Raw genomic sequence first — 72,089 nt, 5'->3', positions numbered from 1 at the left:
CTAGGGTCTTAAATTTTACTCTTGCCTAATAGCTAAGGTCTTAGACTCGTACTCTGGCCTAATGGTTAAGGTCTTAACTCTTACTCTGGCCTAATAGCTAAGGTCTTAGACTCGTACTCTGGCCTGATAGCTAAGGTCTTAGACTCGTACTCTGGCTTACTGGTTAAGGTCTTAACTCTTACTCTGGACTAATAGCTAAGGTCTTAACTCTTACTCTGGCCTTATAGCTAAGGTCTTAGACTCGTACTATGGCCTAATGGTTAAGGTCTTAACTCTTAGTCTGGCCTAATGGTTAAGGTCTTAACTCTTACTCTGGCCTAATAGCTAAGGTCTTACATTCATACTCTGGCCTAATGGTCAAGGTCTTAACTCTTACTCTGGCCTAATAGCTAAGGTTTTTACTCTTACTCTGGCCTAATAGCTAAGGTCTTAGACTCGTACTCTGGCCTAATGGTTAAGGTCTTAACTGTTACTCTGTCCTAATAGTTAAGGTCTTAACTCTTACTCTGGCCTATTAGCTGAGGTATTAGACTCGTACTCTGGCCTAATGGTTAAGGTTTTAACTCTTACTCTGGCCTAATAGCTAAGGTCTTAGACTCGTACTCTGGCCTGATAGCTAAGGTCTTAGACTCGTACTCTGGCCTAATGGTTAAGGTCTTAACTCTTACTCTGGTCTAATAGCTAAGGTCTTAGACTCGTACTCTGGCCTAATGGTTAAGGTCTTAACTCTTACTCTGGCCTAATAGCTAAGGTCTTAGACTCATACTCTGGCCTAATTGTTAAGGTCTTAACTCTTACTCTGGCCTACTGGTTAAGGTTTTAACTCTTACTCTGGCCTAATAGCTAAGGTCTTAGACTCGTACTCTGGCCTAATGGTTAAGGTCTTAACTCTTACTCTGGCCTAATAGCTAAGGTCTTAACTCTTACTCTGGCCTAATGGTTAAGGTCTTAACTCTTACTCTGGCCTAATAGCTAAGGTCTTAACTCTTACTCTGGTCTAATGGTTAAGGTCTTAACTCTTACTCTGGCCTAATAGGTAAGGTCTTAAATCTTACTCTGGCCTAATGGTTAAGGTCTTAACTCTTACTCTGGCCTAATAGGTAAGGTCTTAACTCTCACTCTGGCCTAATAGCTAAGGTCTTAGACTCATACTCTGACCTACTGGTTAAGGTCTTAACTCTTTCTCTGGCCTAATGGTTAAGTTCTTAACTCTTACTCTGGCCTAATAGCTAAGGTCTTAGACTCGTACTATGGCCTAATAGCTAAGGTCTTAACTCTTACTCTGGCCTACTGGTTAAGGTCTTAACTCTTACTCTGGCCTACTGGTTAAGATCTTAACTCTTACTCTGGCCTAATAGCTAAGGTGTTAACTCTTACTCTGGCCTAATGGTTAAGGTCTTAACTCTTACTCTGGCCTAATAGCTAAGGTCTTAGAATCATACTCTGGCCTAATGGTTAAGGTCATACCTCTTACTATGGCCTAATAGCTAAGGTCTTAGACTCGTACTATGGCCTACAGGTTAAGGTCTTAACTCTTACTCTGGCCTACTGGTTAAGGTCCTAACTCTTACTCTGGCCTAATAGCTAAGGTCTTAGACTTGTACTATGGCCTACAGGTTAAGGTCTTAACTCTTACTCTGGCCTAATGGCTAAGGTCTTAGACTCGTACTCTGGCCTACAGGTAAAGGTCTTAACTCTTACTCTGGCCTAATAGCTAAGGTCTTAGACTCGTACTCTGGCCTAATGGTTAAGGTCTTAACTCTTACTCTGGCCTACTGGTTAAGGTCTGAACTCTTACTCTGGCCTAATAGCTAAGGTCTTAGACTCGTACTCTGGCCTAATGGTTAAGGTCTTAACTCTTACTCTGGCCTACTGGTTAAGGTCTTAACTCTTACTCTGGCCTACTAGTTATGGTCTTAACCCTTACTCTGGCCTAATAGCTAAGGTCTTAGACTCGTACCCTGGCCTAATTTTTAAGGTCTTAACTCTTACTCTGGCCTAATAGCTAAGGTCTTAACTCTTCCTCTGGCCTAATAGCTAAGGTCTTTGACTCGTACTCTGGCCTACTGGTTAAGGTCTTAACTCTTACTCTGGCCTAATAGCTAAGGTCTTAGACTCGTACTCCGGCCTACTGGTTAAGGTCTTAACTCTTGCTCTGGCCTACTGGTTAAGGTCTTAACTCTTAGTCTGGCCTAATAGCTAAGGTCTTAACTCTTATTCTGGCCTAATAGCTAAGGTCTTAGACTTGTACTATGGCCTAATGGTTAAGGTCTTAACTCTTACTCTGGCCTACTGGTTAAGGTCTTAACTCTTACTCTGGCCTAATAGCTAAGGTCTTGCACTCATACTCTGGCCTAATGGTTAAGGTCTTCACTCTTGCTCTGGCCTACTGGTTAAGGTCTTAACTCTTACTCTGGCCTACTGGTTAAGGTCTTAACTCTTACTCTGGCCTAATAGCTAAGGTCTTAGACTCGTACTCTGGCTTAATGGTTAAGGTCTTAACTCTTACTCTGGCCTACTGGTTAAGGTCTTAACTCTTACTCTGGCCTAATAGCTAAGGTCTTAGACTAGTACTATGGCCTACAGGTTAAGGTCTTAACTCTTACTCTGGACTACTGGTTAAAGTCTTAACTCTTACTCTGGCCTAATAGCTAAGGTCTTAGACTCGGACTATGGCCTAATGGTTAAGGTCTTAACTCTTACTCTGGCCTAAAAGCTGAGGTCTTAACTTTTACTCTGGCCTAATAGCTAAGGTCTTAGACTTGTACTCTGGCCTAATAGCTAAGGTCTTAGACTCGTACTATGGCCTACTGGTTAAGGTCTTCACTCTTAGTCTGGCCTAATGGTTAAGGTCTTAACTCTTACTCTGGGCTACTAGCTAAGGTCTTAGACTCTTACTCTGGCCTAATAGCTAAGGTCTTAACACTTACTCTGGCCTAATAGCTAAGGTCTTAGGCTCGTACTCTGGCCTAATGGTTAAGGTCTTAACTTTTACTCTGGCCTACTGGTTAAGGTCTTAACTCTTACCTTGGCCTACTGGTTAAGGTCTTAACTCTTACTCTGGCCTAATAGCTAAGGTCTTTGGCTCGTACTCTGGCCTAATGGTTAAGGTCTTTACTCTTACTCTGGCCTACTGGTTAAGGTCTTAACTCTTACTCTGGCCTGCTGGTTAAGGTCTTAACTCTTACTCTGGCCTAATATCTAATGTCTTAAACTAGTACTATGGCCTACAGGTTAAGGTCTTAACTCTTACTCTGGCTTACTGGTTTAAGTCTTAACTCTTACTCTGGCCTAATAGCTAAGGTCTTAGACTCGTACTATGGCCTAATGGTTACGGTCTTAACTCTTACTGTGGCCTATTAGCTAAGGTCTTAACTTTTAGTCTGCCTAATAGCTAAGGTCTTAGACTCGTTCTCTGGCCTAATGGTTAAGGTCTTAACTCTTACTCTGGCCTACTAGCTCAGGTCTTAGACTCGTACTATGGCCTACAGGTTAAGGTCTTAACTCTTAGACTGGCCTAATGGTTAAGGTCTTAACTCTTACTCTGGCCTAATAGCTAAGGTCTTAGACTCGTACTCTGGCCTAATAGCTAATGTCTTAACTCTTACTCTGACCTAATAGCTAAGGTCTTAGACTCCTACTCTGGCCTACTGGTTAAGGTCTTAACTCTTACTCTGGCCTACTGGTTAAGGTCTTAACTCTTACTCTGGCCTAATAGCTAAGGTCTTGGACTCGTACTCTGGCCTAATGGTTAAGGTCTTAACTCTTACTCTGGCCTAATAGCTAAGGTCTTAGACTCGTATTATGGCCTACTGGTTAAGGTCTTAACTCTTAGTCTGGCCTAATGGTTAAGGTCTTAACTCTTACTCTGGCCTAATAGCTAAGGTCTTAGACTCTTACTCTGGCCTAATAGCTAAGGTCTTAACTCTTACTCTGGCCTAATAGCTAAGGTCTTAGACTCGTACTCTGGCCTAATGGTTAAGGTCTTAACTTTTACTCTGGCCTACTGGTTAAGGTCTTAAAACTTACTCTGGCCTACTGGTTAAGGTCTTAACTCTTACTCTGGCCTAATAGCTAAGGTCTTATACTTGTACTATGGCCTACAGGTTAAGGTCTTAACTCTTACTCTGGCCTACTGGTTAAGGTCTTAACTTTTACTCTGACCTGCTGGTTAAGGTCTTGACTCTTACTCTGGCCTAATAGCTAAGGTCTTAGACTAGTACTATGGCCTACAGGTTCTGGCCTTCTGGTTTAAGTCTTAACTCTTACTCTGGCCTAATAGCTAAGGTCTTAGAATCGTACTATGGCCTAATGGTTAAGGTCTTAACTCTTACTCTGGCCTAATAGCTAAGGTCTTAACTCTTACTCTGGCCTAATGGTTAAGGTCTTAACTCTTACTCTGGCCTAATAGCTAAGGTCTTAACTCTTACTCTGGCCTAATGGTTAAGGTCTTAACTCTTACTCTGGCCTAATAGGTAAGGTCTTAACTCTTACTCTGGCCTAATGGTTAAGGTCTCAACTCTTACTCTGGCCTAATAGGTAAGGTCTTAACTCTTACTCTGGCCTAATAGCTAAGGTCTTAGACTCATACTCTGACCTACTGGTTAAGGTCTTAACTCTTTCTCTGGCCTAATGGTTAAGTTCTTAACTCTTACTCTGGCCTAATAGCTAAGGTCTTAGGTTCGTACTATGGCCTACAGGTTAAGGTCTTAACTCTTACTCTGGCCTACTGGTTAAGGTCTTAACTCTTACTCTGGCCTAATAGCTAAGGTCTTAGACTCGTACTATGGCCTACAGGTTAAGGTCTTAACTCTTACTCTGGCCTAATAGCTAAGGTCTTAGACTCGTACTCTGGCCTACAGGTTAAGGTCTTAACTCTTACTCTGGCCTACTGGTTAAGGTCTTAACTCTTACTCTGGCCTACTGGTTAAGGTCTTAACTCTTACTCTGGCCTACTGGTTAAGGTCCCAACTCTTACTCTGGCCTAATAGCTAAGGTCTTAGACTCGTACTCTGGCCTAATAGCTAAGGTCTTAGACTCATACTCTGACCTACTGGTTAAGGTCTTAACTCTTTCTCTGGCCTAATGGTTAAGTTCTTAACTCTTACTCTGGCCTAATAGCTAAGGTCTTAGGTTCGTACTATGGCCTACAGGTTAAGGTCTTAACTCTTACTCTGGCCTACTGGTTAAGGTCTTAACTCTTACTCTGGCCTAATAGCTAAGGTCTTAGACTCGTACTATGGCCTACAGGTTAAGGTCTTAACTCTTACTCTGGCCTAATAGCTAAGGTCTTAGACTCGTACTCTGGCCTACAGGTTAAGGTCTTAACTCTTACTCTGGCCTACTGGTTAAGGTCTTAACTCTTACTCTGGCCTACTGGTTAAGGTCTTAACTCTTACTCTGGCCTACTGGTTAAGATCTTAACTCTTACTCTGGCCTAATAGCTAAGGTCTTAGACTCGAACTCTGGCCTAATGGTTAAGGTCTTAACTCTTACTCTGGCCTAATAGCTAAGGTCTTACATTCATACGCTGGCCTAATGGTTAAGGTCTTAACTCTTACTCTGGCCTAATAGCTAAGGTCTTAGACTCATACTCTGGCCTAATAGCTAAGGTCTTAGACTCGTACTCTGGCCTAATGGTTAAGGTCTTAACTCTTACTCTGGCGTACTGGTTAAGGTCTTAACTCTTACTCTGTGCTAATAGCTAAGGTCTTAGACTCGTACTCCTGCCTACTGGTTATGGTCTTAACTCTTACTCTGGCCTAATAGCTAAGGTCTTAACTCTTACTCTGGCCTAATAGCTAAGGTCTTAGACTCGTACTATGGCCTTATGGTTAAGGTCTTAACTCTTACTCTGGCCTAATAGCTAAGGTCTTAACTTTTAGTCTGGCCTAATAGCTAAGGCCTTAGACTCATACTCTGGCCTAATGGTTAAGGTCTTAACTCTTACTCTGGCCTAATAGCTAAGGTCTTAGACTCGTACTCTGGCCTACTGGTTAAGGTCTTAACTCTTACTCTGGTCTAATAGCTAAGGTGTTAACTCTTAGTCTGGCCTAATAGCTAATGTCTTAGACTCGTACTCAGGCCTAATGGTTAAGGTCTTAACTCTGACTCTGGCCTAATAGCTAAGGTCTTAACTCTTACTCTGGCCTAATAGCTTAGGTCTTAGACTCGTACTCTGGCCTAATGGTTAAGGTCTTAACTCTTACTCTGGCCTAATAGCTAAGGTCTTAGACTCGTGCTCTGGCCTAATGATTAAGGTCTTAATTTTACTCTGCCCTACTGGTTAAGGTCTTGTCTCTAACTCTGGCCAAATAGCTAAGGTCTTAGACTCGTACTCTGGCCTAATGGTTAAGGTCTTAACTCTTACTCTGGCCTAATAGCTAAGGTCTTAGAATCGTACTCTGGCCTAAAGGTTAAGGTCTTAACTCTTACTCTGGCCTAATAGCTAAGGTCTTAACCCTTACTCTGGCCTAATATCTAAGGTCTTAGACTCGTACTCTGGCCTAATGGTTAAGGTCTTAACTCTTACTATGGCCTAATAGCTAAGGTCTTAACTCTTACTCTGGCCTAATAGCTAAGGTCTTTGACTCATACTCTTGCCTAATGGTTAAGGTCTTAACTCTTACTCTGGCCTAATAGCTAAGGTCTTAGACTCATACTCTGGCCAAATAGCTAAGGTCTTAGACTCGTACTCTGGCCTAATGGTTAAGGTCTTAACTCTTACTCTGGCCTACAGGTTAGGGTCTTAACTCTTACTCTGGCCTACTGGTTAAGGTCTTAACTCTTACTCTGGCCTAATAGCTAAGGTCTTAGACTCGTACTCTGGCCTACTGGTTAAGGTCTTAACTCTTACCATGGCCTACTGGTTAAGGTCTTAACTCTTACTCTGGCCTAATAGCTAAGGTCTTAACTCTTATTCTGGCCTAATAGCTAAGGTCTTAGACTTGTACTATGGACTAATGGTTAAGGTCTTAACTCTTACTCTGGCCTACTGGTTAAGGTCTTAACTCTTACTCTGGCCTAATAGCTAAGGTCTTGCACTCATACTCTGGCCTAATGGTTAAGGTCTTAACTCTTGCTCTGGCCTACTGGTTAAGGTCTTAACTCCTACTCTGGCAAACTGGTTAAGGTCTTAACTCTTACTCTGGCCTAATAGCTAAGGTCTTAGACTCGTACTCTGGCTTAATGGTTAAGGTCTTAACTCTTACTCTGGCCTACTGGTTAAGGTCTTAACTCTGACTCTGGCCTAATAGCTAAGGTCTTAACTCTTACTCTGGCCTAATAGCTTAGGTCTTAGACTCGTACTCTGGCCTAATGGTTAAGGTCTTAACTCTTACTCTGGCCTAATAGCTAAGGTCTTAGACTCGTGCTCTGGCCTAATGATTAAGGTCTTAATTTTACTCTGCCCTACTGGTTAAGGTCTTGTCTCTAACTCTGGCCAAATAGCTAAGGTCTTAGACTCGTACTCTGGCTTAATGGTTAAGGTCTTAACTCTTACTCTGGCCTACTGGTTAAGGTCTTAACTCTGACTCTGGCCTAATAGCTAAGGTCTTAACTCTTACTCTGGCCTAATAGCTTAGGTCTTAGACTCGTACTCTGGCCTAATGGTTAAGGTCTTAACTCTTACTCTGGCCTAATAGCTAAGGTCTTAGAATCGTACTCTGGCCTAAAGGTTAAGGTCTTAACTCTTACTCTGGCCTAATAGCTAAGGTCTTAACCCTTACTCTGGCCTAATATCTAAGGTCTTAGACTCGTACTCTGGCCTAATGGTTAAGGTCTTAACTCTTACTATGGCCTAATAGCTAAGGTCTTAACTCTTACTCTGGCCTAATAGCTAAGGTCTTTGACTCATACTCTTGCCTAATGGTTAAGGTCTTAACTCTTACTCTGGCCTAATAGCTAAGGTCTTAGACTCATACTCTGGCCAAATAGCTAAGGTCTTAGACTCGTACTCTGGCCTAATGGTTAAGGTCTTAACTCTTACTCTGGCCTACAGGTTAGGGTCTTAACTCTTACTCTGGCCTACTGGTTAAGGTCTTAACTCTTACTCTGGCCTAATAGCTAAGGTCTTAGACTCGTACTCTGGCCTACTGGTTAAGGTCTTAACTCTTACCATGGCCTACTGGTTAAGGTCTTAACTCTTACTCTGGCCTAATAGCTAAGGTCTTAACTCTTATTCTGGCCTAATAGCTAAGGTCTTAGACTTGTACTATGGACTAATGGTTAAGGTCTTAACTCTTACGCTGGCCTACTGGTTAAGGTCTTAACTCTTACTCTGGCCTAATAGCTAAGGTCTTGCACTCATACTCTGGCCTAATGGTTAAGGTCTTAACTCTTGCTCTGGCCTACTGGTTAAGGTCTTAACTCCTACTCTGGCCTACTGGTTAAGGTCTTAACTCTTACTCTTGCCTAATAGCTAAGGTCTTAGACTCGTACTCTGGCTTAATGGTTAAGGTCTTAACTCTTACTCTGGCCTACTGGTTAAGGTCTTAACTCTTACTCTGGCCTAATAGCTAAGGTCTTAGACTAGTACTATGGCCTACAGGTTAAGGTCTTAACTCTTACTCTGGACTACTGGTTAAAGTCTTAACTCTTACTCTGGCCTAATAGCTAAGGTCTTAGACTCGTACTATGGCCTAATGGTTAAGGTCTTAACTCTTACTCTGGCCTAATAGCTGAGGTCTTAACTTTTACTCTGGCCTAATAGCTAAGGTCTTAGACTCGTACTCTGGCCTAATGGTTAAGGTCTTAACTCTTACTCTGGCCTAATAGCTAAGGTCTTAGACTCGTACTATGGCCTACTGGTTAAGGTCTTAACTCTTAGTCTGGCCTAATGGTTAAGGTCTTAACTCTTACTCTGGGCTAATAGCTAAGGTCTTAGACTCTTACTCTGGCCTAATAGCTAAGGTCTTAACTCTTACTCTGGCCTAATAGCTAAGGTCTTAGACTCGTACTCTGGCCTAATGGTTAAGGTCTTAACTTTTACTCTGGCCTACTGGTTAAGGTCTTAACTCTTACCTTGGCCTACTGGTTAAGGTCTTAACTCTTAATCTGGCCTAATAGCTAAGGTCTTAGGCTCGTACTCTGGCCTAATGGTTAAGGTCTTTACTCTTACTCTGGCCTACTGGTTAAGGTCTTAACTCTTATTCTGGCCACTCTTACTCTGGCCTAATATCTAAGGTCTTAAACTAGTACTATGGCCTACAGGTTAAGGTCTTAACTCTTACTCTGGCTTACTGGTTTAAGTCTTAACTCTTACTCTGGCCTAATAGCTAAGGTCTTAGACTCGTACTATGGCCTAATGGTTACTGTCTTAACTCTTACTCTGGCCTATTAGCTAAGGTCTTAACTTTTAGTCTGCCTAGTAGCTAAGGTCTTAGACTCGTTCTCAGGCCTAATGGTTAAGGTCTTAACTCTTACTCTGGCCTACTAGCTCAGGTCTTAGACTCGTACTATGGCCTACAGGTTAAGGTCTTAACTCTTAGACTGGCCTAATGGTTAAGGTCTTAACTCTTACTCTGGCCTAATAGCGAAGGTCTTAGACTCGTACTCTGGCCTAATAGCTAAGGTCTTAACTCTTACTCTGACCTAATAGCTAAGGTCTTAGACTCCTACTCTGGCCTACTGGTTAAGGTCTTAACTCTTACTCTGGCCTACTGGTTAAGGTCTTAACTCTTACTCTGGCCTAATAGCTAAGGTCTTAGACTCGTACTCTGGCCTAATGGTTAAGGTCTTAACTCTTACTCTGGCCTAATAGCTAAGGTCTTAACTCTTACTCTGGCCTAATAGCTAAGGTCTTAGACTCGTACTCTGGCCTAATGGTTAAGGTCTTAACTCTTACTCTGGCCTAATAGCTAAGGTCTTAGACTCGTATTATAGCCTACTGGTTAAGGTCTTAACTCTTAGTCTGGCCTAATGGTTAAGGTCTTATCTCTTACTCTGGCCTAATAGCTAAGGTCTTAGACTCTTACTCTGGCCTAATAGCTAAGGTCTTAACTCTTACTCTGGCCTAATAGCTAAGGTCTTAAACTCGTACTCTGGCCTAATGGTTAAGGTCTTAACTTTTACTCTGGCCTACTGGTTAAGGTCTTAACACTTACTCTGGCCTACTGGTTAAGGTCTTAACTCTTACTCTGGCCTAATAGCTAAGGTCTTAGGCTCGTACTCTGGCCTAATGGTTAAGGTCTTAACTCTTACTCTGGCCTACTGGTTAAGGTCTTAACTTTTACTCTGGCCTGCTGGTTAAGGTCTTGACTCTTACTCTGGCCTAATAGCTAAGGTCTTAGACTCGTACTCTGGCCTAATGGTTAAGGTCTTAACTTTTACTCTGGCCTACTGGTTAAGGTCTTAACTCTTACTCTGGCCTAATAGCTAAGGTCTTAGACTCGTACTCTGGCCTAATGGTTAAGGTCTTAACTTTTACTCTGGCCTAATAGCTAAGGTCTTTGACTCGTACTCTGGCCTAATGGTTAAGGTCTTAACTCTTACTCTGGCCTAATAGCTAAGGTCTTAGACTCGTACTCTGGCCTACTGGTTAAGGTCTTAACTCTTACTCTGGTCTAATAGCTAAGGTCTTAACCCTTACTCTGGCCTAATAGCTAAGGTCTTAGACTCGTACTATGGCCTAATGGTTAAGGTCTTAACTCTTACTCTGGCCTAATAGCTAAGGTCTTAGACTCGTGCTCTGGCCTAATGATTAAGGTTTTAACTCTTACTCTGCCCTAATGGTTAAGGTCTTAACTCTTACTCTGGCCTAATAGCGAAGGTCTTAGACTCATACTCTGACCTAATGGTTAAGGTCTTAACTCTTACTCTGGCCTAATAGCTAAGGTCTTAGAATCGTACTCTGGCCTAAAGGTTAAGGTCTTAACTCTTACTCTGGCCTAATAGCTAAGGTCTTAATTCTTACTCTGGCCTAATAGCTAAGGTCTTAGATTCGTACTCTGGCCTAATGGTTAAGGTCTTAACTCTTACTCTGGCCTAATAGCTAAGGTCTTAACTCTTACTCTGGCCTAATAGCTAAGGTCTTTGACTCGTACTCTGGCCTAATGGTTAAGGTCTTAACTCTTACTTTGGCCTAATAGCTAAGGTCTTAGACTCATACTCTGGCCTAATAGCTAAGGTCTTAGGCTCGTACTCTGGCCTAATGGTTAAGGTCTTAACTCTTACTCTGGCCTACAGGTAAAGGTCTTAACTCTTACTCTGGCCTATTGGTTAAGGTCTTAACTCTTACTCTGGCCTAATAGCTAAGGTCTTAACTCTTACTCTGGCCTAATAGCTAAGGTCTTTGACTCGTACTCTGGCCTAATGGTTAAGGTCTTAACTCTTACTTTGGCCTAATAGCTAAGGTCTTAGACTCATACTCTGGCCTAATAGCTAAGGTCTTAGACTCGTACTCTGGCCTAATGGTTAAGGTCTTAACTCTTACTCTGGCCTACAGGTAAAGGTCTTAACTCTTACTCTGGCCTTCTGGTTAGGGTCTTAACTCTTACTCTGGCCTAATAGCTAAGGTCTTAGACTCGTACTCCAGCCTACTGGTTAAGGTCTTAACTCTTACTCTGGCCTAATAGCTAAGGTCTTAACTCTTACTCTGGCCTAATAGCTAAGGTCTTAGACTCGTACTATGGCCTAATGGTTAAGGTCTTAACTCTTACTCTGGCCTAATAGCTAAGGTCTTAACTTTTACTTTGGCCTAATAGATAAGGTCTTAGACTCGTACTCTGGCCTAATGTTTAAGATCTTAACTCTTACTCTGTCCTACTGGTTAAGGTCTTAACACTTACTCTGAACTAATAGCTAAGGTCTTAGACTCGTACTCTGGCTTAATGGTTAAGGTCTTAACTCTTACTCTGGCCTAATAGCTAAGGTCTTAACTTTTAGTCTGGCCTAATAGCTAAGGTCTTAGACTCGTACTCTGGCCTAATGGTTAAGGTCTTAACTCTTACTCTGGCCTAATAGCTAAGGTCTTAGACTCGTACTCTGGCCTACTGGTTAAGGTCTTAACTCTTACTCTGGTCTAATAGTTAAGGTCTTAACCCTTACTCTGGCCTAATAGCTAAGGTCTTAACTCTTAATCTGGCCTAATAGCTAAGGTCTTAGACTTGTACTCTGGCCTAATGGTTAAGGTCTAAACTCTTACTCTGGCCTAATAGCTAAGGTCTTAGACTCGTGCTCTGGCCTAATGATTAAGGTTTTAACTCTTACTCTGCCCTACTGGTTAAGGTCTTAACTCTTTCTTTGGCCTAATAGCTAAGGTCTTAGACTCGTACTCTGGCCTAATGGTTAAGGTCTTAACTCTTACTCTGGCCTAATAGCTAAGGTCTTAGAATCATACTCTGGCCTAAAGGTTAAGGTCTTAACTCTAACTCTGGCCTAATAGCTAAGGTCTTAATTCTTACTCTGGCCTAATAGCTAAGGTCTTAGACTCGTACTCTGGCCTAATGGTTAAGGTCTTAACTCTTACTCTGGCCTAATAGCTAAGGTCTTAACTCTTCCTCTGGCCTAATAGCTAAGGTCTTTGACTCGTACTCTGGCCTAATGGTTAAGGTCTTAACTCTTACTCTGGCCTAATAGCTAAGGTCTTAGACTCATACTCTGGCCTAATAGCTAAGGTCTTAGACTCGTACTCTGGCCTAATAGTTAAGGTCTTAACTCTTACTCTTGCCTACAGGTAAAGGTCTTAACTCTTACTCTGGCCTACTGGTTAAGGTCTTAACTCTTACTCTGGCCTAATAGCTAAGGTCTTAGACTCGTACTACGGCCTACTGGTTAAGGTCTTAACTCTAACTCTGGCCTAATAGCTAAGGTCTTAACTCTTAGTCTGGCCTAATAGCTAAGGTCTTAAACTCGTACTCTGGCCTAATGGTTAAGGTCTTAACTCTTACTCTGGCCTACTGGTTAAGGTCTTAACTCTTACTCTGGCCTACTGGTTAAGGTCTTAACACTTACTCTGAACTAATAGCTAAGGTCTTAGACTCGTACTCTGGCTTAATGGTTAAGGTCTTAACTCTTACTCTGGCCTAATAGCTAAGGTCTTAGACTCATACTCTGGCCTAATGGTTAAGGTCTTAACACTTACTGTGGCCTAATAGCTAAGGTCTTAACTCTTACTCTGGCCTACTGGTTAAGGTCTTAACTCTTACTCTGGCCTACTGGTTAAGGTTTTAACTCTTACTCTGGCCTACTGGTTAAGGTCTTAACTCTTACTCTGGCCTAATAGCTAAGGTCTTAAACTCGTACTCTGGCCTAATGCCTAATAGCTAAGGTCTTAGACTCGTACTCTGGCCTAATAGCTAAGGTCTTAGACTCGTACTCTGGCCTACTGGTTAAGGTCTTAACTCTTACTCTGGCCTAATAGCTAAGGTCTTAACTCTTACTCTGGCCTAATAGCTAAGGTCTTAGACTCGTACTATGGCCTAATGGTTAAGGTCTTAACTCTTACTCTGGCCTACTGGTTAAGGTCTGAACTCTTACTCTGGCCTAATAGCTAACGTCTTAGACTCGTACTCTGGCCTAATGGTTAAGGTCTTAACTCTTACTCTGGCCTACTGGTTAAGGTCTTAACTCTTACTCTGGCCTACTGGTTAAGGTCTTAACTCTTACTCTGGCCTAATAGCTAAGGTCTTAGACTCGTACTCTGGCCTAATTTTTAAGGTCTTAACTCTTACTCTGGCCTGCTGGTTAAGGTCTTAACTCTTACTCTGGCCTAATAGCTAAGGTCTTAGACTAGTACTATGGCCTACAGGTTAAGGTCTTAACTCTTACTCTGGCCTACTGGTTAAAGTCTTAACTCTTACTCTGGCCTAATAGCTAAGGTCTTAGACTCGTACTCTGGCCTAATGGTTAAGGTCTTAACTCTTACTTTGGCCTAATAGCTAAGGTCTTAGACTCATACTCTGGCCTAATAGCTAAGGTCTTAGACTCGTACTCTGGCCTAATGGTTAAGGTCTTAACTCTTACTCTGGCCTACAGGTAAAGGTCTTAACTCTTACTCTGGCCTTCTGGTTAGGGTCTTAACTCTTACTCTGGCCTAATAGCTAAGGTCTTAGACTCGTACTCCAGCCTACTGGTTAAGGTCTTAACTCTTACTCTGGCCTAATAGCTAAGGTCTTAACTCTTACTCTGGCCTAATAGCTAAGGTCTTAGACTCGTACTATGGCCTAATGGTTAAGGTCTTAACTCTTACTCTGGCCTAATAGCTAAGGTCTTAACTTTTACTTTGGCCTAATAGATAAGGTCTTAGACTCGTACTCTGGCCTAATGTTTAAGATCTTAACTCTTACTCTGTCCTACTGGTTAAGGTCTTAACACTTACTCTGAACTAATAGCTAAGGTCTTAGACTCGTACTCTGGCTTAATGGTTAAGGTCTTAACTCTTACTCTGGCCTAATAGCTAAGGTCTTAACTTTTAGTCTGGCCTAATAGCTAAGGTCTTAGACTCGTACTCTGGCCTAATGGTTAAGGTCTTAACTCTTACTCTGGCCTAATAGCTAAGGTCTTAGACTCGTACTCTGGCCTACTGGTTAAGGTCTTAACTCTTACTCTGGTCTAATAGTTAAGGTCTTAACCCTTACTCTGGCCTAATAGCTAAGGTCTTAACTCTTAATCTGGCCTAATAGCTAAGGTCTTAGACTTGTACTCTGGCCTAATGGTTAAGGTCTAAACTCTTACTCTGGCCTAATAGCTAAGGTCTTAGACTCGTGCTCTGGCCTAATGATTAAGGTTTTAACTCTTACTCTGCCCTACTGGTTAAGGTCTTAACTCTTTCTTTGGCCTAATAGCTAAGGTCTTAGACTCGTACTCTGGCCTAATGGTTAAGGTCTTAACTCTTACTCTGGCCTAATAGCTAAGGTCTTAGAATCATACTCTGGCCTAAAGGTTAAGGTCTTAACTCTAACTCTGGCCTAATAGCTAAGGTCTTAATTCTTACTCTGGCCTAATAGCTAAGGTCTTAGACTCGTACTCTGGCCTAATGGTTAAGGTCTTAACTCTTACTCTGGCCTAATAGCTAAGGTCTTAACTCTTCCTCTGGCCTAATAGCTAAGGTCTTTGACTCGTACTCTGGCCTAATGGTTAAGGTCTTAACTCTTACTCTGGCCTAATAGCTAAGGTCTTAGACTCATACTCTGGCCTAATAGCTAAGGTCTTAGACTCGTACTCTGGCCTAATAGTTAAGGTCTTAACTCTTACTCTTGCCTACAGGTAAAGGTCTTAACTCTTACTCTGGCCTACTGGTTAAGGTCTTAACTCTTACTCTGGCCTAATAGCTAAGGTCTTAGACTCGTACTACGGCCTACTGGTTAAGGTCTTAACTCTAACTCTGGCCTAATAGCTAAGGTCTTAACTCTTAGTCTGGCCTAATAGCTAAGGTCTTAAACTCGTACTCTGGCCTAATGGTTAAGGTCTTAACTCTTACTCTGGCCTACTGGTTAAGGTCTTAACTCTTACTCTGGCCTACTGGTTAAGGTCTTAACACTTACTCTGAACTAATAGCTAAGGTCTTAGACTCGTACTCTGGCTTAATGGTTAAGGTCTTAACTCTTACTCTGGCCTAATAGCTAAGGTCTTAGACTCATACTCTGGCCTAATGGTTAAGGTCTTAACACTTACTGTGGCCTAATAGCTAAGGTCTTAACTCTTACTCTGGCCTACTGGTTAAGGTCTTAACTCTTACTCTGGCCTACTGGTTAAGGTTTTAACTCTTACTCTGGCCTACTGGTTAAGGTCTTAACTCTTACTCTGGCCTAATAGCTAAGGTCTTAAACTCGTACTCTGGCCTAATGCCTAATAGCTAAGGTCTTAGACTCGTACTCTGGCCTAATAGCTAAGGTCTTAGACTCGTACTCTGGCCTACTGGTTAAGGTCTTAACTCTTACTCTGGCCTAATAGCTAAGGTCTTAACTCTTACTCTGGCCTAATAGCTAAGGTCTTAGACTCGTACTATGGCCTAATGGTTAAGGTCTTAACTCTTACTCTGGCCTACTGGTTAAGGTCTGAACTCTTACTCTGGCCTAATAGCTAACGTCTTAGACTCGTACTCTGGCCTAATGGTTAAGGTCTTAACTCTTACTCTGGCCTACTGGTTAAGGTCTTAACTCTTACTCTGGCCTACTGGTTAAGGTCTTAACTCTTACTCTGGCCTAATAGCTAAGGTCTTAGACTCGTACTCTGGCCTAATTTTTAAGGTCTTAACTCTTACTCTGGCCTGCTGGTTAAGGTCTTAACTCTTACTCTGGCCTAATAGCTAAGGTCTTAGACTAGTACTATGGCCTACAGGTTAAGGTCTTAACTCTTACTCTGGCCTACTGGTTAAAGTCTTAACTCTTACTCTGGCCTAATAGCTAAGGTCTTAGACTCGTACTCTGGCCTAATGGTTAAGGTCTTAACTCTTACTCTGGCCTGCTAGTTAAGGTCTTAACTGTTACTCTGGCCTAATAGCTAAGGTCTTAGACTAGTACTATGACCTACAGGTTAAGGTATTAACTCTTAGTCTGGCCTACTGGTTAAAGTCTTAACTCTTACTCTGGCCTAATAGCTAAGGTCTTAGACTCATACTCTGGCCTAATTGTTAAGGTCTTAACTCTTACTCTGGCCTAATAGCTAAGGTCTTACATTTTACTCTTGCCTAATAGCTAAGGTCTTAGACTCGTACTCTGGCCTAATGGTTAAGGTCTTAACTCTTACTCTGGCCTAATAGCTAAGGTCTTAGACTCGCACTCTGGCCTGATAGCTAAGGTCTTAGACTCGTACTCTGGCTTACTGGTTAAGGTCTTAACTCTTACTCTGGCCTAATAGCTAAGGTCTTAACTCTTACTGTGGCCTAATAGCTAAGGTCTTAGACTTGTACTATGGCCTAATGGTTAAGGTCTTAACTCTTAGTCTGGCCTAATGGTTAAGGTCTTAACTCTTACTCTGGCCTAATAGCTAAGGTCTTACATTCATACTCTGGCCTAATGGTTAAGGTCTTAACTCTTACTCTGGCCTAATAGCTAAGGTTTTTACTCTTACTCTGGCCTAATAGCTAAGGTCTTAGACTCGTACTCTGGCCTAATGGTTAAGGTCTTAACTGTTACTCTGTCCTAATAGTTAAGGTCTTAACTCTTACTCTGGCCTATTAGCTGAGGTCTTAGACTCGTACTCTGGCCTAATGGTTAAGGTTTTAACTCTTACTATGGCCTAATAGCTAAGGTCTTAGACTCGTACTCTGGCCTGATAGCTAAGGTCTTAGACTCGTACTCTGGCCTAATGGTTAAGGTCTTAACTCTTACTCTGTCCTACTGGTTAAGGTCTTAACACTTACTCTGAACTAATAGCTAAGGTCTTAGACTTGTACTCTGGCTTAATGGTTAAGGTCTTAACTCTTACTCTGGCCTAATAGCTAAGGTCTTAACTTTTAGTCTGGCCTAATAGCTAAGGTCTTAGAATCGTACTCTGGCCTAATGGTTAAGGTCTTAACTCTTACTCTGGCCTAATAGCTAAGGTCTTAGACTCATACTCTGGCCTACTGGTTAAGGTTTTAACTCTTACTCTGGTCTAATAGCTAAGGTCTTAACCCTTACTCTGGCCTAATAGCTAAGGTCTTAGACTCGTACTATGGCCTAATGGTTAAGGTCTTAACTCTTACTCTGGCCTAATAGCTAAGGTCTTAACTCTTAATCTGGCCTAATAGCTAAGGTCTTAGACTTGTACTCTGGCCTAATTGTTAAGGTCTTAACTCTTACTCTGGCCTAATAGCTAAGGTCTTAGACTCGTGCTCTGGCCTAATGATTAAGGTTTTAACTCTTACTCTGCCCTACTGGTTAAGGTCTTAACTCTTTCTTTGGCCTAATAGCTAAGGTCTTAGACTCGTACTCTGGCCTAATGGTTAAGGTCTTAACTCTTACACTGGCCTAATAGCTAAGGTCTTAGAATCATACTCTGGCCTAAAGGTTAAGGTCTTAACTCTTACTCTGGCCTAATAGCTAAGGTCTTAATTCTTACACTTGTCTAATAGCTAAGGTCTTAGACTCGTACTCTGGCCTAATGGTTAAGGTCTTAACTCTTACTCTGGCCTAATAGCTAAGGTCTTAACTCTTCCTCTGGCCTAATAGCTAAGGTCTTTGACTCGTACTCTGGCCTAATGGTTAAGGTCTTAACTCTTACTCTGGCCTAATAGCTAAGGTCTTAGACTCATACTCTGGCCTAATAGCTAAGGTCTTAGAATCGTACTCTGGCCTAATGGTTAAGGTCTTAACTCTTACTCTTGCCTACAGGTAAAGGTCTTAACTCTTACTCTGGCCTACTGGTTAAGGTCTTAACTCTTACTCTGGCCTAATAGCTAAGGTCTTAGACTCGTACTCCGGCCTACTGGTTAAGGTCTTAACTCTAACTCTGGCCTAATAGCTAAGGTCTTAACTCTTAGTCTGGCCTAATAGCTAAGGTCTTAAACTCGTACTCTGGCCTAATGGTTAAGGCCTTAACTCTTACTCTGGCCTAATAGCTAAGGTCTTAGACTCGTACTCTGGCCTAATAGCTAAGGTCTTAGACTCGTACTCTGGCCTACTGGTTAAGCTCTTAACTCTTACTCTGGCCTAATAGCTAAGGTCTTAACTCTTACTCTGGCCTAATAGCTAAGGTCTTAGACTCGTACTATGGCCTAATGGTTAAGGTCTTAACTCTTACTCTGGCCTACTGGTTAAGGTCTGAACTCTTACTCTGGCCTAATAGCTAACGTCTTAGACTCGTACTCTGGCCTAATGGTTAAGGTCTTAACTCTTACTCTGGCCTACTGGTTAAGGTCTTAACTCTTACTCTGGCCTACTGGTTAAGGTCTTAACTCTTACTCTGGCCTAATAGCTAAGGTCTTAGACTCGTACTCTGGCCTAATTTTTAAGGTCTTAACTCTTACTCTGGCCTGCTAGTTAAGGTCTTAACTCTTACTCTGGCCTAATAGCTAAGGTCTTAGACTAGTACTATGGCCTACAGGTTAAGGTCTTAACTCTTACTCTGGCCTACTGGTTAAGGTCTTAACTCTTACTCTGGCCTACTGGTTAAGGTCTTAACACTTACTCTGAACTAATAGCTAAGGTCTTAGACTCGTACTCTGGCTTAATGGTTAAGGTCTTAACTCTTACTCTGGCCTAATAGCTAAGGTCTTAGACTCATACTCTGTCCTAATGGTTAAGGTCTTAACACTTACTGTGGCCTAATAGCTAAGGTCTTAACTCTTACTCTCGCCTACTGGTTAAGGTCTTAAATCTTACTCCTTCCTAATAGCTAAGGTCTTAGACTCGTACTCTGGCCTAATGGTTAAGGTCTTAACTCTTACTCTGGCCTGCTAGTTAAGGTCTTAACTCTTACTCTGGCCTAATAGCTAAGGTCTTAGACTAGTACTATGACCTACAGGTTAAGGTCTTAACTCTTAGTCTGGCCTACTGGTTAAAGTCTTAACTCTTACTCTGGCCTAATAGCTAAGGTCTTAGACTCATACTCTGGCCTAATTGTTAAGGTCTTAACTCTTACTCTGGCCTAATAGCTAGGGTCTTAAATTTTACTCTTGCCTAATAGCTAAGGTCTTAGACTCGTACTCTGGCCTAATGGTTAAGGTCTTAACTCTTACTCTGGCCTAATAGCTAAGGTCTTAGACTCGTACTCTGGCCTGATAGCTAAGGTCTTAGACTCGTACTCTGGCTTACTGGTTAAGGTCTTAACTCTTACTCTGGACTAATAGCTAAGGTCTTAACTCTTACTCTGGCCTAATAGCTAAGGTCTTAGACTCGTACTATGGCCTAATGGTTAAGGTCTTAACTCTTAGTCTGGCCTAATGGTTAAGGTCTTAACTCTTACTCTGGCCTAATAGCTAAGGTCTTACATTCATACTCTGGCCTAATGGTCAAGGTCTTAACTCTTACTCTGGCCTAATAGCTAAGGTTTTTACTCTTACTCTGGCCTAATAGCTAAGGTCTTAGACTCGTACTCTGGCCTAATGGTTAAGGTCTTAACTGTTACTCTGTCATAATAGTTAAGGTCTTAACTCTTACTCTGGCCTATTAGCTGAGGTCTTAGACTCGTACTCTGGCCTAATGGTTAAGGTTTTAACTCTTACTCTGGCCTAATAGCTAAGGTCTTAGACTCGTACTCTGGCCTGATAGCTAAGGTCTTAGACTCGTACTCTGGCCTAATGGTTAAGGTCTTAACTCTTACTCTGGTCTAATAGCTAAGGTCTTAGACTCGTACTCTGGCCTAATGGTTAAGGTCTTAACTCTTACTCTGGCCTAATAGCTAAGGTCTTAGACTCATACTCTGGCCTAATTGTTAAGGTCTTAACTCTTACTCTGGCCTACTGGTTAAGGTCTTAACCCTTACTCTGGCATAATAGCTAAGGTCTTAACTCTTACTCTGGCATAATAGCTAAGGTCTTAGACTCGTACTATGGCCTACAGGTTAAGGTCTAAACTCTTACTCTGGCCTACTGGTTAAGGTTTTAACTCTTACTCTGGCCTAATAGCTAAGGTCTTAGACTCGTACTCTGGCCTAATGGTTAAGGTCTTAACTCTTACTCTGGCCTAATAGCTAAGGTCTTAACTCTTACTCTGGCCTAATGGTTAAGGTCTTAACTCTTACTCTGGCCTAATAGCTAAGGTCTTAACTCTTACTCTGGTCTAATGGTTAAGGTCTTAACTCTTACTCTGGCCTAATAGGTAAGGTCTTAAATCTTACTCTGGCCTAATGGTTAAGGTCTTAACTCTTACTCTGGCCTAATAGGTAAGGTCTTAACTCTCACTCTGGCCTAATGGTTAAGTTCTTAACTCTTACTCTGGCCTAATAGCTAAGGTCTTAGACTCGTACTATGGCCTAATAGCTAAGGTCTTAACTCTTACTCTGGCCTACTGGTTAAGGTCTTAACTCTTACTCTGGCCTACTGGTTAAGATCTTAACTCTTACTCTGGCCTAATAGCTAAGGTGTTAACTCTTACTCTGGCCTAATGGTTAAGGTCTTAACTCTTACTCTGGCCTAATAGCTAAGGTCTTAGAATCATACTCTGGCCTAATGGTTAAGGTCATACCTCTTACTATGGCCTAATAGCTAAGGTCTTAGACTCGTACTATGGCCTACAGGTTAAGGTCTTAACTCTTACTCTGGCCTACTGGTTAAGGTCCTAACTCTTACTCTGGCCTAATAGCTAAGGTCTTAGACTTGTACTATGGCCTACAGGTTAAGGTCTTAACTCTTACTCTGGCCTAATGGCTAAGGTCTTAGACTCGTACTCTGGCCTACAGGTAAAGGTCTTAACTCTTACTCTGGCCTAATAGCTAAGGTCTTAGACTCGTACTCTGGCCTAATGGTTAAGGTCTTAACTCTTACTCTGGCCTACTGGTTAAGGTCTGAACTCTTACTCTGGCCTAATAGCTAAGGTCTTAGACTCGTACTCTGGCCTAATGGTTAAGGTCTTAACTCTTACTCTGGCCTACTGGTTAAGGTCTTAACTCTTACTCTGGCCTACTAGTTATGGTCTTAACCCTTACTCTGGCCTAATAGCTAAGGTCTTAGACTCGTACCCTGGCCTAATTTTTAAGGTCTTAACTCTTACTCTGGCCTAATAGCTAAGGTCTTAACTCTTCCTCTGGCCTAATAGCTAAGGTCTTTGACTCGTACTCTGGCCTAATGGTTAAGGTCTTAACTCTTACTCTGGCCTAATAGCTAAGGTCTTAGACTCATACTCTGGCCTAATAGCTAAGGTCTTAGACTCGTACTCTGGCCTAATGGTTAAGGTCTTAACTCTTACTCTTGCCTACAGGTAAAGGTCTTAACTCTTACTCTGGCCTACTGGTTAAGTTCTTAACTCTTACTCTGGCCTAATAGCTAAGGTCTTAGACTCGTACTCCGGCCTACTGGTTAAGGTCTTAACTCTAACTCTGGCCTAATAGCTAAGGTCTTAACTCTTAGTCTGGCCTAATAGCTAAGGTCTTAACTCTTACCCTGGCCTACTGGTTAAGGTCTTAACTCTTACTCTGGCCTACTGGTTAAGGTCTTAACTCTTACTCTGGCCTACTGGTTAAGGTCTTAACTCTTACTCTGGCCTAATAGCTAAGGTCTTAAACTCGTACTCTGGCCTAATGGTTAAGGCCTTAACTCTTACTCTGGCCTAATAGCTAAGGTCTTAGACTCGTACTCTGGCCTAATAGCTAAGGTCTTAGACTCGTACTCTGGCCTACTGGTTAAGGTCTTAACTCTTACTCTGGCCTAATAGCTAAGGTCTTAACTCTTACTCTGGCCTAATAGCTAAGGTCTTAGACTCGTACTATGGCCTAATGGTTAAGGTCTTAACTCTTACTCTGGCCTACTGGTTAAGGTCTGAACTCTTACTCTGGCCTAATAGCTAACGTCTTAGACTCGTACTCTGGCCTAATGGTTAAGGTCTTAACTCTTACTCTGGCCTACTGGTTAAGGTCTTAACTCTTACTCTGGCCTACTGGTTAAGGTCTTAACTCTTACTCTGGCCTAATAGCTAAGGTCTTAGACTCGTACTCTGGCCTAATTTTTAAGGTCTTAACTCTTACTCTGGCCTGCTGGTTAAGGTCTTAACTCTTACTCTGGCCTAATAGCTAAGGTCTTAGACTAGTACTATGGCCTACAGGTTAAGGTCTTAACTCTTACTCTGGCCTACTGGTTAAAGTCTTAACTCTTACTCTGGCCTAATAGCTAAGGTCTTAGACTCGTACTCTGGCCTAATGGTTAAGGTCTTAACTCTTACTCTGGCCTGCTAGTTAAGGTCTTAACTCTTACTCTGGCCTAATAGCTAAGGTCTTAGACTAGTACTATGACCTACAGGTTAAGGTCTTAACTCTTAATCTGGCCTACTGGTTAAAGTCTTAACTCTTACTCTGGCCTAATAGCTAAGGTCTTAGACTCATACTCTGGCCTAATTGTTAAGGTCTTAACTCTTACTCTGGCCTAATAGCTAAGGTCTTAAATTTTACTCTTGCCTAATAGCTAAGGTCTTAGACTCGTACTCTGGCCTAATGGTTAAGGTCTTAACTCTTACTCTGGCCTAATAGCTAAGGTCTTAGACTCGTACTCTGGCCTGATAGCTAAGGTCTTAGACTCGTACTCTGGCTTACTGGTTAAGGTCTTAACTCTTACTCTGGCCTAATAGCTAAGGTCTTAACTCTTACTCTGGCCTAATAGCTAAGGTCTTAGACTCGTACTATGGCCTAATGGTTAAGGTCTTAACTCTTAGTCTGGCCTAATGGTTAAGGTCTTAACTCTTACTCTGGCCTAATAGCTAAGGTTTTTACTCTTACTCTGGCCTAATAGCTAAGGTCTTAGACTCGTACTCTGGCCTAATGGTTAAGGTCTTAACTGTTACTCTGTCCTAATAGTTAAGGTCTTAACTCTTACTCTGGCCTATTAGCTGAGGTCTTAGACTCGTACTCTGGCCTAACGGTTAAGGTTTTAACTCTTACTCTGGCCTAGTATCTAAGGTCTTAACTTTTAGTCTGGCCTAATAGCTAAGGTCTTAGACTCGTACTCTGGCCTAATGGTTAAGGTCTTAACTCTTACTCTGGCCTAATAGCTAAGGTCTTAGACTCGTACTCTGGCCTACTGGTTAAGGTCTTAACTCTTACTCTGGTCTAATAGCTAAGGTCTTAACCCTTACTCTGGCCTAATAGCTAAGGTCTTAGACTCGTACTATGGCCTAATGGTTAAGGTCTTAACTCTTACTCCGGCCTAATAGCTAAGGTCTTAACTCTTAATCTGGCCTAATAGCTAAGGTCTTAGACTTGTACTCTGGCCTAATGGTTAAGGTCTTAACTCTTACTCTGGCCTAATAGCTAAGGTCTTAGACTCGTGCTCTCGCCTAATGATTAAGGTTTTAACTCTTACTCTGCCCTACTGGTTAAGGTCTTAACTCTTTCTTTGGCCTAATAGCTAAGGTCTTAGACTCGTACTCTGGCCTAATGGTTAAGGTCTTAACTCTTACTCTGGCCTAATAGCTAAGGTCTTAGAATCATACACTGGCCTAAAGGTTAAGGTCTTAACTCTTACTCTGGCCTAATAGCTAAGGTCTTAATTCTTACTCTGGCCTAATAGCTAAGGTCTTAACCCTTACTCTGGCCTAATATCTAAGGTCTTAGACTCGTACTCTGGCCTAATGGTTAAGGTCTTAACTCTTACTATGGCCTAATAGCTAAGGTCTTAACTCTTACTCTGGCCTAATAGCTAAGGTCTTTGACTCATACTCTTGCCTAATGGTTAAGGTCTTAACTCTTACTCTGGCCTAATAGCTAAGGTCTTAGACTCATACTCTGGCCAAATAGCTAAGGTCTTAGACTCGTACTCTGGCCTAATGGTTAAGGTCTTAACTCTTACTCTGGCCTACAGGTTAGGGTCTTAACTCTTACTCTGGCCTACTGGTTAAGGTCTTAACTCTTACTCTGGCCTAATAGCTAAGGTCTTAGACTCGTACTCTGGCCTACTGGTTAAGGTCTTAACTCTTACCATGGCCTACTGGTTAAGGTCTTAACTCTTACTCTGGCCTAATAGCTAAGGTCTTAACTCTTATTCTGGCCTAATAGCTAAGGTCTTAGACTTGTACTATGGACTAATGGTTAAGGTCTTAACTCTTACTCTGGCCTACTGGTTAAGGTCTTAACTCTTACTCTGGCCTAATAGCTAAGGTCTTGCACTCATACTCTGGCCTAATGGTTAAGGTCTTAACTCTTGCTCTGGCCTACTGGTTAAGGTCTTAACTCCTACTCTGGCCTACTGGTTAAGGTCTTAACTCTTACTCTGGCCTAATAGCTAAGGTCTTAGACTCGTACTCTGGCTTAATGGTTAAGGTCTTAACTCTTACTCTGGCCTACTGGTTAAGGTCTTAACTCTTACTCTGGCCTAATAGCTAAGGTCTTAGACTAGTACTATGGCCTACAGGTTAAGGTCTTAACTCTTACTCTGGACTACTGGTTAAAGTCTTAACTCTTACTCTGGCCTAATAGCTAAGGTCTTAGACTCGTACTATGGCCTAATGGTTAAGGTCTTAACTCTTACTCTGGCCTAATAGCTGAGGTCTTAACTTTTACTCTGGCCTAATAGCTAAGGTCTTAGACTCGTACTCTGGCCTAATGGTTAAGGTCTTAACTCTTACTCTGGCCTAATAGCTAAGGTCTTAGACTCGTACTATGGCCTACTGGTTAAGGTCTTAACTCTTAGTCTGGCCTAATGGTTAAGGTCTTAACTCTTACTCTGGGCTAATAGCTAAGGTCTTAGACTCTTACTCTGGCCTAATAGCTAAGGTCTTAACTCTTACTCTGGCCTAATAGCTAAGGTCTTAGACTCGTACTCTGGCCTAATGGTTAAGGTCTTAACTTTTACTCTGGCCTACTGGTTAAGGTCTTAACTCTTACCTTGGCCTACTGGTTAAGGTCTTAACTCTTAATCTGGCCTAATAGCTAAGGTCTTAGGCTCGTACTCTGGCCTAATGGTTAAGGTCTTTACTCTTACTCTGGCCTACTGGTTAAGGTCTTAACTCTTACTCTGGCCTGCTGGTTAAGGTCTTAACTCTTACTCTGGCCTAATATCTAAGGTCTTAAACTAGTACTATGGCCTACAGGTTAAGGTCTTAACTCTTACTCTGGCTTACTGGTTTAAGTCTTAACTCTTACTCTGGCCTAATAGCTAAGGTCTTAGACTCGTACTATGGCCTAATGGTTACTGTCTTAACTCTTACTCTGGCCTATTAGCTAAGGTCTTAACTTTTAGTCTGCCTAGTAGCTAAGGTCTTAGACTCGTTCTCAGGCCTAATGGTTAAGGTCTTAACTCTTACTCTGGCCTACTAGCTCAGGTCTTAGACTCGTACTATGGCCTACAGGTTAAGGTCTTAACTCTTAGACTGGCCTAATGGTTAAGGTCTTAACTCTTACTCTGGCCTAATAGCTAAGGTCTTAGACTTGTACTCTGGCCTAATAGCTAAGGTCTTAACTCTTACTCTGACCTAATAGCTAAGGTCTTAGACTCCTACTCTGGCCTACTGGTTAAGGTCTTAACTCTTACTCTGGCCTACTGGTTAAGGTCTTAACTCTTACTCTGGCCTAATAGCTAAGGTCTTAGACTCGTACTCTGGCCTAATGGTTAAGGTCTTAACTCTTACTCTGGCCTAATAGCTAAGGTCTTAACTTTTACTCTGGCCTAATAGCTAAGGTCTTAGACTCGTACTCTGGCCTAATGGTTAAGGTCTTAACTCTTACTCTGGCCTAATAGCTAAGGTCTTAGACTCGTATTATGGCCTACTGGTTAAGGTCTTAACTCTTAGTCTGGCCTAATGGTTAAGGTCTTATCTCTTACTCTGGCCTAATAGCTAAGGTCTTAGACTCTTACTCTGGCCTAATAGCTAAGGTCTTAACTCTTACTCTGGCCTAATAGCTAAGGTCTTAGACTCGTACTCTGGCCTAATGGTTAAGGTCTTAACTTTTACTCTGGCCTACTGGTTAAGGTCTTAACACTTACTCTGGCCTACTGGTTAAGGTCTTAACTCTTACTCTGGCCTAATAGCTAAGGTCTTAGGCTCGTACTCTGGCCTAATGGTTAAGGTCTTAACTCTTACTCTGGCCTACTGGTTAAGGTCTTAACTTTTACTCTGGCCTGCTGGTTAAGGTCTTGACTCTTACTCTGGCCTAATAGCTAAGGTCTTAGACTCGTACTCTGGCCTAATGGTTAAGGTCTTAACTTTTACTCTGGCCTACTGGTTAAGGTCTTAACTCTTACTCTGGCCTAATAGCTAAGGTCTTAACTTTTAGTCTGGCCTAATGGCTAAGGTCTTAGACTCGTACTCTGGCCTAATGGTTAAGGTCTTAACTCTTACTCTGGCCTAATAGCTAAGGTCTTAGACTCGTACTCTGGCCTACTGGTTAAGGTCTTAACTCTTACTCTGGTCTAATAGCTAAGGTCTTAACCCTTACTCTGGCCTAATAGCTAAGGTCTTAGACTCGTACTATGGCCTAATGGTTAAGGTCTTAACTCTTACTCTGGCCTAATAGCTAAGGTCTTAGACTCGTGCTCTGGCCTAATGATTAAGGTTTTAACTCTTACTCTGCCCTAATGGTTAAGGTCTTAACTCTTACTCTGGCCTAATAGCGAAGGTCTTAGACTCATACTCTGACCTAATGGTTAAGGTCTTAACTCTTACTCTGGCCTAATAGCTAAGGTCTTAGAATCGTACTCTGGCCTAAAGGTTAAGGTCTTAACTCTTACTCTGGCCTAATAGCTAAGGTCTTAATTCTTACTCTGGCCTAATAGCTAAGGTCTTAGATTCGTACTCTGGCCTAATGGTTAAGGTCTTAACTCTTACTCTGGCCTAATAGCTAAGGTCTTAACTCTTACTCTGGCCTAATAGCTAATGTCTTTGACTCGTACTCTGGCCTAATGGTTAAGGTCTTAACTCTTACTTTGGCCTAATAGCTAAGGTCTTAGACTCATACTCTGGCCTAATAGCTAAGGTCTTAGACTCGTACTCTGGCCTAATGGTTAAGGTCTTAACTCTTACTCTGGCCTACAGGTAAAGGTCTTAACTCTTACTCTGGCCTATTGGTTAAGGTCTTAACTCTTACTCTGGCCTAATAGCTAAGGTCTTAACTCTTACTCTGGCCTAATAGCTAAGGTCTTTGACTCGTACTCTGGCCTAATGGTTAAGGTCTTAACTCTTACTCTGGCCTAATAGCTAAGGTCTTACATTCATACGCTGGCCTAATGGTTAAGGTCTTAACTCTTACTCTGGCCTAATAGCTAAGGTCTTAGACTCATACTCTGGCCTAATAGCTAAGGTCTTAGACTCGTACTCTGGCCTAATGGTTAAGGTCTTAACTCTTACTCTGGCGTACTGGTTAAGGTCTTAACTCTTACTCTGGGCTAATAGCTAAGGTCTTAGACTCGTACTCCGGCCTACTGGTTATGGTCTTAACTCTTACTCTGGCCTAATAGCTAAGGTCTTAACTCTTACTCTGGCCTAATAGCTAAGGTCTTAGACTCGTACTATGGCCTTATGGTTAAGGTCTTAACTCTTACTCTGGCCTAATAGCTAAGGTCTTAACTTTTAGTCTGGCCTAATAGCTAAGGCCTTAGACTCATACTCTGACCTAATGGTTAAGGTCTTAACTCTTACTCTGGCCTAATAGCTAAGGTCTTAGACTCGTACTCTGGCCTACTGGTTAAGGTCTTAACTCTTACTCTGGTCTAATAGCTAAGGTGTTAACTCTTAGTCTGGCCTAATAGCTAATGTCTTAGACTCGTACTCTGGCCTAATGGTTAAGATCTTAACTCTGACTCTGGCCTAATAGCTAAGGTCTTAACTCTTACTCTGGCCTAATAGCTTAGGTCTTAGACTCGTACTCTGGCCTAATGGTTAAGGTCTTAACTCTTACTCTGGCCTAATAGCTAAGGTCTTAGACTCGTGCTCTGGCCTAATGATTAAGGTCTTAATTTTACTCTGCCCTACTGGTTAAGGTCTTGTCTCTAACTCTGGCCAAATAGCTAAGGTCTTAGACTCGTACTCTGGCCTAATGGTTAAGGTCTTAACTCTTACTCTGGCCTAATAGCTAAGGTCTTAGAATCGTACTCTGGCCTAAAGGTTAAGGTCTTAACTCTTACTCTGGCCTAATAGCTAAGGTCTTAACCCTTACTCTGGCCTAATATCTAAGGTCTTAGACTCGTACTCTGGCCTAATGGTTAAGGTCTTAACTCTTACTATGGCCTAATAGCTAAGGTCTTAACTCTTACTCTGGCCTAATAGCTAAGGTCTTTGACTCATACTCTTGCCTAATGGTTAAGGTCTTAACTCTTACTCTGGCCTAATAGCTAAGGTCTTAGACTCATACTCTGGCCAAATAGCTAAGGTCTTAGACTCGTACTCTGGCCTAATGGTTAAGGTCTTAACTATTACTCTGGCCTACAGGTTAGGGTCTTAACTCTTACTCTGGCCTACTGGTTAAGGTCTTAACTCTTACTCTGGCCTAATAGCTAAGGTCTTAGACTCGTACTCTGGCCTACTGGTTAAGGTCTTAATTCTTACCATGGCCTACTGGTTAAGGTCTTAACTCTTACTCTGGCCTAATAGCTAAGGTCTTAACTCTTATTCTGGCCTAATAGCTAAGGTCTTAGACTTGTACTATGGACTAATGGTTAAGGTCTTAACTCTTACTCTGGCCTACTGGTTAAGGTCTTAACTCTTACTCTGGCCTAATAGCTAAGGTCTTGCACTCATACTCTGGCCTAATGGTTAAGGTCTTAACTCTTGCTCTGGCCTACTGGTTAAGGTCTTAACTCCTACTCTGGCCTACTGGTTAAGGTCTTAACTCTTACTCTGGCCTAATAGCTAAGGTCTTAGACTCGTACTCTGGCTTAATGGTTAAGGTCTTAACTCTTACTCTGGCCTACTGGTTAAGGTCTTAACTCTTACTCTGGCCTAATAGCTAAGGTCTTAGACTAGTACTATGGCCTACAGGTTAAGGTCTTAACTCTTACTCTGGACTACTGGTTAAAGTCTTAACTCTTACTCTGGCCTAATAGCTAAGGTCTTAGACTCGTACTATGGCCTAATGGTTAAGGTCTTAACTCTTACTCTGGCCTAATAGCTGAGGTCTTAACTTTTACTCTGGCCTAATAGCTAAGGTCTTAGACTCGTACTCTGGCCTAATGGTTAAGGTCTTAACTCTTACTCTGGCCTAATAGCTAAGGTCTTAGACTCGTACTATGGCCTACTGGTTAAGGTCTTAACTCTTAGTCTGGCCTAATGGTTAAGGTCTTAACTCTTACTCTGGGCTAATAGCTAAGGTCTTAGACTCTTACTCTGGCCTAATAGCTAAGGTCTTAACTCTTACTCTGGCCTAATAGCTAAGGTCTTAGACTCGTACTCTGGCCTAATGGTTAAGGTCTTAACTTTTACTCTGGCCTACTGGTTAAGGTCTTAACTCTTACCTTGGCCTACTGGTTAAGGTCTTAACTCTTAATCTGGCCTAATAGCTAAGGTCTTAGGCTCGTACTCTGGCCTAATGGTTAAGGTCTTTACTCTTACTCTGGCCTACTGGTTAAGGTCTTAACTCTTACTCTGGCCTGCTGGTTAAGGTCTTAACTCTTACTCTGGCCTAATATCTAAGGTCTTAAACTAGTACTATGGCCTACAGGTTAAGGTCTTAACTCTTACTCTGGCTTACTGGTTTAAGTCTTAACTCTTACTCTGGCCTAATAGCTAAGGTCTTAGACTCGTACTATGGCCTAATGGTTACTGTCTTAACTCTTACTCTGGCCTATTAGCTAAGGTCTTAACTTTTAGTCTGCCTAGTAGCTAAGGTCTTAGACTCGTTCTCAGGCCTAATGGTTAAGGTCTTAACTCTTACTCTGGCCTACTAGCTCAGGTCTTAGACTCGTACTATGGCCTACAGGTTAAGGTCTTAACTCTTAGACTGGCCTAATGGTTAAGGTCTTAACTCTTACTCTGGCCTAATAGCTAAGGTCTTAGACTCGTACTCTGGCCTAATAGCTAAGGTCTTAACTCTTACTCTGACCTAATAGCTAAGGTCTTAGACTCCTACTCTGGCCTACTGGTTAAGGTCTTAACTCTTACTCTGGCCTACTGGTTAAGGTCTTAACTCTTACTCTGGCCTAATAGCTAAGGTCTTAGACTCGTACTCTGGCCTAATGGTTAAGGTCTTAACTCTTACTCTGGCCTAATAGCTAAGGTCTTAACTCTTACTCTGGCCTAATAGCTAAGGTCTTAGACTCGTACTCTGGCCTAATGGTTAAGGTCTTAACTCTTACTCTGGCCTAATAGCTAAGGTCTTAGACTCGTATTATGGCCTACTGGTTAAGGTCTTAACTCTTAGTCTGGCCTAATGGTTAAGGTCTTATCTCTTACTCTGGCCTAATAGCTAAGGTCTTAGACTCTTACTCTGGCCTAATAGCTAAGGTCTTAACTCTTACTCTGGCCTAATAGCTAAGGTCTTAGACTCGTACTCTGGCCTAATGGTTAAGGTCTTAACTTTTACTCTGGCCTACTGGTTAAGGTCTTAACACTTACTCTGGCCTACTGGTTAAGGTCTTAACTCTGACTCTGGCCTAATAGCTAAGGTCTTAGGCTCGTACTCTGGCCTAATGGTTAAGGTCTTAACTCTTACTCTGGCCTACTGGTTAAGGTCTTAACTTTTACTCTGGCCTGCTGGTTAAGGTCTTGACTCTTACTCTGGCCTAATAGCTAAGGTCTTAGACTCGTACTCTGGCCTAATGGTTAAGGTCTTAACTTTTACTCTGGCCTACTGGTTAAGGTCTTAACTCTTACTCTGGCCTAATAGCTAAGGTCTTAACTTTTAGTCTGGCCTAATGGCTAAGGTCTTAGACTCGTACTCTGGCCTAATGGTTAAGGTCTTAACTCTTACTCTGGCCTAATAGCTAAGGTCTTAGACTCGTACTCTGGCCTACTGGTTAAGGTCTTAACTCTTACTCTGGTCTAATAGCTAAGGTCTTAACCCTTACTCTGGCCTAATAGCTAAGGTCTTAGACTCGTACTATGGCCTAATGGTTAAGGTCTTAACTCTTACTCTGGCCTAATAGCTAAGGTCTTAGACTCGTGTTCTGGCCTAATGATTAAGGTTTTAACTCTTACTCTGCCCTAATGGTTAAGGTCTTAACTCTTACTCTGGCCTAATAGCGAAGGTCTTAGACTCATACTCTGACCTAATGGTTAAGGTCTTAACTCTTACTCTGGCCTAATAGCTAAGGTCTTAGAATCGTACTCTGGCCTAAAGGTTAAGGTCTTAACTCTTACTCTGGCCTAATAGCTAAGGTCTTAATTCTTACTCTGGCCTAATAGCTAAGGTCTTAGATTCGTACTCTGGCCTAATGGTTAAGGTCTTAACTCTTACTCTGGCCTAATAGCTAAGGTCTTAACTCTTACTCTGGCCTAATAGCTAAGGTCTTTGACTCGTACTCTGGCCTAATGGTTAAGGTCTTAACTCTTACTTTGGCCTAATAGCTAAGGTCTTAGACTCATACTCTGGCCTAATAGCTAAGGTCTTAGACTCGTACTCTGGCCTAATGGTTAAGGTCTTAACTCTTACTCTGGCCTACAGGTAAAGGTCTTAACTCTTACTCTGGCCTATTGGTTAAGGTCTTAACTCTTACTCTGGCCTAATAGCTAAGGTCTTAACTCTTACTCTGGCCTAATAGCTAAGGTCTTTGACTCGTACTCTGGCCTAATGGTTAAGGTCTTAACTCTTACTTTGGCCTAATAGCTAAGGTCTTAGACTCATACTCTGGCCTAATAGCTAAGGTCTTAGACTCGTACTCTGGCCTAATGGTTAAGGTCTTAACTCTTACTCTGGCCTACAGGTAAAGGTCTTAACTCTTACTCTGGCCTTCTGGTTAGGGTCTTAACTCTTACTCTGGCCTAATAGCTAAGGTCTTAGACTCGTACTCCAGCCTACTGGTTAAGGTCTTAACTCTTACTCTGGCCTAATAGCTAAGGTCTTAACTCTTACTCTGGCCTAATAGCTAAGGTCTTAGACTCGTACTATGGCCTAATGGTTAAGGTCTTAACTCTTACTCTGGCCTAATAGCTAAGGTCTTAACTTTTACTTTGGCCTAATAGATAAGGTCTTAGACTCGTACTCTGGCCTAATGTTTAAGATCTTAACTCTTACTCTGTCCTACTGGTTAAGGTCTTAACACTTACTCTGAACTAATAGCTAAGGTCTTAGACTCGTACTCTGGCTTAATGGTTAAGGTCTTAACTCTTACTCTGGCCTAATAGCTAAGGTCTTAACTTTTAGTCTGGCCTAATAGCTAAGGTCTTAGACTCGTACTCTGGCCTAATGGTTAAGGTCTTAACTCTTACTCTGGCCTAATAGCTAAGGTCTTAGACTCGTACTCTGGCCTACTGGTTAAGGTCTTAACTCTTACTCTGGTCTAATAGTTAAGGTCTTAACCCTTACTCTGGCCTAATAGCTAAGGTCTTAGACTCGTACTATGGCCTAATGGTTAAGGTCCTAACTCTTACTCTGGCCTAATAGCTAAGGTCTTAACTCTTAATCTGGCCTAATAGCTAAGGTCTTAGACTTGTACTCTGGCCTAATGGTTAAGGTCTTAACTCTTACTCTGGCCTAATAGCTAAGGTCTCAGACTCGTGCTCTGGCCTAATGATTAAGGTTTTAACTCTTACTCTGCCCTACTGGTTAAGGTCTTAACTCTTTCTTTGGCCTAATAGCTAAGGTCTTAGACTCGTACTCTGGCCTAATGGTTAAGGTCTTAACTCTTACTCTGGCCTAATAGCTAAGGTCTTAGAATCATACTCTGGCCTAAAGGTTAAGGTCTTAACTCTAACTCTGGCCTAATAGCTAAGGTCTTAATTCTTACTCTGGCCTAATAGCTAAGGTCTTAGACTCGTACTCTGGCCTAATGGTTAAGGTCTTAACTCTTACTCTGGCCTAATAGCTAAGGTCTTAACTCTTCCTCTGGCCTAATAGCTAAGGTCTTTGACTCGTACTCTGGCCTAATGGTTAAGGTCTTAACTCTTACTCTGGCCTAATAGCTAAGGTCTTAGACTCATACTCTGGCCTAATAGCTAAGGTCTTAGACTCGTACTCTGGCCTAATGGTTAAGGTCTTAACTCTTACTCTTGCCTACAGGTAAAGGTCTTAACTCTTACTCTGGCCTACTGGTTAAGGTCTTAACTCTTACTCTGGCCTAATAGCTAAGGTCTTAGACTCGTACTACGGCCTACTGGTTAAGGTCTTAACTCTAACTCTGGCCTAATAGCTAAGGTCTTAACTCTTAGTCTGGCCTAATAGCTAAGGTCTTAAACTCGTACTCTGGCCTAATGGTTAAGGTCTTAACTCTTACTCTGGCCTACTGGTTAAGGTCTTAAATCTTACTCTGGCCTACTGGTTAAGGTCTTAACACTTACTCTGAACTAATAGCTAAGGTCTTAGACTCGTACTCTGGCTTAATGGTTAAGGTCTTAACTCTTACTCTGGCCTAATAGCTAAGGTCTTAGACTCATACTCTGGCCTAATGGTTAAGGTCTTAACACTTACTGTGGCCTAATAGCTAAGGTCTTAACTCTTACTCTGGCCTACTGGTTAAGGTCTTAACTCTTACTCTGGCCTACTGGGTAAGGTTTTAACTCTTACTCTGGCCTACTGGTTAAGGTCTTAACTCTTACTCTGGCCTAATAGCTAAGGTCTTAAACTCGTACTCTGGCCTAATGCCTAATAGCTAAGGTCTTAGACTCGTACTCTGGCCTAATAGCTAAGGTCTTAGACTCGTACTCTGGCCTACTGGTTAAGGTCTTAACTCTTACTCTGGCCTAATAGCTAAGGTCTTAACTCTTACTCTGGCCTAATAGCTAAGGTCTTAGACTCGTACTATGGCCTAATGGTTAAGGTCTTAACTCTTACTCTGGCCTACTGGTTAAGGTCTGAACTCTTACTCTGGCCTAATAGCTAACGTCTTAGACTCGTACTCTGGCCTAATGGTTAAGGTCTTAACTCTTACTCTGGCCTACTGGTTAAGGTCTTAACTCTTACTCTGGCCTACTGGTTAAGGTCTTAACTCTTACTCTGGCCTAATAGCTAAGGTCTTAGACTCGTACTCAGGCCTAATTTTTAAGGTCTTAACTCTTACTCTGGCCTGCTGGTTAAGGTCTTAACTCTTACTCTGGCCTAATAGCTAAGGTCTTAGACTAGTACTATGGCCTACAGGTTAAGGTCTTAACTCTTACTCTGGCCTACTGGTTAAAGTTTTAACTCTTACTCTGGCCTAATAGCTAAGGTCTTAGACTCGTACTCTGGCCTAATGGTTAAGGTCTTAACTCTTACTCTGGCCTGCTAGTTAAGGTCTTAACTGTTACTCTGGCCTAATAGCTAAGGTCTTAGACTAGTACTATGACCTACAGGTTAAGGTCTTAACTCTTAGTCTGGCCTACTGGTTAAAGTCTTAACTCTTACTCTGGCCTAATAGCTAAGGTCTTAGACTCATACTCTGGCCTAATTGTTAAGGTCTTAACTCTTACTCTGGCCTAATAGCTAAGGTCTTACATTTTACTCTTGCCTAATAGCTAAGGTCTTAGACTCGTACTCTGGCCTAATGGTTAAGGTCTTAACTCTTACTCTGGCCTAATAGCTAAGGTCTTAGACTCGTACTCTGGCCTGATAGCTAAGGTCTTAGACTCGTACTCTGGCTTACTGGTTAAGGTCTTAACTCTTACTCTGGCCTAATAGCTAAGGTCTTAACTCTTACTGTGGCCTAATAGCTAAGGTCTTAGACTCGTACTATGGCCTAATGGTTAAGGTCTTAACTCTTAGTCTGGCCTAATGGTTAAGGTCTTAACTCTTACTCTGGCCTAATAGCTAAGGTCTTACATTCATACTCTGGCCTAATGGTTAAGGTCTTAACTCTTACTCTGGCCTAATAGCTAAGGTTTTTACTCTTACTCTGGCCTAATAGCTAAGGTCTTAGACTCGTACTCTGGCCTAATGGTTAAGGTCTTAACTGTTACTCTGTCCTAATAGTTAAGGTCTTAACTCTTACTCTGGCCTATTAGCTGAGGTCTTAGACTCGTACTCTGGCCTAATGGTTAAGGTTTTAACTCTTACTATGGCCTAATAGCTAAGGTCTTAGACTCGTACTCTGGCCTGATAGCTAAGGTCTTAGACTCGTACTCTGGCCTAATGGTTAAGGTCTTAACTCTTACTCTGTCCTACTGGTTAAGGTCTTAACACTTACTCTGAACTAATAGCTAAGGTCTTAGACTCGTACTCTGGCTTAATGGTTAAGGTCTTAACTCTTACTCTGGCCTAATAGCTAAGGTCTTAACTTTTAGTCTGGCCTAATAGCTAAGGTCTTAGACTCGTACTCTGGCCTAATGGTTAAGGTCTTAACTCTTACTCTGGCCTAATAGCTAAGGTCTTAGACTCGTACTCTGGCCTACTGGTTAAGGTCTTAACTCTTACTCTGGTCTAATAGCTAAGGTCTTACATTCATACTCTGGCCTAATGGTTAAGGTCTTAACTCTTACTCTGGCCTAATAGCTAAGGTTTTTACTCTTACTCTGGCCTAATAGCTAAGGTCTTAGACTCGTACTCTGGCCTAATGGTTAAGGTCTTAACTGTTACTCTGTCCTAATAGTTAAGGTCTTAACTCTTACTCTGGCCTATTAGCTGAGGTCTTAGACTCGTACTCTGGCCTAATGGTTAAGGTTTTAACTCTTACTATGGCCTAATAGCTAAGGTCTTAGACTCGTACTCTGGCCTGATAGCTAAGGTCTTAGACTCGTACTCTGGCCTAATGGTTAAGGTCTTAACTCTTACTCTGTCCTACTGGTTAAGGTCTTAACACTTACTCTGAACTAATAGCTAAGGTCTTAGACTCGTACTCTGGCTTAATGGTTAAGGTCTTAACTCTTACTCTGGCCTAATAGCTAAGGTCTTAACTTTTAGTCTGGCCTAATAGCTAAGGTCTTAGACTCGTACTCTGGCCTAATGGTTAAGGTCTTAACTCTTACTCTGGCCTAATAGCTAAGGTCTTAGACTCGTACTCTGGCCTACTGGTTAAGGTCTTAACTCTTACTCTGGCCTAATAGCTAAGGTCTTAACTCTTACTCTGGCCTAATAGCTAAGGTCTTAGACTCGTACTATGGCCTAATGGTTAAGGTCTTAACTCTTACTCTGGCCTACTGGTTAAGGTCTGAACTCTTACTCTGGCCTAATAGCTAACGTCTTAGACTCGTACTCTGGCCTAATGGTTAAGGTCTTAACTCTTACTCTGGCCTACTGGTTAAGGTCTTAACTCTTACTCTGGCCTACTGGTTAAGGTCTTAACTCTTACTCTGGCCTAATAGCTAAGGTCTTAGACTCGTACTCTGGCCTAATTTTTAAGGTCTTAACTCTTACTCTGGCCTGCTGGTTAAGGTCTTAACTCTTACTCTGGCCTAATAGCTAAGGTCTTAGACTAGTACTATGGCCTACAGGTTAAGGTCTTAACTCTTACTCTGGCCTACTGGTTAAAGTCTTAACTCTTACTCTGGCCTAATAGCTAAGGTCTTAGACTCGTACTCTGGCCTAATGGTTAAGGTCTTAACTCTTACTCTGACCTGCTAGTTAAGGTCTTAACTGTTACTCTGGCCTAATAGCTAAGGTCTTAGACTAGTACTATGACCTACAGGTTAAGGTCTTAACTCTTAGTCTGGCCTACTGGTTAAAGTCTTAACTCTTACTCTGGCCTAATAGCTAAGGTCTTAGACTCATACTCTGGCCTAATTGTTAAGGTCTTAACTCTTACTCTGGCCTAATAGCTAAGGTCTTACATTTTACTCTTGCCTAATAGCTAAGGTCTTAGACTCGTACTCTGGCCTAATGGTTAAGGTCTTAACTCTTACTCTGGCCTAATAGCTAAGGTCTTAGACTCGTACTCTGGCCTGATAGCTAAGGTCTTAGACTCGTACTCTGGCTTACTGGTTAAGGTCTTAACTCTTACTCTGGCCTAATAGCTAAGGTCTTAACTCTTAATCTGGCCTAATAGCTAAGGTCTTAGACTTGTACTCTGGCCTAATGGTTAAGGTCTTAACTCTTACTCTGGCCTAATAGCTAAGGTCTTAGACTCGTGCTCTGGCCTAATGATTAAGGTTTTAACTCTTACTCTGCCCTACTGGTTAAGGTCTTAACTCTTTCTTTGGCCTAATAGCTAAGGTCTTAGACTCGTACTCTGGCCTAATGGTTAAGGTCTTAACTCTTACTCTGGCCTAATAGCTAAGGTCTTAGAATCATACTCTGGCCTAAAGGTTAAGGTCTTAACTCTAACTCTGGCCTAATAGCTAAGGTCTTAATTCTTACTCTGGCCTAATAGCTAAGGTCTTAGACTCGTACTCTGGCCTAATGGTTAAGGTCTTAACTCTTACTCTGGCCTAATAGCTAAGGTCTTAACTCTTCCTCTGGCCTAATAGCTAAGGTCTGTGGTAAATAAAAATTCCTTTACCGGGACTGAATTTGATACATAATCATAATAAAATAGCTCAGTAAAATGAGAGGCAGAATCCGTGATATTAGAGTTTCTGAATGGGCTTTATTCCAATAATCGATTATAATCGGATGCTTCAAGTTCCATCACCACGGGGTTCAGGAAGTGAAGTACATACTTTATTGACAAGAAGTAACTTTTATAGTTCATACGTTATAATGAAGCAAATACAGTAGGCGTAATAATTGATAAGGAACTTGACGTGGTACCTGCGTAACCGAAAATGGGTGTTTACAAGGGATAAAAAGACACATGATTGGTTATGATTTCATGCATAGGTGGATCTATAAGATAATACTTGACATAGATGCGCGCGCAGCAGCATGACGTGTAATTGACGTGTAACTAGGGGGTGAAGGGAACTTGACATTAGCTCTACATGTGGAGACGAAAAGTCTGGGGGTCAGATCAACCTAATCCCAAACCATATCTAACATCCTATGTTTAAAGAACTATGTTATCCATAAAGAAGGACTCTCGGACAAAATCTATTCTATACTGACTGTGCGTGTGTGTACAAGCGTCTAAGTGTCTACACTGAATGCGAGGGGATGGGAATATTCCATGGTGACAGGGCTATGAATTACTTGCATGAGGGCAGAGAAACCGGGCCTTTTGCTTGGTAACTGGAGGAATGTTTACTTAAGCTACTAGGCAGGAATGCATCGGCTGAGGGGGAAGCAGATAATTCGAAGGTGAAATACAGCTCTTGGCAGAGAATAGGCTGATGTCAGGCTTCGTGGGCCGCGCAGAGAATGAGACAGAGTTCATGGTCACAGATGCAGGCTCAGACTGGAGCTTTCAGAGGCAGAAGGCAAAAAGGAGTTTGATGACAGAATCAGGGCCTACTTGCCTTGGACTGTAAAATGGCATAAGTGAACCATATAAAACCGGTGGCCTTTCATATTTAGAAATGGAATATCCGACATATTCATGGCGGATCTGACAGAGGACATGTTGACGGTGGACGCACATGTATTTGCGTCTTCATAACTGGAACTGGAGGGAACATACATGTACTTGTGACATGCACATAGAACCGTTGGGGTCCAAGATAGGGGACATAACTGACCAGGAAAATCCACATTTCCACATTCCCTCCTTGTCCCCCTACTTGCCCTTCAAGAGATATCGATCTTCATCAATCCATCGATCTGTTCACATAGCATCATTTGTTCTTCTTTCTTCTTCCGGGATCTTGAATGAAATCTGGGTGGTGGAATACACGATGTGGCACACAGGCCACAGATCGCTGGTCCACATTGTAGACATAGACAGCAACTGAATAGTATGAGAAAGCCAATACCTAGGAAGGATAAAACTCTCCATCCCCAGGCTGATATCACACTCCAAAACCAACTGGACCAAGTCCAAGTGCCTGGGTTCTGGTGTATCTGGTTTACAATCTTATGAAGGCGGGTGATGGCTTTATATACAGATGGCGAATTTTCTGGTATGAATACGCAGCAACTTGATCCGATGACCCTACAAGCTCCGCCCCTATCAGCCAGGATGACGTCAAGGACAAGACGATTTTGAAGCACAACAATCCGCATAGCAGACTGCTCTTCTGTTAAATTGCCTAAGGCGGAAATAGTCTCATTCACTACTGCTTCAAGGGTTCTGGTTAATCTACGTATCAGCTTACTATTAGTAACAGTACCTATATAGGGAAAGATGCCTTTATTAAAATCTACATACTTGTCCCATGCCGTTTCAGTGTAATCGACAATGGGGAGATCTCTCCGCTTTCTGTTGTGTACTAAATGAATATTTCTGTAGTAATCAGGAGGAGCTAGAAAAACAGGTGGCAAAAGGAATGCAATGTAGCAGGTACCATCCCAATCTGGAGGTAGACGCATATATGCTGTCTGACCACATATGAAGTAGGAGTGGCGAGAAGCTCTAAATGAAGATTTGCCTTGATCACGGAATTCTACTATAGTATTGCATTTACTATGGCCCATAGGTATGGAACCAACCTTTCTTACACACAATTCACCCTTCGCTGGGAATACTGACATGGTGGGCAAGACTAGTTCAACTTCGGATACGACATTTAGAATCATGAGATTAGGTGTAAAATTACCTAATCCATATACTTCATTTTCTAGATCAGTTCCTGTTCTTTTGGGGCGACCCTCCTTGTCAGGGTAGCAGACCTTGAGTAAGACTAGGTTCAGGTTTCCCCATATCCAATGATCTTGGTAAACTGCTGTGTCTGAGTCTATGGAATTGATTAAACGAAACCATGCTCCACAGGAGCCATTATGTGTGAATGGATGTGGAAAGAAAGGCAGGACTCCTTCATAATTCTGATAGGGAGGGAGTCGGCCACACACCCAACAATTGGTGGCATTACTAGTCTGATGGGAATGATGTAACATACTAATGAATGTGTTATTGCGCAGCGCAAGTCTATAAGATAATTCATGCGGAGGTAAGTCACTAAAAGAATGTTCAGTAGTAACATTATAAACATGTCTAGAAATAGGGTAATATATGTGCAACAACATACTCGTAATAATTATTAAAAGACTCAATAAAAACAGAATTAATAATGTCCCCATACAGTAGCTACGCAGTGATTTACAATATGCCTGTCGTTTCAACATTTTCCGGGTATTTTCTCTACTCAGGTCCAAGGGATACATGTCAGAGACAATTCAACCGCTTCACCTTGGAGAGGACTTAAACAATCAAATTGCTCGACTGTTTGGGCCTAAGCTTTAGTTTATAGTTCTTAGAGTCATTTTGTTCAACAAAGGGAAGTTCTGAATCAGTCTGTGAGGGAGTGCAGGGCACAATGTCTATATCCGAGGGTAGTCCATGAAATTTTTTGACGTGGCTAGAATGAATCCAGCCCTTACGGCCCTCGATCTTCACGGCTGTCCTCGTGGTCAACAGGACCAACTTGGGTGCTTTCCACCTGGGCTCCAGCTGGGTCTTTCGGTCGAAATTCCTCACAAACACCAAATCACCCGGAACAACGTCATGGGGTTTCACCTCGGTATTGTCGGGAAAAGCTGCAGCTACCTGTGAACGACAAGATTGTAGTGCAGACATCAAGGAAGCCAAGTAATCTGTCAGCATATTACAGTCAACATCAGTTATTTTGCGAGGTATAGGCGTCCCCCACATATTCGGTGGTCTTCCAAAGATCACCTCATACGGGGATAGCCCTGTTCGAGAGTGTGCTACCATTCTCATGTAAAAGAGTGCAACGGGTAGCGCTACTACCCAGTCGACACCTTTTTCTCTGCATATTTTGGACATTCTGATTTTCAGGATCTGGTTATGTCTTTCTACGAGGCCTGCTGCCTCGGGGTGTCGGACACAGTGGAATTTCCACTGATATCCTAACAGAAGTGAAACGTGTCTCATTAATTCGGATGAGAACGGCTGGCCGTTATCTGAGTAAACAGCACGTGGTAAACCGTATCGTGGGAAGAATTCTCGAACCAACTGTTTGGCAGTAGTCGGGGCAGTGTAATCTGAAACCGGATATGCCTCTGTCCAACGGGACAGAGCGCAGACAACTACAAGAACATATTTGAATCCTCGACATCGTTCCATCTGGATATAGTCCATCTGGAGTACTTCAAAAGGATGGTTAGGAGTATGAAATCCACCCTGTTCTACGGGAACGCTTTTTCCTGGGTTAAACTGACAACAGATCATACAGGTACGGACCTTTTGTTTTGCTGCTGCTCGTAAATGTTTATTGAACCAAATGTGTTGAATGCTGTCTAGCATAGCTTTTTCTCCTAGATGGGCTGGACTATGTATAGTGTTGATTATAACTTGGACCATTGAGTTGTGGTAAATAAAATATACCGGACTGAATTTCATACGGGATCTTAAATAAAGTAAAATAGCTCAAAATAACAAGAGGCAGAATCCGTGGTATAAGAGGTTTTCTAAATGGGCTTTATTCCATTCAAAATGGCCGACTCGAGTCGCGGCCTTCAGGTTCCGTCACCACGAGGGTTCAGGAAGTGAAGTACAATAATTTATTGACAGACATGTATTTTTATAATAAGTGCATTACAATGAAACGAATGTAAAAGGCGTAACATTTGATAAGAAAAATGACGTGACAGTGACATAATCGAAACTAGGCGTAACAAGGAATAAAAGAAACATGATTGGTTAAGATTATCAGACATAGGTGGATCTATAAGATAATACTTGGCATAGATGCGCGCGCAGCAGCATGACGTGTAATTGACGTGCAACTAGGGGGTGAAGGGGACTTGACATTTAGCTCTACATGTGGAGACGAGAAGTCTGGGGGGTCAAGTCAACCTAATCCCAAATCATATCTACCATCCTATGTTTGGAGAACTATGTTATCCACAAGGAAGGACTCTCGGACAGAATCTATTCTATACTAACTGTGTGTGCGTGTACAAGCGTCTAAGTGTCTATATGAGATGCGAGGGGCAGAAAACTTTCCATGGCAGCAGGACTATGAATCACTTGCAGGAGGACGGAAAGGCTGAGTCCTCGCTTGTGAGCTAAAGGAAATGTTTACCTAAATCACTAGACAGGAATGCATCGGCTGAAGAGCAAAATAGATAATTCGAAGGTGAAATACAACTTCTTGGCAGGCAGGCGAAAACTGGCCGAGGCAGACATCGTTAGCTGCACAGGGAGTAGGACAAAGTTCATGGATACAGATGCGAGCTCAAGCTGAAGCTGTCAGAGACAGAGAGCAGGGAAAGGCTTTGAGGACAGAATCGGGCCTACTTGCCTGAACTGTAAAAATGGAGTAACTTAGCCATATAAAGTCGGTGGCCTTTCATACCTAGGAATCGAATATCCAGCCCATCGATGGCGGATCTGACAGAGAACATGTTGACGGTAGACACACATATGTTTGCGTCTTAGAAACTGGAACTGGAGGGAACATACATGTACTTGTAACATGCATATAGAACCGTTGGGGTCCAAGATAGGGGACATAACTGATCAGGAAAATCCACATTTCCACATTCCCTCCTTGTCCCCTTCTTGCCCTTCAAGAGACATCAATCTTCATCATTCCATCGATTTGCTCATGGAGCATCATTTCTTCTTCCTTCTTCTTCCGGCATTCTGAACGAGACCTTGGTGGTGGAATACACGATGTGGCACACAGACCACAAATCGCTGGTCCACATTGTAGACATAGACAGCAACTGAATAGTATGAGAAGGCCAATACCTAGGAAGGATAGAACTCTCCATCCCCAGGCTGATATCACACTCCAAAACCACCCGGACCACGTCCAAATGCCTGGATTCTCGTGTATCTGGCTTACAATCTTATGAAGGCGTGTTATAGCTTTATATACAGATGGCGAATTTTCTGGTATGAATATGCAGCAGCTGGATCCGATGACCCTGCAAGCTCCGCCCCTATCGGCCAGGATGACGTCAAGGACAAGACGATTCTGGAGAACAACAATTCTCATCACTGATTGTTCCTCTGTCAGATTGCCTAGGGCGGCTATAGTCTCGTTTACTACAGCTTCAAGAGTCTTGGTGAGTCTGCGTATCAGCTTACTATTTGATATAGTACCTATATAGGGAAAGATACCTTTATTGAAATCTACATATTTGTCCCATGCTGTCTCAGTATAATCGACAACTGGGAGATCTCTTCGCTCTCTATTGTGTACTAAATGAACATTTCGATAATAATCAGGGGGAGCTAGGAAAACAGGTGGCAAAAGGAATGCTATGTAACAGGTACCATCCCAATCTAGAGGCAGACGCATATATGCCGTCTGGCCACATATGAAGTAAGAATGGCGAGAAGCTCTAAATGAAGATTTACCTTGATCACTATATTCTACTATAGTAACGCATTGGCTATGGCCCATATGTATGGAACCAACTTTTCTCACACATAATTCACCCTTAACTGGAAATACTGACATAGTGGGCAGAATTAGTTCAACTTCGGATTTGACATTCAAAATCATAAGATTAGGCGTAAAATTACCTAATTTATACACTTCATTTTCTAAATCAGTTCCTGTTCTACTGGGGTGACCCTCCTTATTAGGGTGACAGACTTTGAATAAAACTAGATTCAGATTTCCCCATATCCAATGTTGTTGATAAACTGCTGTGTCTGGGTCTATGGAATTTAATAAACTAAACCATGCTCCACAGGAGCCATTGTGTGTGAACGGATGTGGAAAGAAAGGCAGAACTCCTTTGTTATTCTGATAGGGAGGAAGTCGGCCACACACCCAACAATTTGTGGCATTACTAGTCTTATGGAAATGATGTAACATACTAATGAATGTGTTACTACGCAGCGCAAGTCTATAGGACAACTCATGTGGGGGTAAGTCACTAAAAGAATGTTCATCAGTTATATTGAAAGCACGTTTAGAAACAGGATAATACATATGCAACAATATACTTGCAGTAACTATTAAAAAACTCAAGAAAAACAAAATTAATAAAGTCACAATACAGTGGCTACGCAGTGATTTACAATAAGCATGTCGTTTCATTATGATTCTGGACTCTACATCATTCAGACCTAAGGGATACATGTCGGGACAGATTCAACCGCTTCACCTTGGAGAGGACTTAAACAATCAAATCGTCCGACAGTTTAGATCTGGACCTGAGTTTCTGTTTATAGAGTTCGGTGCTACTGGCCTCAGCCAAAGGTAGCTTTGAGTCAATGGGGGAAGACACACGGGAAGTACTGTTTGTGTCAGGAGGAAGTCCATTAAATTTTTTTATATGGGTGGAATGCACCCATCCTTTTCTTCCTTCGATCTTCACAGCTGTTCTGGTCGTCAGCAGGACCAACTTAGGAAGCCTCCACCTTGGCTCCAGTTGGGTTTTCCGATCAAAATTCCTGACGAGAACATAATCGCCGGGAATTACGTCATGAGGTTTCACCTCGGTGTTGTCAGGAAAAGCTGCGACTACCTGTGAACGACAAGATTGTAGTGCAGACATCAAGGAAGCCAGGTAATCTGTCAGCATATTACAGTCAACATCAGTTATTTTACGGGGTATAGGCGTCCCCCACATATTCGGTGGTCTACCAAAGATCACCTCATAAGGGGATAGCCCTGTTCGAGAGTGTGCTACCATTCTCATGTAGAATAGCGCAACTGGTAAGGCTACTATCCAGTCCACACCTTTTTCCTGACATATTTTAGACAATCTGATTTTTAAAAGTTGATTATGTCGTTCCACGAGACCTGCTGCCTCGGGGTGTCGGACACAGTGGAATTTCCACTGATATCCCAACAAGAGTGAGACATGTTTCATTAATTCGGATGAGAAAGGCTGACCGTTATCTGAATATACAACACGTGGTAAACCGTACCGTGGGAAGAATTCTCGAACTAGCTGCTTGGCAGTAGTCGGGGCAGTGTAATCTGATACGGGATACGCCTCTGTCCAACGGGAGAGAGCGCAGACAACTACGAGGACATATTTGAATCCTCGACAACGTTCCATCTGAATATAATCCATCTGGAGGACTTCAAAAGGATGGTCAGGAGGCTGAAATCCACCCTGCTCTACGGGAACACTCTTTCCTGGATTAAACTGACAACATATCATACAGGTACGAACTTTTTGTTTAGCTGCTGCTCGTAAATGTTTATTGAACCAAATGTGCTGAATGCTGTCTAGCATAGCCTTCTCTCCTAAATGTGCTGGACTGTGAACTGTAGCTATAATGGCTTGAACCATGGAATCAGGGAGAAACCATACAGATTTCTCCTTCGTCATCCATCCTTGATCTGTCTGGATCCCTCCTAGTTCAGTCCACTTCTTTATTTCTTCTGCTGTGGCATGTGTCTGTATGTCAATTACGTCAAGTGCGGGATCCTTAATTGTCATACACTGTGTTGGTGTCTGAACTATTGGCTTTGTCATGTCTAATGTGCGATTCTGAGCAGTCTGTTTAGCTGTTTTGTCAGCTAAATCATTGCCTTGAGAAATGGTATCAGTAACCTTCGTGTGTGCTTTACATTTCATAATCGATATAGCAGTGGGTAGATGTATTGCGTCTAACAAAGCATGAATGAGGGGTCCGTGCTGAATGTGGGCACCATGGGAGGTTAAATAACCTCTCTCTCGCCACAGCACGCCGAAGTCGTGTACAACTCCGAATGCATAACGTGAGTCAGTGTATACATTAACTTTCTTATTTGTGGCTTGAATACAGGCTTGTGTTAGAGCAATAAGTTCTGCTGCTTGGGCTGACAAAGTATCTATACAATTTGTTTCAATAACTTCAGTGTCTGTTGTGACTGCATACGCGGCCACTAAATCTCCTGTACTTGTTCTCATGCACGATCCGTCTACATACAACGTCAGGTCTGGATCTAACAATGGAACGTCTGTCAAGTCTTGTCTAGGTTTCGTCTTTATTTCAATGATTTCAACACAATCATGAGCTAGTGGGTCTGTTCCAATTACAGGTAATAGTGTAGCAGGATTCAATGTATTACACCGTCGGATCTCTATGTGTGGTTGAAACAATGTCAGTTCATAACCGGTAAGTCTTGCTATGGTCAAGTGTTGTGTTTGTGTTCGGTTCACAAGAACCTCTACTGCATGTGGTACTTGTACTGTCAATGGGTGTCCTAATACTATGGCATCGCTTTGTCTGATTGCTAAAGCTGTCGCTGCCACTGATTTCAGGCATGCAGGCAAAGCCTGAGCTACGGGATCTAATGTACTGGAAAAATAAGCACATGGCTTGCGTGATCCTGCTTGATCCTGAGTGAGTACTGACAAGGCAGTACCTTCGCGTTCTGTAACAAAAAGTGTAAAATGTTTGCTATAACATGGCGTTGCTAAAACAGGTGCTTGACATAAAGCTTTCTTTAGGCTTTCAAAAGCTTGTGTATGTTCCTGAGTCCAAGGGAGAACAGTCGATGTGGCTGCCTCCTGTGTGGTTAACTGAATGAGTGGTTTTGCTAGAAATGCGTACTGAGGGATCCACTGCCTACAATATGAAGTGAGGCCTATGAAAGCCCGCACCTCCTTCTGTGTCTGGGGTATTGACATGTTAGCAATTAACTGGATGCGATCTGGTGTAAGCTGCCTTCCCTCCTTGGACAGCGAGTGACCAAGATAAATAACTCGCTGAACACAGAATTGCAGCTTAGAAGGGGACACCTTGTGCCCCTTGTCGGCTAGGAAATGTAAAACTGTCAGAGAAGCCTTTTCACATTCTGGCTCGTTTCTTGCGGTGATCAGCAGATCATCGACATATTGAAGCAGTGCAGTATTGACTGGCATGTGGATACTGTCAAGTTCTCGTTTCAGTGCTTGGCTGTAGATGCTGGGGCTTTCTGTAAATCCTTGGGGAGCGCGTGAGAATTTAAAGCTGCGCCCATTTAAACTGAATCCGAACAAGTATTGGCTTTCCGGATCTATTGGGACGCTGAAAAAAGCATTCTTGAGATCAATTACAGTAAAAAATGTTGCTTCGGAATCAATTGCTGTCAACAATGATGATATATCAGGGACCACAGGGAATTGTGGTACAATACACTTGTTTAGTTCACGCAAATCAATAACCAATCGGTATACTGGTGCGGCAGTAGGGTCAGTTCGTTTAAGAATCGGAATTATCGGTGAATTACATATATTGGAGTCTGTTTCTATAACTACTCCCTGGGCAATCAGCTCATCAATGATTTTCAGCAAAGCCACTACAGCATCATGCGGTAACTTGTATTGTCGCATTCGTGGTAGTACCACTCCTGCTTTCAATGTAACTCGATAGGGTGTAATGTTCATGCAGCCAACATCCGTAGGGCCTTGTGCCCATAGATGTACTGGTAAAGTCTGTAGTCGGGGATCCATGTCTCTAGACACATAGTGACCTTTAAAATCCCGCAAAAACAACCTTACTCCTTCCGGAGAACAACATATTATGGCTCCTAGTGCTTTCAGAGTTTTAATTCCTAACAGATTTTCTGGGCATGATTTAGTAAGCAATAAATCTGTAGTTCGTGTCAAAGGTCCTATCGTAAGTGGTAGAGGCTGTGATACTTCATTAACAATAGGTTTTCCCGAAAAACTAAGGGAAACATTTTGAGAGCCTGAGAGGGGTGCCCCTGGAACTTCACTACGTTTTATAGTTGTTCGACTTGCCCCTGTATCGAGTAAGAATTTTCTATCTTGACCTAATAATTCACTATGTACATAAGGTCCTTCTTGATCTACAGGAATCTCGATAAGCGGTAAGTCGACTTCCCTCTCTAGGCTGGTTCATGCGTAGCGCTGATATTCAGGGTATTCATACTGTGCAGTCTGATACATTTGTCGTGTTGTGGTTTGTGTGGCAGTAGCAGGCAACGGTGGTGCAGCTGGCACAAACTGTATGGGTTGCTGTGAGGCTGGCATGGACTGTTGCTGAACTGGCATGGACTGTCCATGCTGCATAGCTCCTTGTTCATTCTGATCTTGTCTAACTAATCGTGGTCTCTCTTTTGCAATACCTGTAGCTATATTACGTTTCAGGACTGGACAATCATGTACATAATGGCCTAGTTGTTTACAGTAATTGCAGGTTCCTTTTACAGGAACTGCAGAATCACCAGAATGTGTCACACCCTTTTTGTGACCATCTGCTGGTACTGTCTGAGAAACTAGCATTTTCATTTTTGTATCCTTCATGCGTCTATGCTCGTGTTCTTGTTCATCCCTAATTCTATTGTGATGATACTGTAACATTTGTAGCATTTGCGACGGAGTGTTACTTTGCCAGGTACTCTCGAATTTCAATATTCTATTCTTCACTGGAGGCAATGCATTTTCCACCAATTTTGTCACAAATAAATGTGGATATGAGTCACTACTTGCTTTTATACCACTATTTATACCAAAACATTTTTCAAATCGAGCATAATAATCGCTTGTGTCTTCATCTTGCTTTTGTTTGCAGGCTGTGATTGCACCCCAATCTTCCTTTTTTGTAGTTAATAAACGTGGCAGTACCTGTACTAGTAAACCTGGTAACAGTTTAACTTTATCCCCGAGCCCCGAACCTGCAGTTCGGCCCCTTTCTTCCTCTGCTAATGCTGTCCAGTCTATCTTTTGGTCTCCTACTTCCCACTCTTTTTCTTTCAGTTTTTCATAAATGCCAGCAGGCAAAAGCACCTTTAATATCGTCATAATATCAGGAAAGGTGTACTCTCCCATCAGTAACATGTCTTTAATTTCTCGGTGGAAACCCGCTGGGTCTTTGTCATGACTAGGTACTACTTTCTTCATTTCTAATAATTCCATTTTTGATATGGGTGTGTAAACAAATACACGGTGAAACTCATTGTCTTCGCCTTTTATTGGGTGCACTTCTCGTAAAGGATTTTGTCTATCCATATAGTACGGTGCTCTTTCTCTGCGGGGCAGGGAGAGAGAATCTGGATTTACAAAAAGGACATACTGTTTACGTGACACTAATATCTCTTTAATTAGCTTGTTACTAGAACCTCTCCACCTGTTTGTGAGTAGTTCCGTTAATATATCAGGTAAAGGACCAGGGTCAGCATGTTGGCACTTATATAATATGAGGAGTTGCTGAATCATATAGATTCCAGCTAAGCGTTGTTCATCTGTACTGAGATTGAGAAACGTGTGTGCTACGGTCTCATCACCGTATTTTTCAGGACTGTCAATCCAGTGAACGGCTGATCTGGCTAATTCTTGCTCATCCATGGAATCGAGGAGGTGGTAACCCCTTCGTTCTCGTAGTATCTTATCTGCGGCTTGAAACGAATGTTCAGGAGACTTCAGATTTATTACAGGCGTCGGATACGTTCTGCTGTTTTTTGGGCATACAGAATGTATTGGATCAGGAAAACATCTAGTATTTTCACAGGATCTTCCTCTGCCTACATAGGCTATGGTCTCTGACTGTCTTGCGGAATTCCCTGATTCGGACACTTCATCTTGCTCAAACTCGTCTGTTCCCAATCTTTCTTCATGAATACGCTCTATTTCTTTACGTATTTTTCGGCACATGGCTATTATACAATTTTGCTTATCGTGTCTCCCTTCTGATATATTCTGACTCCATCTTGTAAGAATAAGCATTGCATTCGGGTCTACCCCCGGACGATCTTGATTTCTGATCATACAGTTTATGAGGAAACGTAACAGTTCCCCCTGGATCTCTACTTTCTGGAATTCCATAGCTCTGTTAATACATCCTGGATCTCGTCCTGTTTGAACAAAATGATATATGTTGTCTAGATGCGTAGTCATCCCTGGTAACCTCGCTAAATACTCTGCGGCTCGCCTGATACGTAATGATGCCAGGACCATTTCGTCCTCTTTACCAACCACCGGGTCATATCTACAATTTACAAGGAGTTCCTTAAGCGTACGTTCACTTACGAATTTAGGTGTACGTGAATGTGCTGACTCTTGAAAGACAAGTTTATTTATTCTAGGTGGTGTAAAAGTACTGCTAGCACCTCCCGTGGCCCTATCTGGGGCGTCGGGTGTGAATGGGTTCGTTGAACGTGACACAGCAACTATGGGTGTCGATACCTCTGTAGAGTCGACTGCGGAGACAGATGCGGAAACAGATGTGCTTGCCGACGCTTGTGTCGGAACTTGCTGTTGCACGGGGACAGATACCTGATCCTGACGTTGAACCCCTCCGCCAGTCGGTCTATGTGGTGCGGCGTTAGCATACTCGGGAGCTGCGTCATCTAGATATGAGGAAAGAAAAACATCTTCTGCGGTTCTGGGAAGCCCCTTTGGATGTACCTTAATTGGAAATAATGGGGGTGGCAAGTCTTTTGGTATCTCTGGAGCAGCCTTAGGTAATCCTTCGGCTAGTAGGGGATACATACCATTCATAAGAGCATTTCTTTGTCTATTTACTTGTTCTGATCTCACTCGGATACCTTCCTCAATTAATAGATTTTCTTGAACTTTATTTGAACTTTCTTTACTCCTCTCTTCTTGTCTACGTGCTTTTTCTGTTCGTCTATGAGATTCTTTACGCCATAACTCAACAGCGTCTTTCTGTGACTGTCTGACCTTTCTTTTCCATAACTCTTCCTCCACTTTCATGATGCACTCTGCATCCCAGGTTCCCGCTATGGGCCACCTTTGACTTTCCGGTAATCCCTTGGTATAATCTACCCATAGATCAAGAAATAATATGGCATCTAAGCCATGTTTATGGTACATAAAATGCCCTGGAGTGTCCCTAGGAGGAATAGGAACTGCTTCTTCAAGCACCCCTTTTCTGGTAGTAATCTGTCTTAACTTTGAGAAGAGCGGCATATTTACAACTGATCTGATACTTACTCTTGAATTTACTTAATATGAAAAACACAATAATGAACGGTGAACAATGAACAATCATTCATACCACAATATGCAAGACATTTCTGAATACTTTAAACATTAAACATTAAACATTTTAACAATGATCGACAATGATGACAGTCTGCCTAACTAATCACCACGCTGAATTCTTGACAATAACTGAATACTTCGGAATACTTGATATACTGCTAAACAGTACATATACACTGCTAAACAGTGCAGACCGGATTTGTGTACCCAAATCCGTCTTGACCGGCACAACCTATGTGCGCGTCAACACGCCTCCCCGGCGATGGTACTCACCGAGTAGCTCCTTGAAACGGAAGGCCTCAGAGAATGGACAGGACTCGATAACTGCGGACAGCGGACCCTCTCGACATCGGGATTTCGGAAAACCTGGTGGGCCTCTGTATACCTCGGATCTTGCTCTCTCAGCTAGGCTCTGGTCGGGATACTTCGCACTTCTCACCGCCTCGTCTGGGTTGATCGCAGCCTCAGTCGCCCCCGCTTGACCGGAGGGAGCTTACAGGAAATCCTGCTGGTACGCGTTTATGGTCCGTCCAGCTGTGGCAGGAGACCGGGCCTGCAACGCACCGCCGGCGCGTGAGATGAGAAAGTGTCCCTATTCGGGCGCCATTCTGTGGTAAATAAAATATACCGGACTGAATTTCATACGGGATCTTAAATAAAGTAAAATAGCTCAAAATAACAAGAGGCAGAATCCGTGGTATAAGAGGTTTTCTAAATGGGCTTTATTCCATTCAAAATGGCCGACTCGAGTCGCGGCCTTCAGGTTCCGTCACCACGAGGGTTCAGGAAGTGAAGTACAATAATTTATTGACAGACATGTATTTTTATAATAAGTGCATTACAATGAAACGAATGTAAAAGGCGTAACATTTGATAAGAAAAATGACGTGACAGTGACATAATCGAAACTAGGCGTAACAAGGAATAAAAGAAACATGATTGGTTAAGATTATCAGACATAGGTGGATCTATAAGATAATACTTGGCATAGATGCGCGCGCAGCAGCATGACGTGTAATTGACGTGCAACTAGGGGGTGAAGGGGACTTGACATTTAGCTCTACATGTGGAGACGAGAAGTCTGGGGGGTCAAGTCAACCTAATCCCAAATCATATCTACCATCCTATGTTTGGAGAACTATGTTATCCACAAGGAAGGACTCTCGGACAGAATCTATTCTATACTAACTGTGTGTGCGTGTACAAGCGTCTAAGTGTCTATATGAGATGCGAGGGGCAGAAAACTTTCCATGGCAGCAGGACTATGAATCACTTGCAGGAGGACGGAAAGGCTGAGTCCTCGCTTGTGAGCTAAAGGAAATGTTTACCTAAATCACTAGACAGGAATGCATCGGCTGAAGAGCAAAATAGATAATTCGAAGGTGAAATACAACTTCTTGGCAGGCAGGCGAAAACTGGCCGAGGCAGACATCGTTAGCTGCACAGGGAGTAGGACAAAGTTCATGGATACAGATGCGAGCTCAAGCTGAAGCTGTCAGAGACAGAGAGCAGGGAAAGGCTTTGAGGACAGAATCGGGCCTACTTGCCTGAACTGTAAAAATGGAGTAACTTAGCCATATAAAGTCGGTGGCCTTTCATACCTAGGAATCGAATATCCAGCCCATCGATGGCGGATCTGACAGAGAACATGTTGACGGTAGACACACATATGTTTGCGTCTTAGAAACTGGAACTGGAGGGAACATACATGTACTTGTAACATGCATATAGAACCGTTGGGGTCCAAGATAGGGGACATAACTGATCAGGAAAATCCACATTTCCACAGAGTCAGGAAGGAACCATACAGACTTTTCCTTCATCATCCATCCTTGGTCCGTTTGGATCCCCCCTACTTCAGTCCATTTCTTTATTTCATCTGGTGTAGCATGTGTCTGTATGTCAATTACGTCAAGAGTAGGATCTTTAACTGTCATGCAATGTGTCGGGACTATTGTCTTTGTCACGTCGGGGATTTGAGTTTGAGCAGTCTGTTTAGCTGTTCTGTCGGCTAGATCATTGCCTTGAGAAATGATATCAGTAACCTTCGTATGAGCTTTACATTTCATGATTGATATTGCAGTGGGTAGATGTATTGCATCTAATAAGGCATGAATGAGGGGTCCGTGCTGAATGTGGGCACCGTGGGAAGTTAAATAACCTCTCTCTCGCCACAGCCCGCCGAAGTCGATTACAACTCCGAATGCATAACGTGAGTCAGTGTATATGTTGACTTTTTTATTCGTGGCTTGAATACAGGCTTGTGTCAGAGCGATGAGCTCTGCGGCTTGAGCTGACAAAGTATTTATACGATTAGTTTCAATGACTTCAGTATCTGTTGTGACTGCGTAAGCGGCCACTAACTCTCCTGTACTTGTTCACATGCATGAACCGTCTACATACAATGTCAGGTCTGGGTCTGATAATGGGACATCGGTTAAGTCTTGTCTGGGTTTTGTTGTTATCGTAATAACTTCAATACAGTCATGGGCTAGTGGGTCTGTTCCTATTACAGGTAGAAGTGTGGCAGGATTCAATGTGTTACAGCGTCTGATTTCTATATGTGGCTGAAACAATGTAAGTTCATATCCTGTAAGTCTTGCTATGGTCAAGTGTTGTGTTTGCGTTCTATTCACAAGAACCTCTACTGCGTGTGGTACTTGAACTGTCAATGGATGTCCTAACACTATAGCATCGCTTTGTCTGATTGCCAAAGCTGTCGCTGCTACTGATTTCAGGCATGCAGGCAAAGCCTGAGCTACGGGATCTAATGTACTGGAAAAATAAGCACATGGTTTGTGTGCTCCTGCTTGTTCCTGTGTGAGTACTGACAAGGCAGTACCTTCGCGTTCTGTAACAAAGAGTGTAAACTGTTTCCTGTAACATGGCGTTGCTAAAACGGGTGCTTGACATAAAGCTTTTTTTAAGCTTTCAAAAGCTTGTGTGTGTTCCTGAGTCCAAGGGAGAACAGTCGATGTGGCTGCCTCCTGTGTGGTTAACTGAATGAGTGGTTTTGCTAGGAATGCGTACTGAGGGATCCACTGCCTGCAATATGACGTGAGGCCTATGAAAGCTCGTACTTCCTTTTGTGTCTTGGGTATTGGCATGTTAGCTATTAACTGAATGCGGTCGGGTGTAAGCTGCCTTCCCTCCTTGGACAGCGAGTGTCCAAGGTAAACAACTCGCTGGACACAGAAATGCAGCTTAGAAGGGGACACCTTGTGCCCCTTTTCGGCTAGGAATTGTAAAACTGTCAGCGATGCTTTTTCACATTCAGGTTCGCTTCTTGCGGTGATCAGCAGATCATCGACGTATTGAAGCAGAGCGGTGTTAACTGGCATGTGGATACTGTCAAGTTCTCGTTTCAGTGCTTGGCTATAGATGCTGGGGCTTTCTGTAAATCCTTGAGGTGCGCGTGAGAATTTAAAGCTGCGCCCATTTAAACTGAATCCAAACAAATATTGACTTTCCGGATCTATTGGGACGCTGAAAAAGGCATTTTTGAGATCAATTACAGTAAAGAATGTTGCTTCGGAATCAATAGCTGTCAATAATGACGAGATATCTGGGACCACAGGGAATTGTGGCACAATGCATTTGTTTAACTCGCGCAGATCAATAACCAATCGATATACTGGCGGGGCTGTCGGATCTGTTCGTTTAAGAATCGGAATTTTCGGTGAATTACATACATTGGAGTCTGTTTCTACAACTACTCCTTGGGCAATTAGCTCGTCAATGATTTGTAGTAAAGCCACTACAGCATCTGGTGGTAACTTGTATTGTCGCATTCGTGGTAGCACCACTCCTGCCTTGAGTGTGACTCGATATGGTGTAATATTCATGCAACCAACATCAGTAGGGCCTTGTGCCCATAGATGTGTAGGTAAAGTCTGTAGTCGGGGATCCATGTCTCTAGACACATAGTGACCTTTAAAATCACGTAAAAACAACCTTACTCCTTCCGGAGAACAACATATTATGGCTCCTAGGGCTTTCAGAGTTTTAATTCCTAACAGATTTTCTGGGCATGATTTAGTAAGCAATAAATCTGTAGTTCGTGTCAAAGGTCCTATCGTAAGTGGAAGAGGCTGTGATACTTCATTAACAATAGGTTTTCCTGAAAAACCAAGGGAGATATTCTGAGAGCCTGAGAGGGGTGCCCCTGGAACTTCACTTCGTTTTATAGTTGTTCGACTTGCCCCTGTATCGAGTAAGAATTTTCTATCTTGACCTAATAATTCACTATGTACATAAGGTCCTTCTTGATCTACAGGAATCTCGATAAGGGGTAAGTCAACTTCCCTCTCTAGGCTAGTTCATGCGTAACGCTGATACTCAGGATATTCATACTGTGCAGTCTGATACATTTGTCGTGTTGTGGTCTGTGTGGCAGCAGCAGGCAACGGTGGTGCAGCTGGCACAAACTGTATTGGCTGTTGTGCGGCTGGCATGGACTGTGCATGCTGCGGAGCTCCTTGTTCATTCTGGTCCTGTCTAGGTGGCCGTGGTCTTTCTTGTGTTTTACCTATGGTGATATTATGTTTCAAAACTGGACAATCGTGTACGTAATGACCTGGTTTCTTACAATAATTGCATGTCCCTTTTACCGGTCCTGCTGAATCGGAATGTGTCATACCCTTTTTATGTCCTTCAGCTGGTACTGTCTGGGCAACTAGCATTTTCATTTTTGTGTCTTTCATGCGTCTGTGTTCATGTTCCTGTTCCTCTTTAATTCTATTGTGATGGTACTGTAACATTTGTAACATTTGTGTTGGAGTGTTACCTTGCCAGGTACTCTCGAATTTTAATACTCTATTCTTTACCGGGGACAGAGCATTTTCTACTAATTTTGTTACAAACAGATGCGGGTATGATTCGCTACTTGCTTTTATGCCACTATTTATACCAAAACATTTTTCAAATCGGGCATAGTAATCACTAGTGTCTTCATCTTGCTTCTGTTTACAGGCTGAAATTGTACCCCAATCTTCCTTTTTCGTAGTTAATAAACGTGGCAGTACCTGTACTAGCAAACCTGGTAGTGCTTTAGTTTTATCCCCGAGTCCTGCTCCTGCAGTTCGGGCCTTTTCTTCTGCTTCTAACACTGACCATTCTATCTTTTGGTCTCCTACCTCCCACTCTTTTTCCTTGAGTTTCTCATAAATGCCAGCAGGCATCAACACCTTTAATATCGTCATAATGTCGGGATAGGTATACTCTCCCATGAGTAACATGTCTTTAATTTCTCGGTGAAAACCCGCTGGGTCTTTGTCATGACTAGGTACCACTTTCTTCATTTCTAACAGTTCTATTTTTGATATGGGCGTATATACAAATACGCGCCTAAACTCGTCGCCCTCGCCTTTTATTGGGTGTACTTCTCGTAAGGGATTCTGTCTATCCATGTGATACGTTGTTCTTTCCATGCTGGGCAATGAGGTATGTTCTGAGCTTATAAAAAGAATATACTGTTTTCTTGACATTAGAATTTCTTTAATTAATTCAGTACCTGGACCTCTCCATTTATTTGTAAGCAATTCAGTCAATATGTCAGGTAACAGACCAGGGTCCGAATGCTGACTCCGATATAGTATAATGAGTTGTTGAATCATATAAATCCCAGCCAACCTCTGTTCATCTGGGGTGAGATTCAAAAATGTGCGTACTACTGTAGCATCACTATATTTTCCGGGACTGTCCACCCAGTGGACAGCTGCCCTGGCTAAATCTTGTTCATCCATAGAATCGAGAAAATGATAACCCCTTCGTTCTCGGAGTAGTTTGTCAGCAGTTTGGAACGAATGCTCGTTAGACCTTATATTAATTATAGGTATTTGGAAATTCCTGTTATTATCTGGACATATCGGACGTATTGAGTCAATATGACATCTAGTCTGATCCCTATGACAAGATCTTCCTCTACCTACATAGGCTATGGTGTCCAACTGTCCTGCGGGTGGTCCTGACCCTTCTTCCTCGCTTTGTTCGAACTCGTCGGTCTGTAATCTCTCTTCGTGTATCCGTTCTATTTCTTTACGGATCTTTCGGCACATGGCTATTATACAATTTTGCTTATCGTGTCTTCCTTCTGATATATTCTGGCTCCATTTTGTAAGAATATGCATTGCATCCGGGTCTACCCCCGGTCGGTCTTGATTTCTGATCACACAGTTTATGAGGAAACGTAGCAGTTCCCCTTGTATCTCTACTTTCTGGAATTCCATAGCTCTGTTAATACATTCTGGATCTCGCCCTGTTTGAACAAAATGATATATTTTATCTAGATGCGCAGTCATTCCTGGTAACTTCGCTAAATATCCTGCGGCTCGTCTGATACGTAATGATGCCAGGACCATTTCGTCCTCTTTACCGACCACCGGGTCATATCTACAATCTATAAGAAGTTCCTTAAGCGCACGTTCACTCACGAATTTGGGTGTACGTGAATGCGCTGACTCTTGAAAAACAAGTTTATTTATTCTAGGTGGCGTAAACGTATTGCTAGCACCTCCCGTGGCCCCATCTGGGGCGTCGGGTGTGAAAGGATTCGTCGAACGTGACACAGCAACTATAGGTGTGGACACCACTGTAGAATCGACTGTGGAGACAGATGCGGAAACAGATGTGCTTGCCGAAGCTAGTGTCGGGACTTGCTGTTGCACAGGGACAGATACCTGATCCTGACGTTGAACCCCCCCGCCAGACGGTCTATGTGGTGCGGGGTTAGCATACTCGGGAGCTGCGTCATCTAGATATGAGGAAAGAAAAACATCTTCGGCGGTTCTGGGATGTCCTTTAGGATGTACCTTAATTGGAAATAATGGGGGTGGCAAGTCTTTTGGCATCTCTGGAGCAGCCTTAGGTAATCCTTCGGCTAGAAGAGGATACATACCATTCATAAGGGCATTTCTTTGTCTATCTACTTGTTCCGATTTCACTCGGATACCTTCCTCAATTAATAGATTTTCTTGAACTTTGTTTGAACTTTCTTTACTCTTCTCTTCCTGTCTACGTGCTTTTTCTGTACGTCTATGAGATTCTTTACGCCATAACTCAACAGCGTCTTTCTGTGACTGTCTGACTTTTCTTTTCCATAATTCTTCCTCGACTTTCATGATGCACTCTGCATCCCAGGTTCCCGCTGCGGGCCACCTCTGACTTTCCGGCAATCCCTTGGTATAATCTGCCCATAAATCAAGAAATAATATGGCATCTAAGCCATGCTTTTGATACATAAAGTGCCCTGGAGTATCCCTAGGAGGAATAGGGACGGCTTCTTCAAGTACCCCTTTCCTAGTAGTGATCTGTCTTAATTTCGAAAAGAGCGGCATATTGACAACTGATCCGATACTTAATTTTGAACACACTTAATACAAAGAGCACACTAATGAACAACCATTCATACCACAATATGCAAGACGCTTAACACATTTAACATTAAAACATTAAACCTTTAACTGAAACAACACTGATGATCGTCTGCATAACTAAATCACCATGCTTAATTCTTGACACTTACTAGATACTTCGGAATACTTGATATACTGCTAAACAGTACAGATACACTGCTAAAACAGTGCAGACCGGATTTGTGTACCCAAACCCGTCTTGACCGGCACAACCTATGTGAACGTCAGAAATGCCTCCCCAGAAATGGTACTCACCGGGTAGCTTCGGAAACGGAAGGCCTCAGTAACTTGAACTTGAACCGGACTGGACTCGACTCGACTCGTCGGGAACTGGGCTAGACTTCGAACTGGTGGGTCTCGATATACCTCGGATCTTGCTCTCTCAGCTAGGCTCTGGTCGGGATACTTCGCACTTCTCACCGCCTCGTCTGGGTGTTGATCGTAGTCTCAGTCGCCCCCGCTTGACCGGAGGGAGATACAGGAAATCCTGCTGGTACGCGTAATTGTCCGTCCAGCTGTGGCAGGAGACCGGGCCTACAACTCACCGCCGGCGCGTGAGATGAGAAAGTGTCCCTGTTCGGGCGCCATCATGTGGTAAATAAAAATTCCTTTACCGGGACTGAATTTGATACATAATCATAATAAAATAGCTCAGTAAAATGAGAGGCAGAATCCGTGATATTAGAGTTTCTGAATGGGCTTTATTCCAATAATCGATTATAATCGGATGCTTCAAGTTCCATCACCACGGGGTTCAGGAAGTGAAGTACATACTTTATTGACAAGAAGTAACTTTTATAGTTCATACGTTATAATGAAGCAAATACAGTAGGCATAATAATTGATAAGGAACTTGACGTGGTACCTGCGTAACCGAAAATGGGTGTTTACAAGGGATAAAAAGACACATGATTGGTTATGATTTCATGCATAGGTGGATCTATAAGATAATACTTGACATAGATGCGCGCGCAGCAGCATGACGTGTAATTGACGTGTAACTAGGGGGTGAAGGGAACTTGACATTAGCTCTACATGTGGAGACGAAAAGTCTGGGGGTCAGATCAACCTAATCCCAAATCATATCTAACATCCTATGTTTAAAGAACTATGTTATCCATAAAGAAGGACTCTCGGACAAAATCTATTCTATACTGACTGTGCGTGTGTGTACAAGCGTCTAAGTGTCTACACTGAATGCGAGGGGATGGGAATATTCCATGGTGACAGGGCTATGAATTACTTGCATGAGGGCAGAGAAACCGGGCCTTTTGCTTGGTAACTGGAGGAATGTTTACTTAAGCTACTAGGCAGGAATGCATCGGCTGAGGGGGAAGCAGATAATTCGAAGGTGAAATACAGCTCTTGGCAGAGAATAGGCTGATGTCAGGCTTCGTGGGCCGCGCAGAGAATGAGACAGAGTTCATGGTCACAGATGCAGGCTCAGACTGGAGCTTTCAGAGGCAGAAGGCAAAAAGGAGTTTGATGACAGAATCAGGGCCTACTTGCCTTGGACTGTAAAATGGCATAAGTGAACCATATAAAACCGGTGGCCTTTCATATTTAGAAATGGAATATCCGACATATTCATGGCGGATCTGACAGAGGACATGTTGACGGTGGACGCACATGTATTTGCGTCTTCATAACTGGAACTGGAGGGAACATACATGTACTTGTGACATGCACATAGAACCGTTGGGGTCCAAGATAGGGGACATAACTGACCAGGAAAATCCACATTTCCACAGGTCTTTGACTCGTACTCTGGCCTAATGGTTAAGGTCTTAACTCTTACTCTGGCCTAATAGCTAAGGTCTTAGACTCATACTCTGGCCTAATAGCTAAGGTCTTAGACTCGTACTCTGGCCTAATGGTTAAGGTCTTAACTCTTACTCTTGCCTACAGGTAAAGGTCTTAACTCTTACTCTGGCCTACTGGTTAAGGTCTTAACTCTTACTCTGGCCTAATAGCTAAGGTCTTAGACTCGTACTACGGCCTACTGGTTAAGGTCTTAACTCTAACTCTGGCTTAATAGCTAAGGTCTTAACTCTTAGTCTGGCCTAATAGCTAAGGTCTTAAACTCGTACTCTGGCCTAATGGTTAAGGTCTTAACTCTTACTCTGGCCTACTGGTTAAGGTCTTAACTCTTACTCTGGCCTACTGGTTAAGGTCTTAACACTTACTCTGAACTAATAGCTAAGGTCTTAGACTCGTACTCTGGCTTAATGGTTAAGGTCTTAACTCTTACTCTGGCCTAATAGCTAAGGTCTTAGACTCATACTCTGGCCTAATGGTTAAGGTCTTAACACTTACTGTGGCCTAATAGCTAAGGTCTTAACTCTTACTCTGGCCTACTGGTTAAGGTCTTAACTCTTACTCTGGCCTACTGGTTAAGGTTTTAACTCTTACTCTGGCCTACTGGTTAAGGTCTTAACTCTTACTCTGGCCTAATAGCTAAGGTCTTAAACTCGTACTCTGGCCTAATGCCTAATAGCTAAGGTCTTAGACTCGTACTCTGGCCTAATAGCTAAGGTCTTAGACTCGTACTCTGGCCTACTGGTTAAGGTCTTAACTCTTACTCTGGCCTAATAGCTAAGGTCTTAACTCTTACTCTGGCCTAATAGCTAAGGTCTTAGACTCGTACTATGGCCTAATGGTTAAGGTCTTAACTCTTACTCTGGCCTACTGGTTAAGGTCTGAACTCTTACTCTGGCCTAATAGCTAACGTCTTAGACTCGTACTCTGGCCTAATGGTTAAGGTCTTAACTCTTACTCTGGCGTACTGGTTAAGGTCTTAACTCTTACTCTGGCCTACTGGTTAAGGTCTTAACTCTTACTCTGGCCTAATAGCTAAGGTCTTAGACTCGTACTCTGGCCTAATTTTTAAGGTCTTAACTCTTACTCTGGCCTGCTGGTTAAGGTCTTAACTCTTACTCTGGCCTAATAGCTAAGGTCTTAGACTAGTACTATGGCCTACAGGTTAAGGTCTTAACTCTTACTCTGGCCTACTGGTTAAAGTCTTAACTCTTACTCTGGCCTAATAGCTAAGGTCTTAGACTCGTACTCTGGCCTAATGGTTAAGGTCTTAACTCTTACTCTGGCCTGCTAGTTAAGGTCTTAACTGTTACTCTGGCCTAATAGCTAAGGTCTTAGACTAGTACTATGACCTACAGGTTAAGGTCTTAACTCTTAGTCTGGCCTACTGGTTAAAGTCTTAACTCTTACTCTGGCCTAATAGCTAAGGTCTTAGACTCATACTCTGGCCTAATTGTTAAGGTCTTAACTCTTACTCTGGCCTAATAGCTAAGGTCTTACATTTTACTCTTGCCTAATAGCTAAGGTCTTAGACTCGTACTCTGGCCTAATGGTTAAGGTCTTAACTCTTACTCTGGCCTAATAGCTAAGGTCTTAGACTCGTACTCTGGCCTGATAGCTAAGGTCTTAGACTCGTACTCTGGCTTACTGGTTAAGGTCTTAACTCTTACTCTGGCCTAATAGCTAAGGTCTTAACTCTTACTGTGGCCTAATAGCTAAGGTCTTAGACTCGTACTATGGCCTAATGGTTAAGGTCTTAACTCTTAGTCTGGCCTAATGGTTAAGGTCTTAACTCTTACTCTGGCCTAATAGCTAAGGTCTTACATTCATACTCTGGCCTAATGGTTAAGGTCTTAACTCTTACTCTGGCCTAATAGCTAAGGTTTTTACTCTTACTCTGGCCTAATAGCTAAGGTCTTAGACTCGTACTCTGGCCTAATGGTTAAGGTCTTAACTGTTACTCTGTCCTAATAGTTAAGGTCTTAACTCTTACTCTGGCCTATTAGCTGAGGTCTTAGACTCGTACTCTGGCCTAATGGTTAAGGTTTTAACTCTTACTATGGCCTAATAGCTAAGGTCTTAGACTCGTACTCTGGCCTGATAGCTAAGGTCTTAGACTCGTACTCTGGCCTAATGGTTAAGGTCTTAACTCTTACTCTGTCCTACTGGTTAAGGTCTTAACACTTACTCTGAACTAATAGCTAAGGTCTTAGACTCGTACTCTGGCTTAATGGTTAAGGTCTTAACTCTTACTCTGGCCTAATAGCTAAGGTCTTAACTTTTAGTCTGGCCTAATAGCTAAGGTCTTAGACTCGTACTCTGGCCTAATGGTTAAGGTCTTAACTCTTACTCTGGCCTAATAGCTAAGGTCTTAGACTCGTACTCTGGCCTACTGGTTAAGGTCTTAACTCTTACTCTGGTCTAATAGCTAAGGTCTTAACCCTTACTCTGGCCTAATAGCTAAGGTCTTAGACTCGTACTATGGCCTAATGGTTAAGGTCTTAACTCTTACTCTGGCCTAATAGCTAAGGTCTTAACTCTTAATCTGGCCTAATAGCTAAGGTCTTAGACTTGTACTCTGGCCTAATGGTTAAGGTCTTAACTCTTACTCTGGCCTAATAGCTAAGGTCTTAGACTCGTGCTCTGGCCTAATGATTAAGGTTTTAACTCTTACTCTGCCCTACTGGTTAAGGTCTTAACTCTTTCTTTGGCCTAATAGCTAAGGTCTTAGACTCGTACTCTGGCCTAATGGTTAAGGTCTTAACTCTTACTCTGGCCTAATAGCTAAGGTCTTAGAATCATACTCTGGCCTAAAGGTTAAGGTCTTAACTCTTACTCTGGCCTAATAGCTAAGGTCTTAATTCTTACACTTGTCTAATAGCTAAGGTCTTAGACTCGTACTCTGGCCTAATGGTTAAGGTCTTAACTCTTACTCCGGCCTAATAGCTAAGGTCTTAACTCTTCCTCTGGCCTAATAGCTAAGGTCTTTGACTCGTACTCTGGCCTAATGGTTAAGGTCTTAACTCTTACTCTGGCCTAATAGCTAAGGTCTTAGACTCATACTCTGGCCTAATAGCTAAGGTCTTAGAATCGTACTCTGGCCTAATGGTTAAGGTCTTAACTCTTACTCTTGCCTACAGGTAAAGGTCTTAACTCTTACTCTGGCCTACTGGTTAAGGTCTTAACTCTTACTCTGGCCTAATAGCTAAGGTCTTAGACTCGTACTCCGGCCTACTGGTTAAGGTCTTAACTCTAACTCTGGCCTAATAGCTAAGGTCTTAACTCTTAGTCTGGCCTAATAGCTAAGGTCTTAAACTCGTACTCTGGCCTAATGGTTAAGGCCTTAACTCTTACTCTGGCCTAATAGCTAAGGTCTTAGACTCGTACTCTGGCCTAATAGCTAAGGTCTTAGACTCGTACTCTGGCCTACTGGTTAAGCTCTTAACTCTTACTCTGGCCTAATAGCTAAGGTCTTAACTCTTACTCTGGCCTAATAGCTAAGGTCTTAGACTCGTACTATGGCCTAATGGTTAAGGTCTTAACTCTTACTCTGGCCTACTGGTTAAGGTCTGAACTCTTACTCTGGCCTAATAGCTAACGTCTTAGACTCGTACTCTGGCCTAATGGTTAAGGTCTTAACTCTTACTCTGGCCTACTGGTTAAGGTCTTAACTCTTACTCTGGCCTACTGGTTAAGGTCTTAACTCTTACTCTGGCCTAATAGCTAAGGTCTTAGACTCGTACTCTGGCCTAATTTTTAAGGTCTTAACTCTTACTCTGGCCTGCTAGTTAAGGTCTTAACTCTTACTCTGGCCTAATAGCTAAGGTCTTAGACTAGTACTATGGCCTACAGGTTAAGGTCTTAACTCTTACTCTGGCCTACTGGTTAAGGTCTTAACTCTTACTCTGGCCTACTGGTTAAGGTCTTAACACTTACTCTGAACTAATAGCTAAGGTCTTAGACTCGTACTCTGGCTTAATGGTTAAGGTCTTAACTCTTACTCTGGCCTAATAGCTAAGGTCTTAGACTCATACTCTGTCCTAATGGTTAAGGTCTTAACACTTACTGTGGCCTAATAGCTAAGGTCTTAGACTCGTACTATGGCCTAATGGTTAAGGTCTTAACTCTTACTCTGGCCTAATAGCTGAGGTCTTAACTTTTACTCTGGCCTAATAGCTAAGGTCTTAGACTCGTACTCAGGCCTAATGGTTAAGGTCTTAACTCTTACTCTGGCCTAATAGCTAAGGTCTTAGACTCGTACTATGGCCTACTGGTTAAGGTCTTAACTCTTAGTCTGGCCTAATGGTTAAGGTCTTAACTCTTACTCTGGGCTAATAGCTAAGGTCTTAGACTCTTACTCTGGCCTAATAGCTAAGGTCTTAACTCTTACTCTGGCCTAATAGCTAAGGTCTTAGACTCGTACTCTGGCCTAATGGTTAAGGTCTTAACTTTTACTCTGGCCTACTGGTTAAGGTCTTAACTCTTACCTTGGCCTACTGGTTAAGGTCTTAACTCTTAATCTGGCCTAATAGCTAAGGTCTTAGGCTCGTACTCTGGCCTAATGGTTAAGGTCTTTACTCTTACTCTGGCCTACTGGTTAAGGTCTTAACTCTTACTCTGGCCTGCTGGTTAAGGTCTTAACTCTTACTCTGGCCTAATATCTAAGGTCTTAAACTAGTACTATGGCCTACAGGTTAAGGTCTTAACTCTTACTCTGGCTTACTGGTTTAAGTCTTAACTCTTACTCTGGCCTAATAGCTAAGGTCTTAGACTCGTACTATGGCCTAATGGTTACTGTCTTAACTCTTACTCTGGCCTATTAGCTAAGGTCTTAACTTTTAGTCTGCCTAGTAGCTAAGGTCTTAGACTCGTTCTCAGGCCTAATGGTTAAGGTCTTAACTCTTACTCTGGCCTACTAGCTCAGGTCTTAGACTCGTACTATGGCCTACAGGTTAAGGTCTTAACTCTTAGACTGGCCTAATGGTTAAGGTCTTAACTCTTACTCTGGCCTAATAGCTAAGGTCTTAGACTCGTACTCTGGCCTAATAGCTAAGGTCTTAACTCTTACTCTGACCTAATAGCTAAGGTCTTAGACTCCTACTCTGGCCTACTGGTTAAGGTCTTAACTCTTACTCTGGCCTACTGGTTAAGGTCTTAACTCTTACTCTGGCCTAATAGCTAAGGTCTTAGACTCGTACTCTGGCCTAATGGTTAAGGTCTTAACTCTTACTCTGGCCTAATAGCTAAGGTCTTAACTCTTACTCTGGCCTAATAGCTAAGGTCTTAGACTCGTACTCTGGCCTAATGGTTAAGGTCTTAACTCTTACTCTGGCCTAATAGCTAAGGTCTTAGACTCGTATTATGGCCTACTGGTTAAGGTCTTAACTCTTAGTCTGGCCTAATGGTTAAGGTCTTATCTCTTACTCTGGCCTAATAGCTAAGGTCTTAGACTCTTACTCTGGCCTAATAGCTAAGGTCTTAACTCTTACTCTGGCCTAATAGCTAAGGTCTTAGACTCGTACTCTGGCCTAATGGTTAAGGTCTTAACTTTTACTCTGGCCTACTGGTTAAGGTCTTAACACTTACTCTGGCCTACTGGTTAAGGTCTTAACTCTTACTCTGGCCTAATAGCTAAGGTCTTAGGCTCGTACTCTGGCCTAATGGTTAAGGTCTTAACTCTTACTCTGGCCTACTGGTTAAGGTCTTAACTTTTACTCTGGCCTGCTGGTTAAGGTCTTGACTCTTACTCTGGCCTAATAGCTAAGGTCTTAGACTCGTACTCTGGCCTAATGGTTAAGGTCTTAACTTTTACTCTGGCCTACTGGTTAAGGTCTTAACTCTTACTCTGGCCTAATAGCTAAGGTCTTAACTTTTAGTCTGGCCTAATGGCTAAGGTCTTAGACTCGTACTCTGGCCTAATGGTTAAGGTCTTAACTCTTACTCTGGCCTAATAGCTAAGGTCTTAGACTCGTACTCTGGCCTACTGGTTAAGGTCTTAACTCTTACTCTGGTCTAATAGCTAAGGTCTTAACCCTTACTCTGGCCTAATAGCTAAGCTCTTAGACTCGTGCTCTGGCCTAATGATTAAGGTTTTAACTCTTACTCTGCCCTAATGGTTAAGGTCTTAACTCTTACTCTGGCCTAATAGCGAAGGTCTTAGACTCATACTCTGACCTAATGGTTAAGGTCTTAACTCTTACTCTGGCCTAATAGCTAAGGTCTTAGAATCGTACTCTGGCCTAAAGGTTAAGGTCTTAACTCTTACTCTGGCCTAATAGCTAAGGTCTTAATTCTTACTCTGGCCTAATAGCTAAGGTCTTAGATTCGTACTCTGGCCTAATGGTTAAGGTCTTAACTCTTACTCTGGCCTAATAGCTAAGGTCTTAACTCTTACTCTGGCCTAATAGCTAAGGTCTTTGACTCGTACTCTGGCCTAATGGTTAAGGTCTTAACTCTTACTTTGGCCTAATAGCTAAGGTCTTAGACTCATACTCTGGCCTAATAGCTAAGGTCTTAGACTCGTACTCTGGCCTAATGGTTAAGGTCTTAACTCTTACTCTGGCCTACAGGTAAAGGTCTTAACTCTTACTCTGGCCTATTGGTTAAGGTCTTAACTCTTACTCTGGCCTAATAGCTAAGGTCTTAACTCTTACTCTGGCCTAATAGCTAAGGTCTTTGACTCGTACTCTGGCCTAATGGTTAAGGTCTTAACTCTTACTTTGGCCTAATAGCTAAGGTCTTAGACTCATACTCTGGCCTAATAGCTAAGGTCTTAGACTCGTACTCTGGCCTAATGGTTAAGGTCTTAACTCTTACTCTGGCCTACAGGTAAAGGTCTTAACTCTTACTCTGGCCTTCTGGTTAGGGTCTTAACTCTTACTCTGGCCTAATAGCTAAGGTCTTAGACTCGTACTCCAGCCTACTGGTTAAGGTCTTAACTCTTACTCTGGCCTAATAGCTAAGGTCTTAACTCTTACTCTGGCCTAATAGCTAAGGTCTTAGACTCGTACTATGGCCTAATGGTTAAGGTCTTAACTCTTACTCTGGCCTAATAGCTAAGGTCTTAACTTTTACTTTGGCCTAATAGATAAGGTCTTAGACTCGTACTCTGGCCTAATGTTTAAGATCTTAACTCTTACTCTGTCCTACTGGTTAAGGTCTTAACACTTACTCTGAACTAATAGCTAAGGTCTTAGACTCGTACTCTGGCTTAATGGTTAAGGTCTTAACTCTTTCTCTGGCCTAATAGCTAAGGTCTTAACTTTTAGTCTGGCCTAATAGCTAAGGTCTTAGACTCGTACTCTGGCCTAATGGTTAAGGTCTTAACTCTTACTCTGGCCTAATAGCTAAGGTCTTAGACTCGTACTCTGGCCTACTGGTTAAGGTCTTAACTCTTACTCTGGTCTAATAGTTAAGGTCTTAACCCTTACTCTGGCCTAATAGCTAAGGTCTTAGACTCGTACTATGGCCTAATGGTTAAGGTCCTAACTCTTACTCTGGCCTAATAGCTAAGGTCTTAACTCTTAATCTGGCCTAATAGCTAAGGTCTTAGACTTGTACTCTGGCCTAATGGTTAAGGTCTTAACTCTTACTCTGGCCTAATAGCTAAGGTCTTAGACTCGTGCTCTGGCCTAATGATTAAGGTTTTAACTCTTACTCTGCCCTACTGGTTAAGGTCTTAACTCTTTCTTTGGCCTAATAGCTAAGGTCTTAGACTCGTACGCTGGCCTAATGGTTAAGGTCTTAACTCTTACTCTGGCCTAATAGCTAAGGTCTTAGAATCATACTCTGGCCTAAAGGTTAAGGTCTTAACTCTAACTCTGGCCTAATAGCTAAGGTCTTAATTCTTACTCTGGCCTAATAGCTAAGGTCTTAGACTCGTACTCTGGCCTAATGGTTAAGGTCTTAACTCTTACTCTGGCCTAATAGCTAAGGTCTTAACTCTTACTCTGGCCTAATAGCTAAGGTCTTTGACTCGTACTCTGGCCTAATGGTTAAGGTCTTAACTCTTACTCTGGCCTAATAGCTAAGGTCTTAGACTCATACTCTGGCCTAATAGCTAAGGTCTTAGACTCGTACTCTGGCCTAATGGTTAAGGTCTTAACTCTTACTCTTGCCTACAGGTAAAGGTCTTAACTCTTACTCTGGCCTACTGGTTAAGGTCTTAACTCTTACTCTGGCCTAATAGCTAAGGTCTTAGACTCGTACTACGGCCTACTGGTTAAGGTCTTAACTCTAACTCTGGCCTAATAGCTAAGGTCTTAACTCTTAGTCTGGCCTAATAGCTAAGGTCTTAAACTCGTACTCTGGCCTAATGGTTAAGGTCTTAACTCTTACTCTGGCCTACTGGTTAAGGTCTTAACTCTTACTCTGGCCTACTGGTTAAGGTCTTAACACTTACTCTGAACTAATAGCTAAGGTCTTAGACTCGTACTCTGGCTTAATGGTTAAGGTCTTAACTCTTACTCTGGCCTAATAGCTAAGGTCTTAGACTCATACTCTGGCCTAATGGTTAAGGTCTTAACACTTACTGTGGCCTAATAGCTAAGGTCTTAACTCTTACTCTGGCCTACTGGTTAAGGTCTTAACTCTTACTCTGGCCTACTGGTTAAGGTTTTAACTCTTACTCTGGCCTACTGGTTAAGGTCTTAACTCTTACTCTGGCCTAATAGCTAAGGTCTTAAACTCGTACTCTGGCCTAATGCCTAATAGCTAAGGTCTTAGACTCGTACTCTGGCCTAATAGCTAAGGTCTTAGACTCGTACTCTGGCCTACTGGTTAAGGTCTTAACTCTTACTCTGGCCTAATAGCTAAGGTCTTAACTCTTACTCTGGCCTAATAGCTAAGGTCTTAGACTCGTACTCTGGCCTACTGGTTAAGGTCTTAACTCTTACTCTGGTCTAATAGCTAAGGTCTTAACCCTTACTCTGGCCTAATAGCTAAGGTCTTAGACTCGTACTATGGCCTAATGGTTAAGGTCTTAACTCTTACTCTGGCCTAATAGCTAAGGTCTTAGACTCGTGCTCTGGCCTAATGATTAAGGTTTTAACTCTTACTCTGCCCTAATGGTTAAGGTCTTAACTCTTACTCTGGCCTAATAGCGAAGGTCTTAGACTCATACTCTGACCTAATGGTTAAGGTCTTAACTCTTACTCTGGCCTAATAGCTAAGGTCTTAGAATCGTACTCTGGCCTAAAGGTTAAGGTCTTAACTCTTACTCTGGCCTAATAGCTAAGGTCTTAATTCTTACTCTGGCCTAATAGCTAAGGTCTTAGATTCGTACTCTGGCCTAATGGTTAAGGTCTTAACTCTTACTCTGGCCTAATAGCTAAGGTCTTAACTCTAACTCTGGCCTAATAGCTAAGGTCTTTGACTCGTACTCTGGCCTAATGGTTAAGGTCTTAACTCTTACTTTGGCCTAATAGCTAAGGTCTTAGACTCATACTCTGGCCTAATAGCTAAGGTCTTAGACTCGTACTCTGGCCTAATGGTTAAGGTCTTAACTCTTACTCTGGCCTACAGGTAAAGGTCTTAACTCTTACTCTGGCCTATTGGTTAAGGTCTTAACTCTTACTCTGGCCTAATAGCTAAGGTCTTAACTCTTACTCTGGCCTAATAGCTAAGGTCTTTGACTCGTACTCTGGCCTAATGGTTAAGGTCTTAACTCTTACTTTGGCCTAATAGCTAAGGTCTTAGACTCATACTCTGGCCTAATAGCTAAGGTCTTAGACTCGTACTCTGGCCTAATGGTTAAGGTCTTAACTCTTACTCTGGCCTACAGGTAAAGGTCTTAACTCTTACTCTGGCCTTCTGGTTAGGGTCTTAACTCTTACTCTGGCCTAATAGCTAACGTCTTAGACTCGTACTCCAGCCTACTGGTTAAGGTCTTAACTCTTACTCTGGCCTAATAGCTAAGGTCTTAACTCTTACTCTGGCCTAATAGCTAAGGTCTTAGACTCGTACTATGGCCTAATGGTTAAGGTCTTAACTCTTACTCTGGCCTAATAGCTAAGGTCTTAACTTTTACTTTGGCCTAATAGATAAGGTCTTAGACTCGTACTCTGGCCTAATGTTTAAGATCTTAACTCTTACTCTGTCCTACTGGTTAAGGTCTTAACACTTACTCTGAACTAATAGCTAAGGTCTTAGACTCGTACTCTGGCTTAATGGTTAAGGTCTTAACTCTTACTCTGGCCTAATAGCTAAGGTCTTAACTTTTAGTCTGGCCTAATAGCTAAGGTCTTAGACTCGTACTCTGGCCTAATGGTTAAGGTCTTAACTCTTACTCTGGCCTAATAGCTAAGGTCTTAGACTCGTACTCTGGCCTACTGGTTAAGGTCTTAACTCTTACTCTGGTCTAATAGTTAAGGTCTTAACCCTTACTCTGGCCTAATAGCTAAGGTCTTAGACTCGTACTATGGCCTAATGGTTAAGGTCCTAACTCTTACTCTGGCCTAATAGCTAAGGTCTTAACTCTTAATCTGGCCTAATAGCTAAGGTCTTAGACTTGTACTCTGGCCTAATGGTTAAGGTCTTAACTCTTACTCTGGCCTAATAGCTAAGGTCTTAGACTCGTGCTCTGGCCTAATGATTAAGGTTTTAACTCTTACTCTGCCCTACTGGTTAAGGTCTTAACTCTTTCTTTGGCCTAATAGCTAAGGTCTTAGACTCGTACGCTGGCCTAATGGTTAAGGTCTTAACTCTTACTCTGGCCTAATAGCTAAGGTCTTAGAATCATACTCTGGCCTAAAGGTTAAGGTCTTAACTCTAACTCTGGCCTAATAGCTAAGGTCTTAATTCTTACTCTGGCCTAATAGCTAAGGTCTTAGACTCGTACTCTGGCCTAATGGTTAAGGTCTTAACTCTTACTCTGGCCTAATAGCTAAGGTCTTAACTCTTCCTCTGGCCTAATAGCTAAGGTCTTTGACTCGTACTCTGGCCTAATGGTTAAGGTCTTAACTCTTACTCTGGCCTAATAGCTAAGGTCTTAGACTCATACTCTGGCCTAATAGCTAAGGTCTTAGACTCGTACTCTGGCCTAATGGTTAAGGTCTTAACTCTTACTCTTGCCTACAGGTAAAGGTCTTAACTCTTACTCTGGCCTACTGGTTAAGGTCTTAACTCTTACTCTGGCCTAATAGCTAAGGTCTTAGACTCGTACTACGGCCTACTGGTTAAGGTCTTAACTCTAACTCTGGCCTAATAGCTAAGGTCTTACATTTTACTCTTGCCTAATAGCTAAGGTCTTAGACTCGTACTCTGGCCTAATGGTTAAGGTCTTAACTCTTACTCTGGCCTAATAGCTAAGGTCTTAGACTCGTACTCTGGCCTGATAGCTAAGGTCTTAGACTCGTACTCTGGCTTACTGGTTAAGGTCTTAACTCTTACTCTGGCCTAATAGCTAAGGTCTTAACTCTTACTGTGGCCTAATAGCTAAGGTCTTAGACTCGTACT

Source organism: Triturus cristatus, chromosome 9 (assembly GCF_964204655.1).
Source record: "Triturus cristatus chromosome 9, aTriCri1.1, whole genome shotgun sequence".
Classification (NCBI taxonomy): domain Eukaryota; kingdom Metazoa; phylum Chordata; class Amphibia; order Caudata; family Salamandridae; genus Triturus; species Triturus cristatus.
This window is presented reverse-complemented; position numbering follows the sequence as displayed.